Raw genomic sequence first — 72,089 nt, forward strand, 5'->3', positions numbered from 1 at the left:
GCAGTGTGGAGAACAAAACCATGTTGTGGGGTGTGTTTTCTGCTTGGACTACTTTTCAAAAATGAAAATGAGAACAAATCATCTTATAATAATGTACAACCCCTATTCCAAAAAAGTTGGGACGCTGTGTAAAATATAAATAAACATAAAAAACATTTGCAAATCTCATAGACCCATATTTTATTCACAACAGAACACAGAACACATATCAGATGTTGAAACTGAGACATTTTACCATTTCATGAAAAATATTAACTCATTTAGAACTTGATGGCAACAACGCATCTCAAAAAAGTTGGAACAGGGCCATGTCTACCATTGTGTAGCATCCCCTCCTCTTTTCACAACAGCCTATAAACAGAAGCGAGTAGACCAATTGCTGGAGTTTTGGGAGAGGAATGTTGTCCCATTCTTGTCTGATGTAGGATTCTAGCTGCTCAACTGTCCTGGGTGTACTTTGCCAGATTTTTCGTTTCATGATGCGCCAAGTTGTTTCCTATTGATGAAAGGTCTAGACTACGGGCAGGTCTGCTCAGCACCCAGACTCTTCTTCTGCAAAGCCATGCTGTTGTGGTGGATGCTAGTGTAGTTTAGCATTGTCTTGCTGAAATATGCAAGGCCTTCTTTGAAAAAGACACTGGATGGCAGCATATGTTGCCAAAACCTGTATATTTCGTTCAGCAATAATGGTGGCTTCACAGATGTGCAAGTTACCCATGCCATGTACACTAATGCTCCACCATACCATCATGGATGCTGGCTTTTGAACTGTGTGCTAATAACAAGCTGGGAGGTCACAGTGTCCATGATTTCCAAAAAGAATTTCAAATTTTGATTCATTGGACCACAGAACACTTTTCCACTTCGCCTCAGTCCATCTTAAATGAGCTTGGGCCCAGAGAAGTTGTTCTGAATACTGTTTATATATGATTTCTTATTTGCATGATACAGCTTTAACTTGTGTTTGTGGATTGCATGGTGAACTATGTTTACAGACAATGATTTCTGGAAGTGCTCCTGAGCCCATGCAGTGATTTCCCGTACAGAATCATGCCTGTTTTTAATGCAGTGCCATCAGAGGGCCCGATGATCACGAGCATCCAATATTGACCATCAGCCTTGTTCTGTTGTGTACAGGGATTTTTAGATGCAGTTTTTCACAGGTTGATGAACCTCTGCCCATCTTTTCTTCTGAGAGACTCTGCCTCTCTAAAATGTTCTTTTTTATACCCAGTCATGTGAGTTAGTTGCAAATAACTCCTTCAGCTGTCTTCTTCATTAGTACCACTTACTTTTCCAGCCTTTTGTTGCCCCTGTCCCAACTTTTTTGAGATGCATTGTTGCCATCAAGTTCTCAATGAGTTAATGTTTTTCATGAAATGGTAAAATGTCTCAGTTTCAACATCTGATATGTGTTCTACGTTCTATTGTGAATAAAATATTGGTCCATGAGATTTGCAAATCATTGCACTCTGTTTTTATTTACATGTATTTAAATAAAGAGATCCTCCTGTGCTTGACACTGGATAGCAAAGTAATAACACAGGAATAAGATCTGACAATTAATATACAATAGTGAATACAGAGAAAGGAAAAAAATGAGCCTGTCATTAGAGAGAAGTATTTAGACTAACCACTGATAACTGATGACTACTGTTAGAAGCCTATCAGAGTAATAAATGAGAAATAGATCTCTTAAAACCTGTGACTGTTACTGACTAGCTGTAGTGTGTTACTGTTACACTCACTGTTACAGTCACTAACTACTGTTAGAGGCCTGTTAGACACAAACTGATATCAGAAAAAGATGCCATCATCTGACATAGCTGTTGACATCAAAGCTGACAAAAGAAGTCGCCTACTGGAATAAGCCTTTATCAAGGTCTATGTATTACAGGTGTAACTCCAAACACTTCAATAGTACAGCAAACTGAAAATAACTCTAACTTCTAAGGGTTAAAGTTCATCCAGCAATGCAGAGATGCTACTGAACTGTATCTCCAACCTGTCCAGTAACTTCCTGGTGGTTTGAAATAAAATAAACACAGTAACACAAATATAAATACAATGTTTGCATAATGCAAAAGAAAAGGTCACTATTCTGTGCTTATGCAGGCTTAGTGGCTGAAGCAATATTTGCCTATTACAAAGATTCATTATGAGGAGCTTCTGCCTCCATTTTTGATATTTACTTCTACATTTGGTTGAATAATGTCATTGCTGTCTTTGGCAAAGCTGTCAGTGGCAACATGAGATACTGTGTGCATTTAATCAAACAGCTATCTTTGAAGGACATTCCAAAAAATTACATGAAATTACATGAAAATCAAATGCAGAAAATCCTAGTCAAGTGTTAAAGTTCTGCAGTCTCCAAAACTGGGACTGGTTTGTTATGACTGTGAATTGCATTCATTTGAATTACCACAAACAAGGCTTGTGTTGAATATTTCAACCCTTAAAGCGCCGTGGCTGGCTATTTAATTCTGCTCGTGGTTCTCTTTTTTTCCACTTTTAATTAGGTTATATGTATTAGATTTTCAAATTAAGCATCTGCTGTTAACAATATGCATATGTTGTTGTTCTACTTTGAAAATTACGGGTCTCCAAACTTCAATCACCGGCTGTCCGTCTCACATGAAATTTCAGCTTTGAATCAGAAGCAGGTTCAGATTCCCCAGGCCTCGGCTCTTTCATCATGGAGAGCGCATTTTAATTAGCACGCCAGCACTGCCGATTTGCAGCAAGGCTGCGGAACTAAACAGTCAAAAAAAAATCCAACCATGTAAATGAAGCTTGTGTCGCCTTTATTGGAAACAGTTGCAAAAAAGTTCCTTCTGTCAGGCAGCACTGGCTTATATTTGAGGGCCTATGTCTACAATTCATCAGACTCGAGGTCAGAGATTATAGTTTATGTCGCTCTGTTGTGCCATGCTGTGGGTATCCTCTATTCGTCTATCTATACAATGCAATCACAAACTCATGGCAATGTTTGATTACGTTGGCAGTGATTGGAAAACCCTAGCCTGAGATGGCTAGATTGCAAGCATGTTTGTGAATCAAAACCATATTTTTCACATGAGGCATGGGGATGTACGCAGTGCATTGCTTAGGAATGCACACTGTGAAAGCTTCTTTCGGAAGTCATTTATCCATGACAGGGCTGGTTCAGTGTTACAAAACAAAGAGGAAAAAGAAAGAGAAGCTAAATGAAAAGACTCGGCAGGTCATCCTTTGATAAAGCACTTGCCTGTTGATATCTGGCCTGACTGCTCAAACCATATAGACAAAATACCCCCATGTGACTCCAGACAGGGAAAAAAATGCTCTAAAACTCATAGGCCTGTGAAAAGACTGGCCATGGTCATTGCTCACATGGGCAGTTGAGGGGAACAGGTGAGGAGGGGTCACTCTGCCAGTGGTATAGAATACTTAGGTGGAAAATGGTGATGGGAGTCAGAATGTGTGTGCGCGCTTACGTCCACGCGTGCTTGATAGCTGTCCCTACACAAAGCTTTTGTACTCACCAGTTGTTAAAAGCTGTCAGACAGGTAAGGCCAAAGTGGAGCTCAACATTGATTGATTGTCTGAGTTCACTTCAAGTTCATGGGAGGTCTCCACCATCAAGCCACAGTGACTGGCATTCACACGTCTCATATCAGAGAGCGAAAGAAAGAGAGCAAAAAGAGAGAGACACAGAGAGAGATAGAGAGAGAACAGGAATCGAATAACGTCATTGCATAACAGATTAACAAAGGCAGTATCATCTCTCTGTATGACACAGCTATCATTTATCACGCAGCTATAGGCGAGGGGGTGCGCACTGAGGTCATCCGTGGCCTGTGAGTAATAGCCAGCCATTTGTTTATCTGTGACCTCAATGATCGGCGATGGGGAGAGGTTGGGACACAAAACCGCGGGACAGCAAAAGAGCACATGGGACAGGCAGCTCGCTCCCTTCATCTTACCTCGCTGGACTACAATAACAGCTGACAGAACTGAAATTTAGATTTACAGAAGCCTTGCGCTTTAGTTTGTGTTTTTGGTTGGTCTTTGTTGGAGTAGGTGAGCTCCATCTTCAAATCAGAAAAAAATAATGTTCCTGAAAAGAGACATACTTAAACACTCGTTAGGGCTCTTTGAAGATTGTTTAAGTTTGTTTACATCTTGTATTAGCGTTTCATGTTCGGATTGTATCTGAATATATTTTAGCAGGATTCCATTTATATTTTTCACTAAAATTTGCAGTTTTACTTTATTTGGAGAGATGTCTTGTACATGCTTTTCTTCTATTTAACTTATATTCAACTAAATATATGGAAGCTTTAGCGAAAGTTTGGCCAGGAAGACTCTCATGCTACATCATTCATTCATTACTCCTAACCTATTACGGGCCTGTGCCTGTCTTTAAAATGAATTGACTTACGTACTGCTGCTCTCAGGTGCGTACATTTTGACGTTCCCCTCCTTCCTCCCCAGCACTACCAGTTGGGTCCCTGTTTGGTTGTCTGGGGGGGTCTCAACACTCCAAGACCTGGACCGAGGATGGGGCCTACGCCAAAGACTCTTTAATTTCTACTGAATTGTTATCTTTCAACTTGTAAAGTTCCATTTATTGACGATATAAAAATTTTCCTCCTACACTCTTGCCTCCTGGGTCTATTTGGCAGAACTATTAAATACCTAAATTTTCCCTAACACTAATCCTAATCTTAACTTCACCCCAAAACCAAAACTTAACCCTGGTACTAATCCTAACCCTGACCCTAACACTGTGGAGAATTTTACCAGATATGTTCTTAATACTTTGAACATCTATAGATAATCTATTGTGGGCTATGTACACAAAGTGTATCCAAATGCATCACTAGTGTGACCACATGAAGTCCAGTTTAACTTTAAAGCATATCAATGTTTCTGTTTTACTTCCGTTTACCTTTTACCAGTTATGATACGAATCAGCAAGCTTGCTTTTTATTGGTTCAAAGGTTTCCGATTAATTCCAGCCTCCTCTTTATCCTCTCTCACATTTCCGCTTATGTGATTGTACACAAACATGGAAAAGGCATTTCCATTTTGTGTTAAATGTGCTCAAAATCATCCAATCCTAATTCGTCCTGGGTGCGTTTACACCTGGCTTTAATGCAGTTCAAATGAAATCTGAATGTAAACCAATTACAAAAAATGCATGTTGACGCTAGAAGTAAACAGTCTGTTATTGTTTTGCTTTAGATTTTTCTTCTACCTTTTCTTTTCAAACCTAACTTTAACAAAGCGTGTAACCTTTCAGAAGCTCTTTCAGCCTCACTGTAAATCTATCAAAGCAACAAAAACAACAAAAAAGGCAGAAACACTGGCCCCTCTTTTTTTGCCCTCCTGGTGCCTCGTCCTCATGTTTTCGCTGGCCTCTGTCTCTTTAATAAACTCGTGCTTATCTAGTGTAACAAATGTCTAGCTGCCATCATCAAGTCCAGGCGAGGAGGGAGGAGTTTTTAATGTTCAGTTTGCTCTATGGATCGATGTTCGCTGGCATCGCCTTACCCTGCCTGCGCGTGTGATACAGCTAACAGTTATTTCACGCGAACGCTCCTTTCTCTTCTTCTTTTTTTTCTCTCTCTCTCTCCACCTTTCGCGAACAAACTGAGACGGGGCGTTTGACAGAGCTCGTCCTTTGGGCTTCTGCTGGCGGGGTGGGGGAAAGACACGGAGAGAGAAAAGAAAACACAGTCCGCCATAGATCTAAAAGAAGGTAAAAGAGAGAGCGAGAGAGAGAGAGAGAGAGAGAGAGAGAGAGAGAGAGAGAGAGAGAGAGAGAGACCGTCCTGAGTGACACCTGATTTGACAAGGCGGCGAGTCTGATACTGGATTCTACGGAGGAGGAGGCGAAGTGCGTGAAAAGGGCGAAATAAGCAGAGCGGCTCTTTCTTCTGTACGGACTATTTGAGAGCGCGTACGAATCTCACCTGGTTTGATTTGTACGCGAACGCAGCGCGAGTTCAAAATGCCAAGGAGGAAGCAGCAGGCGCCGAGGCGAGCGGCGGGTAAGGACCAAAACTGACACCTATCATTCTTCTCCGCGGCAATTTTTGTCCCTCCACACACCAATTTCACCCGCATTTTAACACAGGGACGCGTCCGTTCTCACACCGTGGACCTCATCGCTTCAGAATCCGTGAGAAAGTAAAACTCCTCAGTTAGCAGTGCGGCGTGTTTAACCGCCTGTACGCGGCTGCTGACTGACTGACTGACGGAGGCTAATGCGAAAACGGCTCGCGCGGCTTCATCTATGGATTTTTAGGCTAACGTTGCTTTACCGTCTCTCGGGGCATGTTTACAGCCTCCGTAAGCTTTAGGACAAAAAATCATCTCACTGTTTTTTGAACAAACTGTGGGCTGAGTAGTTTGTGACTTTTAAAAGTTTCGAGTTCAGAACTTTATTCGTGTTTTTTTTAGGCTAGGTCCGAAGCCCACAGATAGCCAACGGCTCAAAACTCGGGCTCACGAGAATGATTTTTTTAGATGGATGGGCCGCTTGGATCCTAGTATCAGCTGAACTTCCTATGAACCCTTAATATCTCATACACAAACGGAGACACACACACTCACACACTCGCGCGCGCACTCTCACGGCAAGGCCTACACACTCAGAGAGAGAGAAACAGAATGAATGAGGACGACCCCGTTAGTGTTTATATGAGCAGTTTCAGCTCTCTAATCCTGAAGGGAGAGGTGAGGAGACACAGCAGTAACATTTTATCGGCTTCTCTTCGCTTTCATTTTATCTTTTATCGTAACCTAACCTTCGTAATTTTCACAGAAATAGGAAAGCAACATTTTAAAATCTGTTTTTATCCTCACGCTGTGACGCCACGTTTATTGACTGATTCAGTTCTAATAGAACCATAATGAAGATCTTGGTCACTTGTGTTATGTATGACCATGGCTCTCCAGTCACATTGTTTCTCATCGTGTCTTTATGTGTTTGTCTGTGTTCGTTGTGTCCATACAATTACCCAGAAATCCCAGAAAAGAAAAAGCAAAGCAGGGTCACAACATGTAAGGAATGATCATTTTCTTTAAAGGACAGCGAAATAGGACGTAAAGTGAGGTATACTGTAAAGTGTAGTTGAGTTTAAACACTGTATCCATGTGTTGTGATCACAGTCAACATTTCTGTCTCTGGTGCCTCGCTGACTTTACACTTTCATGAGGCGTCAGTCAACTATGAAAAGAGAGAATGATATCGAACGTAAATGCAGAATTACAATAAAACTCTAAACTAGGCATGCAAGTGCCTTAATATTCGTGCTTAAGAATTGTTTGCTTTATAGCGCACTGAAAGCCATGAGGCAAGCGACATAGTGCGTCTACTCCTTTAAAATTTTACTAATAATAAATAGAAAAGTAAATCTATTTCATTCTGTTTACAGTACAAATGATCAATTCCAAAGAAATGTGATAATCAAGAACTTTAATTGTATAAAAGTCAAAGTTCTGGAGGAAAGCATGTGTTGTTGGTTATTTTTGCTGCAAATACTGTGATTCATTTATTTACTAGTTATTATAAGGAATCGTGGTTTTATAAAGGCTATGAAAACAGCTTGTACACGGGGGTCAGATAGTTCAAGCAATGGCGAATCTTTCTGCCGCCTTCTGACACTGAGACCCTCTAACCGTCCCTCATTTCCTCAAAGTGCTGTCTGTACACACACATACACGTACGCACACACGTACATACGTCCCCTCCCTCCCCTAAAAACCCCTTCCCTCAAACAAAGGCAGCGCGATTATTGGGTGAACTTTTCTGCAAAGATTCCTGAGCGATCCTTTTACACGCTCTGGGCCTGCTCGCCTGTAATCTGGTAAATGTGTCAGCCCTATGGAGAAATAAGCCTTCCAGAAGAGTTTCTTCATTGTTGAGGTAATTGTCTCCTCTTTGACAGGCACATTCATCAGTGGCTTAATGGTCAATCAAAAGTTGGCAGGCAGAGTGTTTTCATTCTTTCCTATCCACTACATTAGGAATACTTAATCAAAATGTCTCCCGGTAATGGCTGTGAAGAGTTCATGACTGACTGATCCGTTGTCTGCGCCGATAGAAAATTAACAGCTCGGTGCAGGAGAGATGTGGGCCCGCAGATAAACAAATTGTGCATTAATATTTCATCTTCAAGACCTGGGATGTGCTATCAGCGGCGGAATATTCCGGGGCCTGTGTTGTCATTTCTCTCTCTCTGCCCCCCCATCCTCCCCGTACCCTCCCCTTTCCTATATTCTTGAAGGCTTTTTGCAGCTGTAACTCATTTCGCTTGATGACTTTACTGGGGTTATAGAGAGTGACGACAAATTGATTACCTGGCAGAGCAAGAATGGAGCAGGGAGAGACGCGGGCTGACACTCATGTTATAATAATATGTTTAATGATGTGTGGAGGGGTGAACAAGGAGAGAGAGAGGGGGGAGGTATTAAAATAAGACCGGAGAAGATGCAAGGAATGAGTTCATTTTCATTTTTTTTGTGTTTGCAGTCCTTGAAGATATAGTGGGTCTCTTTGGGTGAAATGGCTGTTATTGTGTTATGTGTGTGCGAAGTGCTATCTGCAGCTTATCGTTCCACACTGAAGAAAAAAAAAAACAAAAAGCACAGGCTCTCAGGGTAAAGAGGCCTCCCTGCTGAATTACACAATTAATATTTGTTGTGTGACTTTGAGACGGTCAGCGTTCACGTGAAGGTCAGACATATTGGATTTACTGTGTGTGCAAACAGAGAGTTAAGGATTACTTATATCAGCGCTATGAAATAAACTTGCTTGGACAACCTCTGGGCTCTTTGGATAAAAAAGAAGCGACCCAACTGGAGTCATTTTCGTACAGGAGCGTTTGGTAAACCTGGTCTAAATTAAGGAACTGATTGTTCATGGCGGTAATGATATCATCAAACAGGTTTCATTTCTTCATAGTAGAGTTATTATGGCAATGTGGCGAGGCCTGTACATTGTTTCCCAGCCTCAGCAGCAATTCCTCTTATCGGCCCTACAATAGCTTCTGCTTCAAACCGTTAGCCCAATTTGCTGTTAACAAGATAAATTGGAGAACAGACAAAGGCATTAAGTGTTGCCGTGCCAGTAAGTGAGTGACAGCGGCTTCTGGGAATTGGCTAGCTGCAAGTCCTCCTAAGTGGTCTGTTCTGGAAACATCCAAGGATCAAGGCAGATGTTGTTTGTCTAGTCTAGGTAGAAGAAGCAGTCCAGTGCAGTCATTTGCCTAAGAGCCATTTAAGCTTGGAGAGAAAAAATGGTGTTCAGTACAGAGGCATGGACACATCTGCCCTATTTCTGCTTTTTAATGCCCTTTTCTTGCCGTTTTGGAATTCAACATTACTTTAACAACCTAACGTAAGTGTGTAGTGGAGGCACAAAGCTAGAAAAATAGTATGCTTAGCTGATGGTGTTATGCTGAATAGCAGTAAGAAACGTTTGGGTCACAGCATTCAAATTCAAAGCTGTCTTTACAGGTCCGTTAGCCTCGATTAGTTGCAGCCGTGCTCCCTCCTCTGTTGTGCTAATTCCTCTTTGTTTGTTTATATCGCTATAATAGTTCAACCACAGAAGCGCTCATCCTGTTCTGTGGCTATGATGTCATGGTATTTCCGCTAGCCTGCCTTGGCACTGGTGGGCAGGGCTAGCTGGATGCATATTGGGAAGGCACTTACTGTGTGGCTGAGAAGGAGACAGGGTGGTGCTAAGCCTAGGTGAGAAGAAAGAAGACTCATGTGCCCAGAGCGCCATGCTTTTTATTTCTGCGTGGTTCAGGAGAAGAGGAGGAAAAAAGAGTCTTCTCTGATTGGTCCCGAGGCAGGCATAGGGCCGCCTCGCACCCTGCCACCTCAACCGCACGTTCACCTCTCCTTCCCTCGGAGACCTGCGCCAGTTTCCAGGCAAATGACACAATTTGATACGGCGGTGGGGCAATTGGGCCAAATAATGTTTCTACACGATCATCCCTGTGAGAAGTAGAAAAGGCTATTTCTTGTTATGATTTTTTTTCATCATTAAGCACGACAATAGTGAGGTTATGGAGAGACTTTATTGCACCCAGACTAAAACTCATTACTCCTGCCAGACATCCAAGTATAAAAGAAATTACAAAATGGTATTTTGTCCTGGTCTCCCCAGATAGCAGGCTCGGGAGATTGAGGTCGGAATGGCAGTCAGGGAGAGAGGAAAGGCAACTGATCTGTGTCGATTCCTCAAGTGAGAGCGAGACGAGGGGGAAAGGGCCTAACGATGACACAGAATGCCTTTTGTGTGCCTGCTATTTGATTACCGGCAGGAATTCTGGTGGTGTTGCAGTGCGCGACAGCGGCTGAAATGATCTAACCGGACGCCAAGTGCACCTGCCAAATGTGAGCTGATCTTTTAGCCATGTTGGAGAAGAGGGGCTGTTGTCCATACAGGCCCCTCACCAGCTCTTTCGGAAGCCTTTTCATAAACCCTCCCACCCTCCGCGCAAAAGAGAGAGAGGAACAAAGATTTGGTGTGAAACTGGAGATGTAAGCTGTTGTGCTAGGCTAGTAGTTGACCCACCTCAGGAGCCCATATGGCTCCAGAGTTGTTCAAAACAATCACTGTGGGCTCATCTTACCACCTCCAGATGGATTTCAGATGGAGTGTCCATGTCAGGACAAGAGCTGAGGGCTGGGATCAAGTTTCACAGTTCTGTCATATTTACCCCAGTTCATTGTGATAGGATCCTGTTGATATGAACACAAAGCTTTATTCGGCTTTAAAGGTGTCACGGTCACAAGGGTACAACAGGAACATGTTGTGCCCATTACCTAATACCCAAGATTGTTCTGATAGCTCTTTCTGGAATTGTTTTTTTCCACAACATCATGTGAGTTATCATTTTTATTAACACGCTGGTGAACTATGAAAGAAAAAACATAGTTTCCAGTTGTTTAAAGCATCGTCATTGCTTCCTGCAGTAGACCATACTGTGTTAATGGACGTGTATGTGGTTGTACGCATATAGTTGTCCCAGTGCAGTTAATGTATAAAGACTGCTTGCTAATCCATTAGAAATTCCTTGTTAACCTTGAGTTTCATTACTGCTTGGCCTACCTCTGCTGAAACAGAACCTCACTTTCTGGTCACAGTGCATCATGTGCAGATAGAGAAAAATACAGTGTTGCTGGAAAAAGATAGAAACTTCATTAATCTGAAAATTATCCACAGTGTACCTGATTTGCTTCCAATCAAGTGCTTAATGAGTCTCAATTAAGATTTATTATGCAAATTAACCCTCGCCTGCTACTGTCTACGGGTGCAGGAGCTACGACAATATTTTGCTAATGGTGCAATCTGTAACAATTAGAAAGGCAAACTTTCACAAGACTATACTTAGCAGTGGGGCAGAAGGTCCTCAGGTAAAGGTGGAATTTATCATGTTATCAGGCATTCTCTGCTTCACTTCCTCCATCAGCGCTCATTTTCTATTATTTATTTATTTTTCCTGAATCGTGGATACATTATATTGACTTGGTTTACGTATGCAACAGTAAGTCAGTGTATTTCCCATTCTTGTGGACAAGTAGATTTTGTAATGGTGTTGCATATTTGAATGAGAGAGAGAGACTGTCAGCTTGTTTTCATGAATCTTATTTAAAATTTTAATTTCATACTATCATTAGACCTAAGCCTTGACTAAGAGGCATCTCGGCGAGATATTTAATTAAAGCATCTGTGAAAATCGTATTGATTAATGTAATAAACGCATCGCTACAGTACACATCTTGATGAGAGTGCCGCAGCTAAATCTTTGAAGTGGTAGTATCCTGACCACCTCGCTGGCCAGCGTCCAAATAGAGCCAAGTCGTGAACCCCCGTGCTTTTTGTGTCTTCATTTAACATGGCCGCTGATGGCTTCTTGACAGCTTTATTGCTGACACGTTTAACGGCGAGTCATGCCACGCAATTACATGGGAACTAATTTGATGAATCAACTTGATATTCGCCAGTCTTGGCTGACCTCTTTGTCGTATCCTCTCCATTTTCCCCTGGAGGTCAGTGGGAGCTCAGCTCACACATTTTCACCAGAGCAGTCACTGTTCGCGATGATGATAATTCCCATTTGACCTTTTATAGAGTGCTTTAAGATAAGTACCAATATATGAAAACATTGCATGATATTATTGGTGGCCGATATTGCAAAAATATAACCTAAAACTTTCACAAGATGCTTTTACAATGTGCAGTATGCATCATGATATTTTTCTTTGGTAGGTTTTGGAGGTTTGGTAAGTCAGAACTGACAAAAAAGAACTAGTTGTGCCACATTTTAAAATATTATTAAAAAACTATAAATAAAACTATAAATGATTTTATTCAGCATTTCATCTATTATACTAAATCTAATTAAACAGGACAAGTACAGACAGCACCCACAATATGCTTAGAAAAGCATAGTGTGATGTGATGTAATCTGTAATGATAATGATAAATGTTGCTCATCCTAAAGTGTTGCTCATGCTAAAAGAATAGGCTTTACATATTGCTAATTTCGGATTAACTATAAAATTAATGCTAAATGTACACAATTTTCTTAACTAGAAGTCCATATTCTATCTCTCAAATTTTATATCATATTGCTGTGCTGCTGCAAGACCAGTGATGTTTCCTCAGAGAAAATTGACATTCCATTTACACAACCGAGAAAATCACCAGTTTAGGTGAAAAATTACAGTTTATTGCAGTTTAAGTGAGATGATGTTTTTAGCAGTGGCTCCTAAGCCAGACAGCTCATTTTTACCAGTGAACTTTCTGGTACAAATGCTGTAACATCACTGTGAAATGTCAATATACTTGAGCTTTGATACACCTCAAATGTCACTGTAGCTCATGTGCAGATGATAAATGCAACTCTGAAGATGAACAGCAGAAGAGCATTTCCACATCTTCAAAGCAAGACAGTTTAGGGCGAATATTTAGGAGTATATTATCTTGCATCTGCTAAAACAAGTTGCCCAGTTAATTTATGACTCATTACATTTTTTTATAAAAATTATATCCATGTTTTGAAACTCGCATTGCTAAAAGACATGAAACATTTAAATAGACTAAGTCTGCCATAATAAAATGTCTTGTTTGTGTCCTTGCCGGGCCGTGAGCGCACGCCTGCATGCGCTGCACCATTCTTCTGAAACTAACAGCTTAATTGAAACTCATTAAAAAGCAGTGACAGCTTAGGTGTCCTTGTAGGATATAGAATAATTCAGTTGTACTTACAACTTGATTAAGGGAACTCGATGAACATATTAATGGTTAGAGGCATTGTGCACTGTGCAGACTTTTAACAACACCGTGTGAGGAAAAGTTTAACCATTTGTTGGCATCGTAAGGCACTCATTCAAGGTTTTAGGTTGCTTTGCTCTGGCTACTGCAGTTACATCTCAAAACTGAATCGTGTGTACTTTGGTACACACTTGTCCATTGGTTATAATAAAAGGAGTGATTTTTTATGTATCGTACGGTAGGTTTTAGCAATGTGAGTAGTGATACCAGCATCCAGAACTGATTATTTAATCAGTCTTATACATTCAAGTATTCACACATATCTGAAAGCCAATTAAGTGATGTACTCAAAGTAACTCTGATCACAAAGTAATTACAGAAATGAACGTTACCTGTTTGAACTTTGAAAAAATGAAAATATGACAAGCTGTGTTTTATTGTTAAAAATTGGTACTATATAATGATGCCTATATAGGCATGTTATATTTTACCACAGCACTCTGCAGTGGAATAAGACAAGTGAGTAACTGTCATTTTTCATTAAATCTTATTTCTCCATATGTCTTGGCTTTGTCTATCTGTTGCCATACGTTGCTAGAGGAATTCGCTTCCTGAATCATTTTAGTTGAGAATGAACAGCAATAGGAATTTGCGAAAAACTGATGGTCCTTATAATGAGTATATGAGTAATATACTGTAATTTAGGGAAAGAAAATAAATGTGGGCAAACCAGCGATATTATGCACTGTTATGCTGATCTGTGGAGATGAACTCGCAAAAGATCTAAGATAATGTAATTTCTCCAATTAATTGCTGTGCCTTCTTGAAACACTTTCCAACTTAGCAAAAGCTCCAGTCATTTTAGTGATTGGTTGAAACAGTGGAAATTATAGAAAGGGAGCTTTGCTAATGCCCAGCCGACAATAACTGAGACTCACCCATGATACATAGGTGGAAACTGAACATAATATTTGCACTTTCATACTGTAAGATTAAAAATTCTTTTATTTTGTAAATCAATAAGCACAATGAGTGCCCATTATCTCTCTGAAATAATTTGATGCTAAATTTAGCCCAAGAACATTTGTAGACTGAGAGGCTGTCACAGTTGAAATATAACTCATTTGAAATATCTCAGAATATTTGTGGACTTTTCTGTTTCCTCAGTGAAACTTTACATGGCACACTGAGAAGAACTGCCCACGAACCAAATCAAAACCCCCACACATCTGGTCTCATCCCTCAATATCAACATTCCTCTGACATTTCAGCGAGCACGTCCCACCCCTCCTCACCATTTTGTAAATCTGAAAGGGGGGATTTCCTCAAAGGAGGGATTTATGGCTCCGAGCTGGCTTCACATGATTGATAGTGCACAGTGGAGCCTTTGTACAGGAAGACGCATGCCTCATTGTGGGCCAACTGTATCAGTCTGAAACAAAACACGATGCCAGGCCTTCCAGTTCTCTCCTTTGACTCAGCCAGAGGAGGTTCCAGTAACCCTTATGTGGGTGTAGCGTTAAAGTCACTTTCTGGATGTGGAAAGGTGAAAAAGGTCGCGGGCCAACACGGCAGAATGCCGTTGTGACGAATTTAGTAACTCAGATTAGATGATGCTTGTGAGTAGGTGGGGATTTAATCTTTTCGCTTCTAAAAACTGACTGAGATGATCTCACTTATGAGTGTTTTTGACGGGTTAAGCTGCGAATTGGGTGTTGTTTTATGTACAAAAGCAGTGTTGTCACTATTTGTACAGCAGAAGTGTGAAAGTATTGGCACATTCTGAGGGGTCGAAAGTTGAACTCTTGTGAAGAGCCTTGGCGGTTTATCATGCATCCTTAAATCCGTGGAATTAAATAGATCTGTTTCCTTTTTTTTTAATCCACTTTCTGACTTGTTGTATGCAAGATATAACTGTACACGTTAGGGCTGCACAATATGGAAAAAAAAAACACATTACAGATTTATTGACACATATTACGATTGCAATATGTTTTGCAATATATTTAACCCCTTATACTCCCAGGATTATTACATACTAAGTGTTATTATTCAGTAACAACATGTTTGCTAAGAATGTGAATGCCTTGAGACTGGTATCTGGAATATCTGGAATGTGCTTATAGCACATAAGAAAAAAGTTGGAGGACACATTTGCATATTACAGCCTTCTGTGATGCCAGCATCCAGTAATGATTAACACACAGTGTGTTGTGCAGCCCTATTACAAGTACATTCCATTTAATAATGGTTAGGGTTTCACTTTGGCCATTCAATTCTTGACTGTTAGCCATAGTGTGTTGAGGCATCTTTAGAACATTAAAGTGGAAGCTACTAACTCCTGAATGATTGAATCAGTGTGTGCAGATGCTGATGCTGATCCTTCTGTCTCCTATGGAATCCCAGGTATCTTCTTTCTCTCCCTTCATCCACTCTCAGTTCATTTTTAACCTCACACTTTCTAGAGCCCTCTCACTGGGGCCACACACTCGTCTTTTGACCCATCAGTCAGTACCCTACTCCATCTAAGTTTCATTGCACTTAGCCGTGCAGCTGTTCCAGCCAGAACCACCGTGGAGGCCTGCAGCAGTCGGTGGCTGGGCCTTGCAGACAGATTGGCTTATTTGAGTGGAGCCATGTGTGGCTGTCCTGAGAAGCTGAAGGCCTTGCTGGGATAAGCGCTCTAATACCTGCCATTACGCTGCCAGAGGGAGTCATTAGGACTCGGCGGATCCGTTGCAGATCACAGGCAAATGAATGCCGGCCCTCATTCGCTTTTTCCGGACGACTCCCTTCAGGGCCGCAATGAGACCCCATGAACCCTCTGGGTGGTGCTGGGCGATATATCGACTAAGGTGGTATATCGGTATTGGTGTCACACAGCAGTATTGATTTTTAGCAGTAGCTATGTTGGTCTGTAATTTTCTGGGTGCTTCAATGTTGTAATAAAATGGTTTAAAATGCATTAAAAAAAGTAGTAGATTCCGTTTAATATAATATTAATATTGCCTTTAATATTATATAGTATTTTAATATAATGGAACAAAATAGTTCAATCAAAACAATCTGTCAGGTCAAGATATTTAGCATAGCATACCACTGCTTGGGATACATATGGTCATTAACTTCAATAATGCAGACCTGAACGTGTGATACCATGGAATTGGGACGCATTTGGAAAATATAGAATTTTATATTATAATTCATCGCCCAGCAAAACCCTCATGTGCTGGCACTTCTCTGCACCCTCCTTGCTGCCATTGATTCTACCTGTTCCTTACTGCATGTTGCTGATTGTACACATTTCACTAAAAAGCTGTAATGATGATGGGCATTTTTAGTATATGCTGGCCATGTGAGGTTGTATTTGGACTGGTTGTTGTACTTTAATATATAATGCATGACGCATGCACCTCTGCTCCGTCTTTGTGTTAATGTGCTGATTTGGCCAGGTTAAACAATAGCACGAGATGCTTACTTGAAGCATATAAGCTTACAGCATCAAAGCCTATTTCCTTAGCTTTCTGTTCTGAGGTCAGTTATGTGGTTTGTTTTAAAAGGTATAATCAGGCCTTTTTTTGGAAACATATGGTTTTTTCGGAGTGGGGGAGGATATGTTTGTTGCTGACACAATGTTTTTTTTTTTTCTCATAGCAATTTGGAAAAATGCAGAAAGCTTACATGGTAAAGCAGGCATATATGATTTGTTCGCTTTTCATATTTGTGTTTTCTCTTCATTGCTCCATGTAGCTGTATTATTTGTAGTCTGTTGAATTGAATAGGAGAACATGGGTGGTTTTCCTTTAAGCTAAGGCATATACATGGTTCAGCCTAGTGATTTTTTAGGGGGGAGAAGAGTGGGTTCTAGGGGGAAGGCCCAATCCATAGCAAGCCTCTGACATCTTTGTCTGCATCTGACACACCGTCCTGAGGCAACTGGCGCGGATAGATCCATGTCTCCCTGGTCAGCAGTGTCCATAGGGTAGGCATAGAGGTCACTCTTATCATCTTTACCGCCTGAGGCATTGAGACCAATAACTACAGCTCCATCTCAATGCGATTCAGTCTTCTGCAGTTCCATTAGCTGCTACCGCTACGCTTAATGGGACTAGAGAGCTTTCTGGCTGTATTATATAATTCACTAGTGTCAGTGAAAATGTACTGCAAATATCTGCATTGGCACAATGCTTCCGTGAGATGACGGGGGAGGGAAAAGCGGTAGAGGTGTGTGTCTATTTTAGAGAGGGACTTCCTGGTGATCGCTCAGATACACCAAACTATGTGCCAACCTGCTAGCAGATGGCCGGTGGATGACGCAAGCTTATTAGTGTAACGACATCCGCTTTTTTTCCTCAGCAGACATCTGGAGCATGTGCTATGATACAAAAGATTCAATTGATCCAGTTTTTGAAAGAGTTGCAAAACATGGCTGATAGTAGACACAGCACCTGTGTAGTGTTAGTATAAACATAAAAATGGCCTCTGTGTTTTAGGCCATATTTTATAAAAGCACATAATCAGAGTAGAGTTGTCACAATTACTCAATGGAAACAGTGATTCTCAGAGCATATCTCAAATTTTCCAACTGTTGTCTCTTACAGTAAGAAACAGAGCCTGATCGACAGACCTATAGACAGTCATATGCAAGTTTGGCCCCCTTTGTGAAATTACACGTTGTTGATTTCTTGGTGAAAATGAGTACACATACTGTACAGAGAACACGCTTCTGCACATTATAATACACAATTAGCATTTATCTGCCGAACTTAACATATTGGGAAAAAAATAAACTATGAAATGTGGCCTGTGAAAAAGTTCAGGCACATTTTATAATTATGTCATTTTTTTCTCTAGAAAATTCAAAAAGCATGTAACAAAACATGACTATGTATGTTTTTTTAGCTTTTAATATGGACCTTCTAGTAGGGGTGGCGAGTGTAAGAATGTTTTATTGTTATAGTGATGTTACAGCGTCACAGTATACTTTTTTGAGCACATCATAGACACCTTCAGTATTTAACGAACGCTGACCTCCTGCATGTTTTAATATTTATTACAGCACAGGATTTAGTACAGCACAGTTCGTGAACAGTTTGTGGTTCTTGATAGATTTTTAAAAATGTGGCACTACTTTTTTTCAAACGTATCAAACCTAAAAAAAAAGGTAAATGTCATGATGCATATTGAGCATTGTGAAAATGTCCTGAATTATCTTAATGTTATATTTTTGCCGTATCAGCCATCCCTGCTTTCTAGAGATATTTTTTCCAGTATTTTTAAATGCTTGAAAGGCTGTGCATGGTTTATTGTTCAGTTAAGACCATTTTTATTGTTAAAACTTTTAAAAAGTCTTCTCATTAAAATAATTGATGTAGTGATCACTGATATAATCCCATTGCTTTATAGTGCTTTAAGTTTTGTAAATTTCGTTTTAAAGATTTGGTTAAAGATTTTCAAATGCCATTAGCATATTAGACAATCAAGCGACTTCAGCCACACTGTCTTAGTGTACTGTACATGTGAGTTTAGGCTCATTCTTCACAGGATGACTGTGTATTGTATTTGACCTGGCTCTGGCCCCTGTGCCCTTGTTTTGTTGGGACCCAAGGGGGGGCTCCCGAAGCCCTGATTCATTCCTCACTGTTTCCTGTCTGCTCGGCTTGAGCTGATCAATCACAGAGATGTATGTGTGTGTCACTGCACACATGTGGCCACCACAGCACCTGCTAGATGCCCCTGCACTGAGATGCTGTCAGTTTAGCTGCTTTTGACTAATCTCCCCGTTTGACATGTGTGTACTTAAGGTTTTTTAGTCCAGTGAATTTGCATGCATTTCTTGAAATGTTTACTGATTAATTGTTACATATCAGGCAGGTTGCAGAGGAGAAATGTTTGTGCATCTGCTTGTTCTGTGTTTTGTGTGTGTGCCTGATTTTTGTGCGTGTTTCAGAGCATTTGTACGTGTCAGATGTGTGTGCCCTGCCAGAGAGTGCTCAGGCAGCATGTGGCAGGGGCCCTGTGTGTGAGGTAGCAGGCACTGTCCAGACGCCTCCTTCAGGGACCTCATCAGGCTTCGTGTTCCCTTCCCCTTGCGCCTCGGGCCATCCATATTCATTTCCTGCACTGATTTAGTCGCAATGAAGAGAGAAGTCTGCACCCCCCTCCCCACCCACCGCCCCCTGCGCCTGCTTTCCTGCCTGCTACCTTGCATGACAACACACAGTAATTGTGTTGGATTAGTATGATAGTACAGTAGACCTGGGTCAAATACTTGTTTACATGAGCAACATTCTAGTGTTTGAGTTATTCGAGGCATAGGGGCCGCCTGCTGCCACTGACTTTAATGGATTATGTGCGCAGTACAGTAGTAATACACAAAGTTCATTGGCATAAAAATGTACCAAATGACATAGAAATTAATATTGCATAAATATAGCATAAAAGCATAGTGTTCATATGATCTAGAGCGTAGTACTGGCATACAGACATAAAAATATGCCATTCTTATGAAATAGAGGGTAATGTTTATTTAGAAGTATAACATTTTTGTGTGTCATATTTTTACGTGAGCTTGCCTTAAATTTGCTTTTGGAAGTAATCAGATGTTGTATGAATCGTATAGTAGAAGTAATATAATACACAGTCTTTTGGAAAGGTTTATGCGTCATTGGTCAAATTACATGTTTCTGTTGCAAAAATAAGCATACATCCCTAAAAGGGAACAAACTTATGCAAATTTTGAGGCAGAGTTACTATTTGTTTGCAGAATTTTGCATATTGGCAAAAAAATAAAGCATAAAAATTGTGCACACACAACTTGAAAAGTTGCAGAAAAATGCCATATATAAGGTTGCTCTCTGTAGAGAATGTTTTAACATACTTGAAGTTCGAAAATTAACAAAACATGTAGGCTAATTTGACGAAGGCTGCACATAACAAATAGTTATATTTTCAAAAGCATCAGGCTAGAACTATAATTAATGACTCCCTAAACCTAATTTGCCAATTTGTGTTTTAAATATATTTAAATGTTCCTCAGATTCAGAAATAACAGCAAAAAAAGAAGGCAGTAGCTGATGGAAAGGTGATCAATTTGACTGTAATTTACACTTTTAACAGTTCCAGCTAAGCTAAATATGAGTCATGTATGTACTCTTGGGTTCGTTATTCTGGCATGCCTTCTTTTTTTAAACATTTTTGATGTCCTTGATCAGCACTGTTCTTAGTGTCTGTCATTTGAAACAAAGAGGAGATGTGGCGAGGCATTGTTGGGCTGGATGATATCATTGCATTAGCTGAAGTGAAGTGAATCAAACCCGTGATTAAAGTGGTGGGTGTATCTTTTTTGTTCTTCCAGGGGAGGAAATTGATGGTAATAAAAAAGAAGTCAGATGACTTAACTCTGTAATTACCAGACTGGCTTTGATGATGCTCTAGTGTTTGGTGTGTCTTCTCCAAAGGCTGCCTCGGTTGAGATTAGTTAATCCTTTCTACCAGCTTCACAAAGGCTGTGGAAATCGGACTGGTGTGGTATATTAACTCTAGACATACGTTGGTTACTCTAATTTTAAATATGTTTCTTCTGGTCGCCTGTTTTGACCACACATACAAACACACACACATACACACACACACTCACAAAGGTACCTCAGGCTTAGATCATGAGTGGTAGGAATGTGCTCCTGCCTACAGGCATGCTGAGTAGATAGAGTCTGTGGTTTGCAAACAGCCCACATTGATCATTATTCATGAAAGGCAGTCATATGAAGGCTCAGCCTTATTTCCCTGAAAATGCGTTGCTATTGCTGAATAGAAAGACAGTCTGAATAAAACGGTTTAGTCAGACAGGCAGCATGCACATGACCTTAAGTGTGTGTGTGTGGTTTGTGCATGCGTCCATTTGCTTGTCCTGCATAACTGAATGCTAAAGATGTCCGATATGGCAAAAATATCACATTGCGATACATACGTAAATCATATTATTTACAATATTTAGTCTGAGGTTTGTGAGGTTTACCATACAAATGGTAATTATTAACAAAATAAAGATGATGTCATAATGGGCTGCTATCCAATCAATCCAAACCAAGTGTTACTTGTTGTTGTTTACAGGCTGTTTATTATTGGTCTAAATTAGTGCCAGGCAAGATGCCAAAAATACATCAGATACTTCTAAACATTTTCATCATATTTCATCATGATATTAAATACACATTTAAATTTAAGTATTAAACCATTTTAATTGAAGTATTAAAAACTATGAATATAATGATTTTCATTTAACTCTTCACTTACTGTGCTGCTCTAAATCCAGTGAACAGGACTAGTTATGCTCTCTTTGTAATGAAACGTGCAGTTGTTCAGTGCTTTTTAAGTAATGAATATCCACAAAATGCTCAGAATGTGTTGTAATTTATCACAATACTGATAAATATCATCATATTGCCAACCCCTTGTCTAAACATGTCTGTTTTATGACACCTGCAGTTGTTCATTGTCCTAGAAGTACTGGTTATACCTGTGATATACTCAGAAAAGGGCATCATGGCGTAATTTATCATAATATTGTCATATTGCCGGCCCCTACAGAACGCCTGTCTGTAAAAACATATTTGTAAGTTACGAGATGCATCTCCACATCTGCCACTGACAAAGCAAGAGCACAAATATACACATTCTGTGCACTCAAATTAATGTATTTGTAATTGAGTGTCTTGTGGTTTGTGCCTGGGCTGCCCTGTGCTTAGCTCAGCATGTGCTCTGCTATCTCTGTCCACCTCTTTATGGAAGCCGGGTAAGGCGACAGGCACTCGGCGAAATTTTGGCCCGTGAGTAATTGACTCGTTTTGATAAACGCCCCTGAATGACACCGGCATAATTCACCCTAAAAGTTTGCACTGTCACTGGGATGAGCTAACTGTCTCCTCCAAATATATGGGTGCAATTTTCGAAATAGGTTTATAGCAATCCTTGGGAGAGGAAGGCGAGAGATAGCGATATTACCGACTTTATTACTGCAGCCGAACATCATCCAGCACCTTGCCCTCCCTGAATCTCCGTCTTCCACTTTTACTCTCTCTCTCTCTCCCTGTGTCTTTCTCCTTTATCATACCAAATAGTGCTGTACAAAAAAAACAGACAACCCATAATCTGAAGATATTACAGAATAGGTTACGGTAAAGATTTCTAATAGTGAAACAGGGCATTGAAGATTTGACGTATTTTCATATAACCTATTTGAATTGGCACTGTTATCTGTATGCGTGTCTGTGGTGAAGTCTATAAGAAACAAATCAACTCAATTCATTGCCTCTTAGGCCTTTAGTCCTGGACTATTTTTATGTAGAGTTGACAGCTTGACAGTGTGTTCCAGTTGAGATGTTGATTTGCTGAAATCATGCTACGTTGGACTCTGGGAAATCAGGAAAGCGTCACTGTAGTGCAGCTAGCGTTAAATATTACATTTGTTGTTGATTTCAGAACAAAAAGAATATACCTACTGCGTACAACATGAACATAAAATTAGAAATGATAAAACTACATCACTTTTTATGATACTAAGTGGATGAAAATAGATTATAATTAGCTACATACCCATACAGATATTTTCAGGATCAATATGACTTCAAATTCTGAGCTCAAGATTCTAATCGATTTGCAGTGTATTATGTGTTAAAATTCTACAGAGCTCTAATTATATGCTACACAGATTTGTTTAGCTCCGAAAATACTAATTTTATTTCAAAACAACAATTACGAAACATGTTCTTGTGAAGAATAGTGATCTTATAAAATTGAGCAATAAACAATACAAGACGCTACCTTATATAAAACCTCATATAGCATGTGTCCATTTTCAATCCGTCCAGTTACTGTTACTTTCTTTTGTGATATCAATGGAAGATGAGGCCATCAGAAGAGAGTGTAGTGGTGATACCATTTAATTTTTTTTTATATTTATATTGTACATTAATATATTTCAGTACGTTTTGATCACTACTTTATTTTGCTTTGTACAAAGTGCAGTTTTCTATCAGTCTTTATTGGCTTTCTGTAGAAATGAAAGATTCATTGTCACACCCAAGCACCCCACCCATTCCCAATACAGCCCATAAGACAGACCTACAGAGTCTCTATAATGCATGCCCTTAAATAATCTTGAACAAAAGGATCACTGTTGCAATGCCATCTAACTCTGATGCCACAAAACCCCTGAGCCACTCCCTTCTTGGCTCCCAGTGAATACTCCCCTTGAGCGCCGTTGATGGGTGTTGACTGAAAAAGTTCCTTATTCTGAGGCACCCCAGGAGCTGTGGGCTGCCAGTGGGCCGCGTTGACTGGCAGCAATCAATCATGCGCGCGGGAGCGGCCTAATGAAGCAGACTGCTTTATTAGAGGCCTAGATTACTGCGGGCTCTAGCTCAACCGGCGTAGCCCAGATGTACAGGAAGGCACGCAGGCATTTGGCTGTAAAGCTACTGAACTGTTTACCCAATGCTGCCGCCCATTACATGACCCCTGCATGAATGTGACCCTTTAATGGTGTAGCCTTTTTTTTTTTCACTTGGAAACACAGGATTACAGAAGCGTAAACATGATTCGAGCTAGCTTTCGCACAAGTTGGAAATGCATCAACTGTGGGTAGATGACAATAAGGGCAATGTTTCACCAAATTAGTCACTCGTTTCAGTTAGTAATATGACTGTACAGTGGTGATGCAGCTATGTAAATACCTTTTTTGTCTCCACAGTCCAAAATTTACACACACCGGAAAGCTGAAACACGGCTCCCCCACATAAAAATTGCCAGGAAGTGACTTTGAAAGGGGCGGCTTTTGAAAACGGTCAAAGAGTGACCTGATGAGACGCCAAATAATATTTCAGGCTCTGATAAAAACAGTTTACTCATTAAATCATGGGGTCGGGGAGCGGGATGGATGATTCAGAACCATAATTCAGCGTGGGAGGACAGCACAGAAGTTTTAATACTGCACACTTTTAAGGGAAGAGAGGTGAGAGGCCTCAAGACGAGGGGGCACACCAAAAAGTTTCACAGACAAATGAGTAGCGAGGGAGTGAAAAATGCAAAGCAGATGTTTTTTGAGCCATTTTAATGGCAATGAAACATTACTGATGCCATTACTGAGCTCTTTTATGGCTCCTTTTAATCCTCCTCCTGCCTGAGGTAAGGAACCCCTTGTGGTGCAAAGCAGCCTCTTTGCTTTAGAGCGACAATTTGAAGCCATTTCCAATTCATTTCCTAATCTGCCATAAGGCTTTGCAAGGCTTCCTTTGCAATTATTATTTCTTTGGAGAGAGGGTGAAAAAAAACACATGCAGAGAAGTGGGAAAGTCACACCAGACAGGTAAATTCACTGTAGTCCTTTGGGTGTATATTTCTTGCTGTCGTTTGCTTTGAAATTGCGCAAATGTGGGTTAATTTTTCTGTATTTTTATTTATTTATTTTAGTTTTTCTAAGAGGTTTTAAAATATAAGCACAGATGCTGATCCTCCAATGGCATTTCTTAAATTTTTTTTACAGTAGTTATATAGCATGCTTTCAGCAGTTTGAGCCCAGCTCCGTTGATGGATTGGTGAATCAAGTCAAGTACATGGAACTCACACAACTTGCAAATCCGTGCGTCTGTCCAGAAAGGATTCCAGCACTGAAAGCCCCCGTTTGAATAATGGAGTAGTGGGCTGGCGGCCCCTATCACTATTAAACGTCCATTATAAAACGTGTGGGCCCAGGTGCTTGAGGAGCAGACGGCCGCGAGGCCCTGACGGCCGGTCAGTGGGGAGTCCGGCGTCTGCTGCCTGCATTAAAGCCCACGTCCTGAAAAAAACACGCTCGCAGGAGCACTTCCAGGGGTGCGGGCCGGGACTGGAAAACGAGCAGGAGATGAACTGGAAGGCCTCGGCGGGCCGCGTCCAGCGGGCAGTATATCACACCCGGTGGCAGCCGCATGGGCGTGTGTGCAAACGCGCAGCTCATAAATATCCCTGTCCCTACGCGCACACACACAGGGGCCCCCGTGATGGTGATGGCGAAAGGATGTCGCTGTCGGAGTGATTGAATGCTCCTCGTCCTGGCCCTCGGCGTATCCCAGCTCTCTTGCGCCGGCTGGAGTGGGAGGCCTACCGCCGAGCTAAAGGGTGGGGGGTGCTCTGCAGCCACACAGTGAGGCTGTACGATATGGATGCAGTATCGTGTTATAATTGTATTGCTGCATACTGCTATTGTGATATGGCTCGCTATATATTAAAACACATAGGTGAGCCTAGTGCAGAGTGATATTGGTAAAATTCAGTATCACAGTATTTTCAAAATATGCAATGTCCAAAAGTCTGAGGCCTCTGTGAAAACTTGTTTTTTTTATTCAAACCTGGAAATAAACAGCAGAAAGTTTTAGAGTTTTGAAAAATTTAAAACAAAGGAAAGTTATAACAAGTAAAATAAAGAAATAGTCAAGATTCCGCGTTTTTTGTCTTGTCCCTTCCATTCAAGCGTAGACAACTCTCAGATGGATTTGATCTACTCATCAGAGGCTTTTGCACAAACTTGTGAGGTCCATGCTGGTACACATCTCATTAGGGTGAAAAGGGGACGTACTAAACCCTTCTAAGAAATTCTGACAAGTTAAGATTTTTTTTATATTTCACATTATGCTTTTAATTTTCACTTAAATTGTTATGCTGATAATATAATTTATAATGAAAAGATTGTGTTAAATTAGACTAGATTTTGGGCACAACTGTGTCACGGTATTTCAACATATTTAAGTTTATAGTAATAAATTTAATGAACCCATGATTTCTGGCATGGTATTATGTACCTCACATATTACTGTAAGTGTTAACCACTTATAATTACAGTATTGCGAGGTTGGTATTGTGATAATGATTAACAAACAGTATATTGTGTAGGTAGTGACTGTGGTTTATAACATTATCTATAACATTAGAATGAATACAAATAAATATTAATAAAGTAAGAGGTAAAAATTTCTTGTATTCAGTTTCTTGACAACTGATTACAAGAGCGGTTTCTCTTCTCTTTGATGTGGCTCTAATCATCGCATGGATGATTGTTCAATTTTATCACACCTGATTTAACGTAATGAAGGATTGACTAGCCAAAGTAGGTAATGGACAGTAATAGAGATCGCTGATATCAGCATGAAAATTCTGGATCGGATGTTGGAGAAAAAGAAAGGATGTAACAAATCTAGCCTGAAATAGCATGGGCTCATGTCACTCAGTGTAATGTGATGTTGTTCGCTGTGTTGTTCTTCCTGTTTAGTAGTAGAGCATCTGAGTAGTTTGAGCATGATAGCCTACTTTTAGATGTTCATCTTAAGTGAAGTCCTTCAATTATAAATATTTTAAATTAGTCTTTAAAGAAAAATGCTCCTGTACGTCTCTGTATCTGCGAATACTCAAGGTTTCAGTATCGACATTGCTATAAGAAGAAGTGTTATCGTTCCGAGTCTAGGTGATAACTACAAACGCTGCTCTGTCTTAAGGGGAGGTTTAAAATGGTTAATCTAGCACATTGAATCACAACCTTTTTATTGATTTATTAAAAGTGCATTAATGGTTTCATTCTAATGCAAATTAATCAGATGAATAGCTTTAAAAATATTTTTTTCTGATGGGCTTCGGCTGCAGTTCTGTACATGCAAACTCTCTCCAGCCTCTACCCCTCTGAGACCTAGCTGTGCATGCAGAAACCTTTCTCCTGCAATTTAGCGGTCTGGCAGTGCAGTGGTAATGTAATGATAAATGTAGAAACATTAAGAAGCACAAGGTACATAAGGGTTACATAGTGGATAAAGTAAGAAACAGTTATTCAGAGTGAGTAGTGTAAGAAATACGAAGGGCAAAATCCTGTATGGGGAACAAAATCGAAACTAAGGAAGGCATTAAATCATGACGTGGACATGGCCGACACGGTTTCTCTTCTTTCTTTCTTTTTTTTCTTTCTTTTTTCTTTCTCTCTTTCTTTGTTTCTGTCTTTCCTTCCTTCTCCCTCCATCTCTCTGTCTGTCTTTTAGACGCACACATAGACAGAAATCTCAGATAATCAAGGGCCGGTAATTAGCCTCACTTGCTTTATTTTAATTGGGGGCAGGGGAAGGTTGCTCATTCACTGAGATTTTTTCCCCCCTTCAGTAATTGCATACTTTTACATTACCCAAGCGTGCCTGCTGATTTCCTTCTCGTTTTGGAAACATTTCTCCATCTTCATCAGCTTATTTCAGCATTGCTGAAATAAAAATAAGCCTCTTGTTTGTTTGTTTGTGTGTTTTTTTTTGTTTGTTTTTTTTTTCACTGGTCAGTAACAGCGAGAAGTGTGGATATCACTTTTGAAAAACTGTTGTCTTTTCTTATTTTCCTGGCCTTTTCGAGTCCACCAGTGTCTCTGCTCTCGTACGGCCGAGCCTTGACATTGTCCAGGTCCGCCCTAGTTGGCGAGCGAGCGTGCCGTAGAGAAAGGGAGAGTTTATTTCCTGTTCTTGTGAATCATATATCAGTACAATTCCCCTCTGAGCTGTTTGGCAACGGCGGAATGACGGGTGTCATTTATCATACGGCCTGAAAGAGGTTGTGGGAAAAGGGATTTGAATTCTTTCGGAGGTGTGCGGATTCTCCTTAGTGGGGGATCATTAAATGGAGGGCTTTTTTTCAGCGAGGGGATGTGAGAGACTGCTTTCTCTATATGCTAAAGTACTAGCTGCATCAATTCTTCTCTGTCTAAGAAAACATAAAGGGCTCTAGTTTTGGAAGATGAAGAAATTTGGAGTTTTGTTTAAAAAAAACACACTATTTCATTCGCATTTCTAATTAGAGGTGGTAGAAAACAGAATGTGAGATGCGCTCTTTGCAAAATGTGGTGCCAGCACATAGTGGGGTGGGCAATATGGCGATACGTTACCATTATCATGATAAATTACTTTGTATCATGATAAATCCTGATAAATTACTTCATACACTTTTCTAAGTCTATCATGGGTATTGTACTTACTGTACTTAAATGACTCTGAGCAACTGCATGTATTATAAAAAAGGCAGTTATAAAGAGTCTACAAACAACATTAACTGAATAAACTGCATAGTAACAAGGAGCTGATTGGTTGTGAGCCCATTGTGACATCATCGTATTACTTTATTATTACCATTTGTTTGAAATTTAAAAAAAAAGTACTTTGTTCAATGTTGTTCACAAACTCAACAAAACCTAAATGCCATGATACTTAGCATGTATTGTGAAATTATCCTTGAGTATCACAATGTTAGATTTTTGCCATATCGCCCACTCTTACCAGCACACATGTAATCTCTGTATCTTATCTGTGATTGAATAAGCAGTGATTGTAGAAGCGCTAGTTGAAGATCCGCTTCAATTTGTGCTAAGATTAAATCAATGCTGAGTATCTCGCCACGCGTCCAACAGTTTCTCAGTTTGCACGGCTCTCCAAGAAGTAGCATCTGCCTAATGAGAAACAGCAGACCCTATCAAACACAGCTTCTTTGCTGACACTCCCTAACTGTCATCAACATAGGATTTCTCACATTGCATACATGTTGATCACATAAAATGATTTCTGATGCTGCTGTCAGCAGCTCTTCCTCGACTTGCCACAAAAATATGTTGAGGTTTGATTTAACTGCAAGAAAAAAAACACCATCCCCACCTCCCACAGTGGCTTATGAGCGCAGGGTACATGCAGTATATATTAAACGACTCGGAGTAGTGCTCTGATCTTGGATCAGCTCCTGTTTGGCCATAACACAGTATTCATTACTGTGTAAACGTCAGTAACTGATCCTGGTCCTTATCTTCTCTGGATTTTTATGTATTTTCAGTGGTGAAGTAGGCCTGTGAAAGATGATCGAAGAAAACTGCAGTTAGTTGGTTAGTATAGTTGTTATATTGTGTGTACAATATTGGCATTACTTATATGACATGTATCCGTATTTTCTTCCTACATCAAACACAGCACAACACAGCTTTCTTTTACATTGTGTGAAACTTTCAGAATGAATGGACCAATAGAGATTGTTTGGAAATTTATTTGGAATGAAATCTCTGACAGTATAAAGGATAATCAATATAATATAGGCCAACCTTGTCATATCAAGGGTTCCATGAGTTTGTAAGAGGTTACAAAGTACTAGGGGCGGACAGTTTGTTAAAAGTACAAAACTACATACTTGAATGTATGCATTTTGTTTTTCTGAGGTTGTGTGGAGTGGGAACTGACTCAGTGCTCCAGCAAAAGCGCACTACCAGTTCTTAAATTGCTTCCAAGAGCTATGAGTACAATGGTGCTATTTTATTAATGGTTTATTGTGCATTACTTTATCCAGTTAAACATGACCAGTAATACCTTTAACTCCCAGCAATCCTTGGACTTAGAACTTGCAACCCTCAAACAACAGGGACAGCTACAAACGTCTTTTTGTTGAAACTTAAAGTTAATCAGTGTTTTTTAAGTACTGACAGTGTCTACGAGATGCTCAGATTATCATGATGTAATTTATTGTAATAATGATATATCGTCATATTGCCCACCTCTAACAAGTAGCAACTGTTTTTCACATATTGCGCAACCATAGTTGCCACTTGATTTCACCAGACAGTCTCGTTCATTCCTGTTCTTGCTGTCCTCTTCTGGTCTCCTGTGGTCATTCTGGGGCGATCGGCAGGATTCCGAATCCAGCCAGGGGGGCCTGACCTGACCTGAACGCCAGCTTGTCATATTCGGGGCTCCCTCTGACTCGAGAACTGTAGTATATGCCCCTGAGGTAAATGGAAACATTAGGTTGTTGCCAGACTAGTTCACATCTCATCCAGACCACACGAGTAGACAGAAAGAGAGAGGGGGGTAGTGAGAGAGAGGGGAAGAAGCAAGAGTGGCTGGTACTGCCAGGTGAAGTCTTTTCGTCTCCAAACTGAAAGAAAAACGATCAAACAGTGTTTTCAAAACACAGATAAATTACAATGTGAAACCTTTAGAGACTGTCGATGAATCCTTTGCGCATGCAATGCACATTCACTCACAACATGGCTGCTTGAAAATCAGTACCACTTAAAAGCTCCATGTTATGCATTTTTCTTGCATTTTAATGTTAGTCTCCCTGAAGTCGACTTAAAACGTTTTTGGTCATAATTAATTTTAATTAATTTTTACATGACCATTAATAATTAATTTTTTTACATGACCATTTTCCAATCTCTCTTTATTCCTAACCTCTGTTTTGATTAGGCATGCGCTTGTATAAAAGTTTTAAAACACCTACACATACATAATTACCTTACAATATTATCATGATACTGCATTAAAGAAAAAATTATTCATTTTTGAAGGTAAACAAACTACATTCTGAATGTACCTTTACTGTACCAACATAAAATGAAACACTGGATGTGCCAGTCATTTCATGAACTTCTTATTTTTAATCATGTAGTCATACCAACTGTGCATGTCATTGTTTCACAGTGCTTAATGTGGACACCTTAACTTTATAAGTACCCTTTGTTTGTTCAAATATACCACCAATATGATGATGCTAATTGCTGTTGCAGGGTTTTCCATGTTATGTTAGTGCCAAACCTGGTAAACCTTAATGGTCCCACATTGGTCCCACATTGGTCCTGCAATGTCCTGCAAGCTGGGTGGGACATGAGTTTTTGCCCATTTTTTTGGTGGTCGAATTTTTTTGTGGTTGCTCTGCCATGCTTGTGGCAGAATTGTTTGCATCAGCGTCTCTCATCCAAACAGTGAGGGAACGTAATGTGTGATCAGATTGTGCCAGGAAGCTTATGAAATCAGAGCTGCTCATATCTACAGAACTGTAACTTGTTTGACTAAAATGCAGCAGTGGTATTTCAAAATGTCCAAAATAATATTACCATGCATCTTGAATATTGCAACGTACAAAATTACTGAATACCAGCACATCTACTTATTGGCTGCCTTGTATTTTGTCTTGTTTAAAAAAGCTGTCCAGGCTGAAATGTGCAGTAACAACACACCTCATCACTTCAGGAGGAATAAAGTGGCTACATAGCTGTCGGCTGAATGGGCAGTCTTGTGTTCATGGTTGTGACGTAACAACGGATTTAAAGTGAGCTCTTTCCATTTATAGAGTGTATGGGCTGAGGAGTGAACGATACATATTGTTTACATACAGTATAACTTTTATGTCAAGGAAAAATCAGTTTTCTGCCAATCTTACGTGTTACATGTAATCTATGAAGACTGTCCTACGTCTCCATGCTGTGAAACTGTCAATACAGGTGTGTTTAGTATTCATCTTAAATACTAGTACGCATGTCTTATCCACCCTATGCCCTCTCTCTGCATCTCTTCAAATGCACCGGGTGTGTTGACATTGTTTTACCAACTCATCCAAATGTTTAATTGCAATTACAGTCCCGTGATAGCTCCCCAAGGGGCATATGATTACAATTAGAAAAAGGGAGAAAATATTAATTAATTAGACTACTCAGAGAAGAGAGGCAGAAAGGCTTAAGCCTGCCTGTAGGACACCACTGAGGATTGGCACTTTATTAAGACACTTTTTTTTATATAGGCATCTTATTGATGTGCTGTTTTTGAAGCGTACTCATACTGTCCCAGTTAAAAAGGTTTTCATGTAGTGTATTTGCATTTCCTGTGATGTAGAATTATTCCACGCATTCCTTTTCAACTCACATAATGCAGACAGATTGTGAGAGATATATTTTTGGATGAAGCCCCATGCTTAGATCCAGTAGATTTTGAAGACGATATTGTTAATGGGATTGTATTTAACATAATGGTTAAATGGGTGAAGCTGGTCTTTCTTTGTTCTCTTTTTTAAATGTAGTGAAGACGCCTTAGAGCTGAAGCTCCATTCGGTTGGACGCAGCAGTTCATTGGGTTACGAGGCCGAGGCCTCTGCAGAAAACAGTCATCTAGTTTGTGACCATTGTCTGTGATTGATGACCCAACCTTTAGTTGCTGAGCTGGTGTGTTTGTTCCTGTGTAATTGTCTTCCAGATGGCTGGGCTAAGTGTTCGTTAACACGTTTATGGTTGCATTGTTAAAATTGATGGCTCGGGTACCCGTTCCTTAAAAGACGTAGTGCGCCAGACTCTCGTCCAAACATTTGAGAGACTAACAAAAAAAAAACACAGGAGGGCTGCCTTTTGTCCAGGACACTTTTCTTTTTTTTTTCTCTCTTCCACTGTCGAGCGTCCCTGATGCACTCACGAACATCCAGGCTGAATTCCTCCTTTAAGGATCTCACAATGGATTATGATACTGCCCGTTTTTCGCCCGTCATTCGTCTTTGAAGTTTTCCTAGCGGAAGCAGCGTATTTGTAAATGGTCTCCCTATACATAAAGCCATCCTAAAGGCGGTGTGAGAAATGAGAAAAACCCTCAGCCTGAGAGTGTTAGGACTGTGGGGAGGGGGATAGAAAGAGAGGGAGAGAAGGAGAGAGAGAGAGAGAGAGAGAAAATGGATCTAGGTGGCAACGCTAGTCATCAATCATGTCCCCTCAAGGGGAGGTGCAGCTAAAGCTGGGCTGAAGTGCTATCTGTCAGCTGCTGAGATACAGACGGTGCTGCGCGGGCCGCAACCATATCACTCCGCCATCAGCTCCCAGCAGCACCCACGACCATGTAAACACGCACAGGTGCGCGCCTAGCTTAGCGCATGGCCCACTTGCCTGCTGAGGAGGTCACCAGGATAAGGCTTTCAAGTTTGGCATGAGAGATACTGCATTATACATGCTGCAATAGGCATTGTTTTGGGCAGTTTATTTATTAATTTTGTATTAAAGGCTGGGGTCAGGGAGGTGGCGGGGGTGGTGGGATGTGGCATTTCAATGATAGTAAAATGGCTTGTGATGCTGATGGATGATGCTAAGATGATGTCACATGCAGTCATATGGATAGATTTAGACTTAAAAGCCTACCTAAACTTGGAAAGTGCTTCTGTCATTTACGGAGATGTTGAATAGGTTGTAGAACTGTGCATGCAGGTGAACACATTCAAGGTAACAAATACCTTCAATACCAGCATCCAAAAAATGTCTTAAACAATGGTTTGACAAACTGATGCCCAGTGTCTCAAACCATGGTTTAGCAAAGCAATTCCTAAAATTCCAAACCATTATTTAGCCAACTAGAGTAATGAGGCAAGTTCAGGAATTAAAGGCCATATGTGAAAAGTCTAGAGGGCGGTCAAGTCGGTTTACACAACTTCAGTGGAAAAAAAAACAATATATGCTGCCATTAGCTGTGTCTCGCTGTTGAATAAAGCCACCAGGCGCTTCTCCCCCCCAACGTCGAGCAGCAGCTGTCGATAGCTAGCAAGATGGATAGCCGTTCTGCATGCCTATTGATTCGGCACAGGCCAGAGATATAAGTATCATTTGTCATTTCTGGAATGATGCGGAGCCCTAGTTAAAACCCAGAGAGGGGGAGATGGCCGTGCCGGCGGGGGAAGGCAGAGGAGCAGGTTGTCTGGCCCTTTGATGAATGACTCCATGGCTTTTTGGTTTTGACTGGGAGCGGTGGGGGCCCTTTTAAGCAGCTATTTGCTTTCACGACCCTCCAAGAACAACAAGGCATTTGGGTCCACAGGCCTGAGAGCTCGGCCTGCTTACCCCCCTACCGCGAGCAGGGTGGTCCGACCTGACGGGCTCCCACTGTTGAGAGTGTGTTGGCTGCCTCAGGTTGACAGGCCTAGCTGTGATGGTATCATGAGCACATGCAGCTGGTCTAAGATCAAGTTTACGACCAAGATGATGATATTGAAGGAATAATTCAGTGAAAAATGAAGTCGTGAAATGAAGTCGTGTACAAGCACATGTATGAGATACTGTTCTGACACCTGGAAAAATTAACCAAAGTATGTTGGAAGCTAAAAACTGCAGTAGAACCAGTTTTGAAGTTTTTATAGATAATGATATATCATACAGTGTCAGAAACCACATAAACAAGTCTAGTTGACATTACTTAACTGGAAGGGGTGATGATGTACACAATGCTAATAGGTGTACATGAGCTTCCATTACTTGTATGCTGTGTTAGCCTGATGGCTCCAGTTCAAAACTAAAGAATCAAATTCTGAGCGCCAAACATGTCTTCACTGATTGGCTGCATTTGCTCTTAAATTTGTTGGAAAGTTGTGTAAATTTGATTGTCAAACTTTTCCTTTCTGGGTTAGCTGCAAGCTGATTCTAGACCAGTGTGGAGCATAACAAGCATTACTCCATCAGGAGGCTGATGCTGATCTGCAGCAGCACACTTCACATCCCCAATCTATTTACGCAGTATATACATCAATTAGTATTCAATAACCATTAGTCTGCTTGCCGAGAAAGGGGTATGACAAACGAATAAAAGTAATGTTTGCCAGTCAAATAGAGCAGCTCTCCAGGATCCCCAGTGACTTCGCTTTGATTATGTTGCGCAATTTGGGCATCCGGCCAACAGGAGAGCTGGCTTCATTACTGTATGGATCATCTTTTAAGACCATTTAAGATCACAGGGTCCCAAGTCGAGTAAATAATGAGCAATCCAAGACAAAGTGACTCTGAAGTTTATCGAGCTCCTCGGTTCATTCGGCTTGAAAGGCTGCTGCGGAATATCACAGCATTGCTTAGCGCATGTGCTTCTTATTTGACTCGTCCTCAAATCTTTTTTGTCTCAAGTTTTTTTTTTTTTATTTTAGATTTTTTTTTCGTGATGTTTTATTTTAAGATGCCATCATCTCTGAAAGATGAAGTTTCTTAAAATACCACCCGGCTGTGCCAGAGGAGAGCAGGCAGCAGAGTGATATGAGGAACGTGGCAGCACAACATGAAAATCCTCAAACAGAAGAATGACAAGTAATTACTTCAGGTGTCCATCAAACTGTGTTTGAAAATGTCAGTATGGGATCCAACATGATAGATGTACAACTTCAAAATCTGCAGAAAATAATTACTCATCCGAACGGTGCGGTCGGGGAGGGAGCAAAACAGACAAAGTGTGTGTGGTATCAGTACCTCACACTAGGCCTCAGCAGTGTGTGTGCCACAGCACTGCACCGCAGGAGCCCTGTTGTTGCCTCGGTTTCATTCTGAACAGCCAAAATGTCATCGTCCAGCTGGAGGCAGATTTTTTTTATGTGTTTCAGCTAGCGTGCCCACACACACACACACATATGTCCACAGAGCCATGGTGCAAGGTTACAATCTAAGACACGACAACTTGCGCTGTGAAGCCAAGTCAAGAGGAGGTCTGGCCTCTGACGCAAAGCTCATGTCAGTTTCTTTAGAGACACTGACAGCTGACGACAGTGACATAAGAAACGCTTCAGCCGGCGTTTACAAGAAGCATCTGAAAACTCAATGCCTCATTGTTGGCTTTCACTGATCGTCGTGGTCAGGCTTGGAGGTTTTTGAAAAAAAATCCCAAATGGATTACTAACCAAGGTTACAACAGCACTCTGCCTCAATCCTTTAAAACCAAAAATGCTTCTGAAAGTGATCATCCAGTGAACCTCTGGATATCAGTATTGGTCAGTAAAGCTCAAGTAAAGAGCGCTCAACAGCGTATTGTCGCAAAAGCCACAGTAACACTGGATTATCACACTGGACTTATCTATTTTATTTTCTTTTTTGAAGTGGTAGTTTGGAGACAAAAGCTAAATAAAAATCTACACATTTTCAGCTGTTACGTCATATTGAAGTTTTTCGCATTTCCACGTCCTTTCCCATTCTGCAACTGCTACTTGTGTTTGTTGTAACCATGACTTAAGGCCTTAATGTCTGCTGTATAGTGTCATTTCATTATTCCTTGTCTCTTTGCTTGCATTTTGGGGTGCACCATTTACCCAATTCTGATATCTTTACAGCCAAATTTGTCGACAGGAGACAGGAAACAACAATAATAGGACAATAACATTGTTTTCTTTTTACTCAAAGCTCACACTTTGTGGGATAAATGAACACTCATATGAAACATCAGCTGGTGAGTAGGCCTAACACATGAAGCCTTCAGATGTGTCTGACATTCTTGGTTGGCTCACATTATTTACGTCGTAAGACAGATCGACCAAAATAAAAATAAATCACACATTAGGAGCGAAAATCAGCCGATTCTGATCCTGGCCAAATCAAGTCCTGCACCTCCGCTGCATCCATCTCCATTTTCTTTCGTGCCCAAATCAAACAACGCGGCTGTGCTCTTGGCCAGATCTCCTTGGAGAACTAGTGCATGAATTGATATCTCTCCCTCCCTCTTTAATGCCTCTTTTTCCTCGAACGGAACAAACAGGCAGAGCGTGTATGGCGCCCGGGACAGATGTTCAGGATTACTTTCACCTCGCTGCTCTATTGTGTGTGGTTTGGAGGAGCCCAGCTGATGTGGAATGCCACTCATTCAGCCTGCCACAGCCCCTACTGCGCTCATCTCTCTCTCTGTCTCTTTCTGGCTATCTTCATCCTTCTTTATCTCTCTGCTTTTCTCTTTTTCTCTTCTTTGCTTTCTCTGACATCCATCAGGACATAGCAGAAGAAGGGTTGCTCTGGAAACGACTGTCCTCCAAAAGTTTGACCCGTCATTCTCTGCGGTCGGTGCTTGTCACAATAACAGTGGACTGAAAAGCGCCCATATCTTAGTCTCTCAATGTGTGTGTGGGTGCATGTGCATATGTGTGTGAGAGCTAGATGACGCTAAAAAGCTTAGAATGTTATGTCTAAGGTCCTGGTATTTGATTTAACCCTTATAAGTACAGTTTTTTTTGTAGTGTCATTTAAATGTAATGACATAATTACATACTTTATTATGTAATAAATTACATTTCCACTGGCTAAATTCGATTCACTGTTCCAATCCCTCATTTCTGGCTTTTTTCCACTTGTTTGGATCTCAAATAGCATAAACATGGATGGAAAATGCAAAACAACTGTTTTCTTTGTGTAGAACAAGACTGTGTACACAATAACTTTTTGTCAAATTCAAGCTATAACAGAATTTCCCGTCTTCTACTTACAAACACATTTTATCAATTGAAAGTTTATGATCCACGCTTTTGATGAAATCTCTTCTCTGCTTGTCTCAATGAGCTTTGATCATAATTAGAAATGTAAGAATAGGCTTTCAAGGTGTACAGCCGATGGGCATTCAGGAGGGTTAACTGTCGTGCATTCTTGTAGTTATATACCAAGCATCTTGCAGAGGTAAAGTGCACATTATTCTAGTGACAGAATTTACCAAATCACTGATAGGGCGGCAGACAGACACCTGTGAAACTGCTTTCCGGTTGTATTGAAGGCACAGTGAGAGCTCCCCTCCAGCAGAGCAAAAGCAGGTGCTTGTTTTTGTGTGTATTTCTTGGAGTGGAAAGCCATCGAGTGTGGAGGCCCCTCGTTGAGAGGAAGTCAAGGCCGAGTGACGTTATCTGGACGCAGCGCCCCTATCTAATCTGGCCAGTGCGAGTCACAAACGGAAGTGGGAGCAGGACCGTGGACGGAGCCACGCTGCATCTTTAATTACGACCGATATCACCATCCGAGCCGAGAGAGAGAGAGAGAGAGAGAGGGAGAAGCGCATGTTCACTTTTTAATTAAGGCTCGGTAGTGTAACTCGTCAATGTACATTATTGGAAGAATGAACATCAATGCCATTGCTTTTTCTCCCCCTCCTTTATCTCTGTCAATGATTCAAAGACATGATTTATGGTCGCGCGCCGTCTTTCAGGATCATCCATCAAAGCGCCGGGGCTCCGCCGCCCAGCCGCCCGTTGTAAATCATTCTGAAAGCCTGTCACTCATTTCCATTAGCCGTTCCCTCTGTCGCTCTGGTCCCCGCCTCCCTCACCTCCCTCTCCCTGTCTCTCTCGCTCTCTCTGGCTCTTGTGCTCTGCCTCTTTCTCTCCAGTTCTCTCCATTTTTCCCTCCCTCCGTCCTCCCCCTCCACCCTCGAGCCGCTCCGGGGTATCTGTTCCGTCTCACCACCTCATCTGCCCTCCCTTTTTTCCATAAATTAACCATTTTCAGACCCTGCCGTGGTGAGGAGGGCTGCGTCACACCCGTCTAATGAGCGGTGCCCCCCTCCCACTCTATTACAACTTGCGGCCCCTGGATGGCCAAGGAACTCAATAACATTCAAGAGAGGCAATTCCATTGGTAGCTGCAATTGTGAATGTCACAGTTTCAGAATACAAATATATAGGATAACAAGTATGACTAAGAGAAATACCCTGATGTGGCAAATATAAATTCATTATTAAAACACTAGAAATGTAAATCTCTGACCTCACAGTGACTTGATTCTATTAGATTCTCTTGATTCTATTCTGTTATCCTTTACAGAACAGTTTAGTGGGTCATGCAATTTCACCACAATTTGATTTGAGTATTTTGTTTGATTTAAGAATTATTGTTAAAATGCATTGATTGCCAGATGTGACAATTGTGTATTTTTAAATTTAAAAATAGTCTATGAATTTTATTTTGTCCAAACATTGTTCTAAAATCAGTGCAGTTAAACATAGAGGTTGCACCGATATGGAAATTGTGGGCCGATAGTGATATTTGATATTTTTCATGATACATAAACATTTTGTTGCTGTTAGAACAAAACTTCGTATCTCCAAAATAGTGACTTTACAGGAGAAGAAAAAAGCATTCTTAAATTGTAATGGAACCATATTGTTTCCAAGTAAAATTGGAACATTTCTGTTAGTACATTCATCATAAAAATACGACGTAAAGGGCAACTGGAAAACCAAAACAAATAAAACAACGAAATGGAGGTAGTGTAACGGTTTATAAAGCGCAGAAATGAAGAGTTAGGCTCACCTGAATTAGCATTACAGAATGTATATATATATCATCAAGATGTCTTCTGAGCATAATTGCTGCCCTCTAACAGTATCATATGTTAAGAGATTTTCTTAGAACCACAACAGCGTTGCCCTGGCACTGACTTTTCCAAAACACTGAAGGAACAAATCGGAGGTGTGGTGCCATCCTCAAATCTACCAGCTTTGCTTCAAATGCCAGAACAAACTCAAAAAGGCACTTTCAGAACCCGTAAATGATTTATTTATGTTTGCATTGTTTGATAGAAGAGTTGTGCTTGGAAATGAGGCACCTACAAGGTGTAATCTTTGAGTATAAGCATGAAAACACCATAAATTTCATGTTAAACACAAATGGCTTTACAAATCTTTGACTCTAATGTAAAGCATCTGTCTAATATTACTAATGGCAGCGTGTCAGATTTCACACAGAGGGAGAGGCCCAGTCTGATGGATTAGTTGCTGTAGAATAATTTAACTCTGATTAAGCATATTTCCTTTACGAAAATGACTACTTACCTTTCATCACACCGCAAAACTAAGGCCAAGCAACAAATAATGTGTTTTTCTTGTGCTGAAACATCACAGAAGTGAATTAGTCATTCATATACGGGAACTGATTTATCCACCACGTCAGAACGAGAGTTAAGGAAATGACTCATGTTATTTCATTGAGTATACAAAAGACACAAGGATGGAATCAGCATTTTTTTACCAACCTCTGCTTTGATCTGTGACTTCCATCTAAATTATTTGTGAGGTTTAAATTACTGCGTCCCTTAAACCTCAGCAGTAACTATACTCCTTAAGCGGTGTGTACAGGAGCACTCTTTTTATGAAGTAGTGAAAAGTTAACTCCAGAGAAGACTGTCATTCATCCTCAATGGCTGACACTTCTCAGTGGGGAGCTTTGTGGCCTTTCAGTCGAGTGGCTTCCTTTTTCATACTAATCAACAACTCGATATCAACACGACAAAATATCTGCTAACGGTAGAAAGGCGATGTTAAGGGGGAGGTTTTTTTTGTTTTGCTTTTTTTGTTTGTTTTTTTGTTTTTTTATCAGGGATGAGCTTGCCAACCCATCTCACAATTTGGGAAGCCATTGTGTGCAGAGTGGGCTGTCATGGAGTGACAGTGCTCACCAGGCGGAACCTGAAAGTTAGCGCTTTGCAGCGACTAGTGGGCCCTAATCATTGCGCTGAGGACGCCTGACAACAGCTCGCGACAAATTTGCCATTAAAATGAACGGCAATGGAGAGAACTATGTTTTTGGAGGCGCTTCCCACCTCACCCACCCCCCCATTCCTGTCAGTGCATCTTCCCCACAGCCTCGCAGCTTTTTTGGCGGGACATCCTTCCTTCCTTTTCTTTTCACTCGTGCCACCAAACAGCCTTTGGTCCCTCTAGAAACTTGACAGTGCCGCACTTCTGCCGCAGGTTTACCGGCGAGCCTCATTGTATTTAATGAAAGCAAAAAAAAAAAAAGTGGCAATCTCCTATTAATGAACTTGGAATTTTAAAAAAATGCCTCCTTTGCTGAAAACCGAACAAAAAAATGCTTGTATAAGGCAAAGTAGTGTCTGGAGCTGGGCCAGAATTTAATGAAAGATCCATAGAGAATGTGGGGGAGGGTTCAGGGTAAAAGGAGTCAGGTAAGATGCAGATTGTTTTTAATAGTATATGTGTTGTGTACCAAATCCACCGCAGCCTGACCTTGCCGAGACGCTTCAGGGCTGGTTTGAGGTTGGCAGGTTTTGACATTGTGATGATCCTTGGACAGTGTTCTAAAATTATTGACTGAACATTGTCATAGTGGCAAATCAGACGGTCGCACATATCTGTCACTCTTACAGTGTCAAAACAGAGATCTGCTGTAGCTGCCGTAAGCTTTCCAAGTGGCAACCATCATTCTTCCTTTAACCACAGCTTTGGTCTTAAATCAATTAACACGTACAAATGATGTGAAATCTGTGAAAACGCTACCAGGCTAGATGAAAGAGGGCCGATCCCATGTAGTCTGCGGCATTCTCTGATACCCCACTTCTTTGTCTTTGAAGTCATTGGTACGTCCAGACCGCTTTATATGTGTCAGGCAAGGTGACTGAGACAAAGGCCACACAAGGGCTTTGTTCATATCAAGCGCAGAAGGACAGAGGAGGGAGTCCCAGCGGATCTGCTTCCGTTAGCAATTCTCTCCCACTTCCACTGCGAGCTTGCTGAGGACACTGCCAACCCCACACAATACCTCCACATGGAGCTCGGAGCGAGCATTGGAAATGGAAAACAATGCGCGACATACTGCAGGTGTCCCATTCTCCTACCTCTTGTGGTGCTGCGTGGCATTTGATAATGTCATGATCCAGCTCCGGCTTGATACAATTGTAATATCTTAGCGTGGTGGTTGTATTAAATTCATTTAGCAAACAATGCTTTCCTTATATATGTACATTAGATCCCTGTCAAAACATCGCACAGTAGCAGGAATCCATAGGTAAATATCAAGTGGAACAGCAGTGTGCATGCTAGCCTACACCCAGGTGCTTGTGTTTGTCTAATCCTCTCTGCAGGTGTCAGGAGCTACATTGTAAAAACCCTGGGCAGTTCAGGCGGGTGTAAATGGGCTATATCCTCCTCTCTCGTCGGCTCGTAAAATCGACTAAACAAAGGAGGGCTAATCTGGCGCAGAGGAGGTGGCAGCAGCCTTTTAAAAAAAGCATGCTTTCTCTTTCTGTCGGCGCAAACATTCCTGACTGACATTTGATCAGGGAAAGTGGAACTGAAGCAAGACGGGCTTTTATTAGCGCCGTCCCTGTTTGCTCGACTGGTCAGCGCTGTGGAAGAGGGAGGGGGGAGAAGAGGGTCCTGTATGGGGTTTTGGGCCGCAAGCTTTGATTAGGGATGATAATGGGTAAAGCATTCGCGGCTGATTAGCGTCTACCTTGCAGAGGAGCCTGGAGGGAGGTTTAAGGTTAACCCAGCCCCCCTGCCCTCTTTGCCCTCCCTAGAAGTTTTGAGGTGTATTGCGTAATGTTTTTCTTCTTGCCAGCAGTACTGCTCTATAAATGGATACTAAATTGGGCTGGGCAGTATGACAGTATATATCATGATGAATTGTGGCATCACACAATGCAAACTGCTTTTCTGAACATATCATATATTGTCAGTGTAGAACACTGACCAGCTGCATGCTTTATTATAAAGAGAGCAAAGTCATATTTAACTGGATTTAGTGCAACACAATGTGTTCAATATCAAATAGAAATCGTTGTGTTCACAGTTTCTGATAGTATTTTCTAAAATGTAGCACTACTGGTTCTTTTTTTCTGCTTCGACTGATCAGATGTCTGAAAAAGTAAAAATTGTGACATTGTATATCATGAAAATTTCTCGACTTATTAGTGTTGTATTTTTACCATATGACCCATCGTTACTACTAGAGATGGCACTGATCCACTGGCCACCATTGGTATCGGTACCAGTAGGCAATGCTAGATCGAATGTCACGAAGTTGGGTCTCTACTTAGTCATTTTAAATTTTGTTAGTTTAGTAAATTTGGCCACATCTAAAATAAGTAGTAATTTAAAAATTGGTATAAGTTATTAAACATTATTAAAAAGTGTAATATACATAGGCCATCCTCATAGAACAGTGCCAGGCCAGTTCAGGGATAGCTGTGGAGAAAGCTAGCAAAATGGATAAGGCAAGACATGGTTCTCATTGGTAAATGACATTAATGATGAGGGTTAGGATCAGGTGAGGGTGTAAGTGGGAGTGAGGTGAGATGCAGTGGTACTTACTATTCATAAAGGTGGTCTTTGACTAAAATGTTTGAGAACTACTGCTGTAATTAATTCAGCCTGAAACATCACAGAATTGAAGTTCATAGCACAACATAATGTAATAGTCATCCATAATGCTACATTTTAATGACATTTATAATGTGTCATTTTATAGCATAGTAGTTTCTAAAACTATATTGGTCAAGGTTAAATCAAGCTTACGGTATCAGAAAAGCAAAAGTGGTATTCTCTCAATTTTACCTTGGGATGTTCCTTCTTAAACACACCTGCTAAACTTAAAAGCTAACTTCAAACAAGAGTTCAGCAGGAAAATCACCGATCTGTGCCAGATTAAGGCCCTCCGGGACCAGAGCTGGACATCTCTGGTTGAAACTGACATGTTAAACACATTGTTTGTTGAGTGAAGCCTTATGTGCGGGAGGGGGGGGGTGGAATCAGATGATGAATGATGATAATGAGGCCCGAGTTCCCATGAATGATCCATTATTTATTAATGGTATGAGTGAAAAACGTCACACACATCCACACTTGCGCTTGAATTTTGAGCAATCCTGCGTAATACAGGAATTACTGTTCAAAATGCCTGTCAGGAACAGAGTTTGGTCATCATTTACAGTTAGACGTTTGGTTTATGCTAGGAAGTACATGTCTCAACACAGGCCTCAGTTTACTGGAAAAGCAAAACTGATTGTAGAGTGAGTTGCTGAAAGATGTTACAGTTTAAAAAAAACAAGCCCAATCACCGAAGCTTTGGGATGTTTTTATGTTTTGTCGGTAGTAGTTTTGAGTGTGTTCTGTTGGTTATCTCTCTACACTGAATAATTTTTGTAATGGGTTATTTTTTGTGTATTTTTTGTTCTCTCAAATTTTCAAACCTTGGTGAATTTTGTGTGTTTTTTGTGTAATTTCTCTTCTTCTTGCCTTACACAATGCATTAATCTATTATTATGTTTATTTTATTTATCTATTTAGCCATTACATCTATTTATACTGTTACCATCTTTAAATACTATTGTTTTCATTCCGAGTCTTGGTAGGAGAGAAAGGAATCCTGACACTTCCTGCCTCCCAGGAAGAATAGCACCCTTTATCCGTAAAGACTCAAGTCACAAATAACAAGTGGCGCAACTAGGAGTCAAAACCTGTGTCCACGCTCCTGCTCTGCTAGATAGGGTCTTAACTGGGTGCTTTTTTAGTGGGGGGAGCTTTCCTGATTCTTTTGATGCAACACAGTACGCAGCTGGAATTGACGTCACTCAGAGAGCATGGCTGCAATTCCACAATTGTGCATGCCTCTGCAACTTTCCCCAGTGTCCTCCTCCAGTTGTGAATCTGAATTTGATTATATTAGACCATTAAATATTTAATGTGTGGGTGTATGAAAGCCAGGCATTTATCTGCATGAATAGCTCGTGTTTAGTGAAGGACGTAATGCACTTTAAGTAACATCTCCTTCATGCATACAAAAATTAACTCCAATCTCGTGCTCGCCTGCTTCCCAGTCTGAACCCCGGGAATAGAAAAAAAGAAAACATGCAAAGTAAAAAAAGGTAGATGCCTCCTGCCAACTGCAGCAGCTTTTTAAACCAACATAATATCTACACACTTGGCTCTTTGGCTTAAGAGCAGCACATTAGCTTGCTTTCTAGGGGGGGGCAAAAAAAAATCTTGTCTTGGACTGCTACGTCTTACAATTTGTATCGGATCCGATTTCTTTTCTTATGATAATGCCTTGTCTGGATCTTTTTCAGTAGCCATTAAAATGATTATGAGCTTCATAACCAGTAGCTCTGGTAATTTTCACTTCATTTTGACACATACCAGCGCTGGGGAATGTTTACACAGCTCTCTCTTTGCCTGCAGCTCAATATTGGCAAATGGTTTAATTGAGCCTATTACAGATTAACTGAGGTAATGTCAGCGGACAAAATGCATGGACTCCTTACAGTGCTTTAGATTGATTTACTGAATGGCCAAACACATAAGTTTGGCTTATTCGTTATGGAGATTTTAAATCTGGAATGTCTTCAGGGAAAAAGGTGCAATCTCAGCTACAAGTGATACCTCTCGCAAGATTTTATTATCTCTAAAATTGAAAATTGAAAGTATAAGAGTGATGAAATCTCTCTGACTCCACGTCTGCTGGGTTATTTGTCAGTAGTGTAAAGTTTTACAACATGTCTTTCTGTTTATTCAGAGTGGACAGCAATAGGGGTGCAACAATTGTAATTTTTATGGCTGACTCTACAGCCAATTTTATAGCCACCTTGTATTTACTTAAATTCAGTTTCATCAGTAAAATAGTTGGCACAATTCCACTTTTTCTTTGATAGTAAAAAAACAGTATTGAAACCTAAAGTATGGGCTAAAACCAATATGATATTTCTTCTTTAAAAACTAAATTTTGCTAAACTAAATACTGAACTTTAAAATAAGCTGTTTTAATGGAAACACTTCACTTAAGATGAGCATCTAAAATTAAGCTATCATGCTCAAACTGCTCAAAAACTCTACAGGAACAAATACAGAGATAACAACACATATCACTCAATGTGAATGAGTGCTATTTCAGGCTAAAATGTTACAGGATTGGACCAGATTCATTGTTTCTTCCCTCTGATAGTCAATCCAGCATTTTCTGCTGCTGGCCCAATGCTCATACCAGACTCTAAAATATAAACTAAATAACACAATAACAATTGAATACTCTGGAAGCTATTCAGTCCCAGCGCTGCATAATTATTTTGTAATATGACTGCTTCAACTTAACGCGTCACTTCCCTTTTCAAGTTTTATGATGGCGGGGGACAGCAGAGGAGACGGAATGCCTCATAGATATAATCATAAAATAATAAAATGATAAAAAGCAATACACGGATGAAGCCAGTGCCTATCATTTTGCAAACCTGCACACAGAAAAGTGACATATGGAATTGCACCATCAGTCCATGGTTCGGATGGAATTCTTGTGTGTGAAAACAAACTAGTGATAATGAGCCCCTCCCCCAAATGAGCCCAGAATCAGTTCTGGCTGCAGACTCCAGTATTCAGGACAAGTGTGAAAATGCCCTTAGATTACTCAGGTTTACTCAGTGAATGTGGATGCCTACTCAGGTGAAGGTGAAATAGCTTAAAATTTTGATTTTTACTGAGGTCTTCCCCCAGTTTATTCATTGCCAGTTCCCACCCATATGGCTGCAGCACACACAATGTCCCCAGCCTGGGGGGGTTAGGGCTCCTTCTTCTCAGACCTCTGACCGTAGAGGGCTGTGACTTCAACTCTGTGATTTGAGCTTATGTCTTTTGATAACCAAATACTTGCGACTCTAAAGCTGTGAAATTACAGAAAGAAACAATGAAAGCCTATGAAAATGCTTAAGAATATATATGATATATTTTAGGAGTGCCACAATATACATGTTTATATACATTTTGATATGGTGGTCGCGGGACAGTATACACTTTGAATCGACATGCTATTTCTTACAGTGAAACCACAAACATAAAAGAAAAAGCTTGACTGTGCAGCTCTTGGAGCTGGAAAAACACACTGTACTGTTGGTTTGGTTAGACTGTTTTGAATGGGGCAGGGTAAGCCAGCTTGAACCAGAACAGGCAAAGTCATCTTCACATTCATCTCCTGTTTGGGAAGACTTTGGTTTCCCAGTTGAATACAGTAATGATGGCCAAAGAGTTGTAGGTCAAACAGTGACAGTGTGCCTACATTGATCAGCATGAGTATCAAACACCCGTGCTAATAACTAAGCTAACTCATTTGTGTAGAGTAAAGAGACAACATGACGTTTCTTATTTGCCAAGTTCTTATTTGAATTTTCCCCTCCACCTTATGTCGGGAAGGTGCCAGAATGTAACTGCTTCTCCATTTAAGGAGGGATGGAGCAGCAGTTTGTAAATTAACTTGCATTGCTCAGTTAATTTAATTTTGAGATGTTGCCTTTTAATCTATACAGTTTTTGTTTATTTTGATGAGCCATAATAACACACGTGTGATAAACACACATGTGAAACATGTAATATAGATCTTGAACTTTTATTTATATTATTTTATATTTATCTTATAAAAGTTTCTAAGAAAATGACTTATCTCTTCAACAAGCACTATTGTCTTTTTGGGACAACAGTTGGGGGGCGGAGTTTAGAGAATTAAGAAATATTAAAATAATATTTAAAAATGTTATGAAAAACTATGAATGCAGTGATTATTATTCAGCATTTCAAATACTGCACTACATCCACTGAAACAGGACTAATGATGCTCTCATTGTAATAAAGCATGCAGTTGCTCAGTGTTCTTTAAGTACTGACGATTTTGATGGTTATGCTCAGAGACGCATAAGAACAGATTATCACTATCAATAAAATATTGTCATATTGCCCACCCCTGCTTACGAAACAGCTGTTGATTACAGTCTAAATGGCTACAGTAACCTCACTTTTCTATCTATATTTTCTGTGCTACATAGCAGACATGGAGGCTGGAGCAGGCCAGAGGAAAAGAGAGCTTCTTTATGTTGCTGTGATTTATCAAAGTCTCCTTGTGCTGCAACTGCGCTTGCCGAAAGACTTTTGAACTCTATATAGGGCACAGTTGGCTAAACCCACAGTGGTCTTGGCTGTCATAGCTTATGACAAAAATCAATAGCCAAACCAATATGTCCAACAAAGGCATGTCTGTGCGCGGCCAGCTCCGGTGCGCGAGAGTCCAGCCTCGGCGCGGCGAGATTACGCCACTCACCTGACCTGCTTCGTTAACGTATGCATGCGTACGTGTCATATGTGTGTGTGTGAGTACGCCACATTCTTATGTGGGACACGCCGACCCTGTTTTTCTCCCTCTCTGTCTTGCTCTCTCTTTTTTTAAAGCATGGCATAAATCCAGGAGATGAAAATGTCATGGAGCAGGTTCATTTTGCAAAGAGGTTTTGATTGCCATGCGCGTGTAATTGATTGTCCCAAGGACAGGGGGAAATCTAGAAATGTCATAACAGCCTCTGCTTAGGTCGCTCCCACTGCTAGGCAATCAATGAGAAGTAAAAAGAGCTATCGATTGGCACGGGGCAAGAAAAAAAAAGAAAAAAAAAACTGTAGCTTGAGACGGTGGGGAGCGAGAGGCATGGCGAAAGTGGCCCAGACGTGCAGACCTGTCAGCGGCACCTCGGAATTAGAGCGTCTCCTGCGAAGATAGTGTTACCTCTCGGATATTCACAAAGGGCCCCGGATACTGCAGCTGTCTCCCGCCTAACTCCTGCCTGCCCACGTACGCCTGAGCTGATCAATGATAGAAATGTTACCGCTACAGGGATAAATGTTGATGTTGCGCTGATGAAATGCTAGTAGTACTAGCAGAAGAGCACTTACAGAGGTCGGCACTGGCTCGCAACAGCTGGAGCGTCTGAGCTACAGAGCTGCTGCTTTTTTACGAGGACTGCAACGATAAGACTTTCTGTCGCCACTGTTACAACTTTGCATTTTCTGGAACTGTAACTTTCTAAAAGGAAGAACAAGTTCTTTAATGTAACAGAATATGTTTAAAGTAATTTTGGACCACTTCTGTTGGTCTGTTCTTCATCATATACAGAGCAGTTCTCAAATAGAAGTGCGCAATTGCATAGCGAGTTAATTCATTAGATTTACCTTCAGTTTACATTCTATATAAACAGCTTTGACTTCAGACTTTCTTCACTTAAGTGAAAAAATGACAAATCTAAAAATTTTTATTGTTCAGCAAAACCGGTATGCACAACAATACAATTTTGTGAAATTCTACCAAATTATCACCTTAAGGGCTGCAACAGTTAGTTGACAAAGTTGTTCTAAAAGTTGTCCATGAAGATTTTTTTGGTCATTGCATTGTTTACTTAAATAAAACACACACAGTAAAATATTAATTTGATAAAAATCTGGTTTATGATGTGTTTGGGATGATGAAGTTACATGCATTAACACTTACAATCGTAAAATCACGAACGTGCCAGTTGTTTATTCCTGCCATAACCACAGCAGTGCTTAAAGCAGAAACCTTGAGCCAGTGCTGTATCATATGTTATCCAGTCAGATGTGCCCCTCTCAGAATCATATTAACCAGCTGTGCCCAACCTTTTGAAACTCGGCCTACAATCTGACCGCAAATACTCCCGCAAAAAAGGGTTTAACGGGCTGGGCATTTCAAATGCACGTAAAACACAATCACCAGTATAACCTATCATATTTCACTTGATTGTATATCATACAACATAATAAACAGCAAAGAATATCTACAATTTTGTAGTCATTTATCCATGATGTATACATTCCATATGGTCAAAAAGAGAATCATTTTTACGTTGACTTAAACTGATAATATAAACATAACTATCTTGCTATGACAGTTATGTCAGTTGTGCAATTTGCCACACCAGTTACTTTTTAGAGAGTTGGATTTAAATATTTTTGCAAATCATTATCACAAGAATAATACTGCCATATGTTTGTTAAATGCCCATATGTTGTAATGATGTTTTTGTGGCTAAAATAATAATATCAATAGTAATAATAATTCATAAAAAGCAGACTGGGTTGGAAATTGCCCATATAAACAATGACAAAAGTGGTAAATAGATAAATGGTTAAATATGTGCTGGAGTCCAGAAAATGTGAAAGATAATACATTGAAAAATAAAAATAACCAGTAAATGATGAATGAAGAGATAATATAAAGTTGTTTTTCATTTACTTTATTAACTGTTTGGAGACTTGGGAGTAAATAATTGAAAGATTTCTCTTTTTAACTCCTTTATTATCTATCACTTTTGACTCAGCAAGAGTTACAACTGACAAATGTCAGCTTAATGTAAGCAAAAGCATTTTGAATGAATTGATTAATTAATTGTCTTGCACTATTATTTATATTTATTCCTCACAGAAACAATTGTTAGATTAGTTGATTAATCAGAACAATAGCAGACAGATTAACATATTATAAGAATAATCGTAAGTTGCAACCCTCATCACTTTTTCTACTTATGAGCACAAATGTGGTATGATTGAAAGTTTAGAATCTGCACTTTTGACAGATTTTCGTCACTTGTTGCAATTAATATTGAATTACACTATGCTTTTGTTATTCCATCAACGTCAATGGGTTATTAAAAATCAGGCCTTTGAGTGGATGTTGACTGACCATTTAACACAACTTTGTCTGTCTTGCCGAGAACGATTAGCCTACAGTGGTGTAATTCTTAAAGAATAAAGATACTGACGGCCCTGGGGTTAGCACAGCGTCAAAAAGGTGACCGAGTCACATAATTCTTTGCGCTCCCGCAATGTTTGGGTAAAGAAACGGCTGAAGTGAAAGGAGCTGTTTTTGTCACTGCTGTTTTTAGGGGGTTAGTTTCATACTCAGATCAATCAAAGGTTGAATAGCTGCCCAGTGTGGAGCCATGTTTTGGTTGGCCTATTAATACTACTGCCTTTTTTTCCATCCGGAGCCTTGTTGACGTTCGGAGATTGGCTGCTGTAGTGGGACAGACAGATTCCATCATTTTTTTTCCCCCATCATTGCTATATTTTAAAGGGAGAATAATTGAAATGTTAGGCTCTTGAAACTTCCTACAAAGCACATTTTAACAGAGTGTCATTTTTTTGTGCCAGAGGAAATGATACAGATTAAACTTTCTTTGATCTGTCAACTTGTAATCATTAACACATTTGTTCAAGTGTGGTTTCTGGTGGTCGAGAACAAAGTGCGTCAGAATGGCTGACGCTGTTGTCCAATACTTCTGGGTTTAATTTAAATGAGGGGAAAAAAGTTTTTTTGTTTGAGTCCTTTGATCAGAATTACAGTAATCAAAGCCGACTCCAAAAAAAAAAAGTGCTAATTCAGCTACTGTTTGCGTGAATCCAACATGAAGAGCACAGTGCATGCTCTGCTCTCTCGTCCTGCACAGCCATTTGGCTGACAACCAACGAGCTCTCGAAATCCAGGCCTTGTTATGCCAGCAGTCTGTTCCAATGGATTAATGTTATAAACACTTCAAGTGGCTGATTTATGACAGACACCTTAGGTTTTTTGACCTTTGCATATCCCTGTCTGAAGATATAAATTTGTTGTGACACAGATTGGAGGGTTTACAGGAGTTTATGACATGCTAAATCTCAGCATCGGCATGCCAGCCCCCTTATTTTGTAAGCCAAGTTAGACTGAAGGCAGCCTTCGTGGCTTTGAAATAGCGCAGAGCACAAAACGGCCTCATGCGATCACTATGCCTGATAGCCGCGCCTCTGTTCATACAGGGCTAAGGCATTTATGCGCCGCTTAGGCTGAATTAAAATAATATATAAAGGACATTACTAAAATGAATACAAATGGTTTCTGTCTTAGTTCAAGCTATGCTTTACTTGTTTTATTGACTTTAGCATCAATAATACGGTCGGGGCGTGGGATTTGATCGTAATTGCCCTGGCTGTCATATTGTGTCATGGTGTTGCAGTAGCGGTTTATATGGCGGGCTGGCGTGACTCTTAACGTCTTGAGGGGCTGTGCCCTTGCATTTGATCTTGTATTCTGGAATCCTGCTGCTTGGCAGAGATCAGAGGCTGGCAAACAGCAACTTGCTGTTACAGAAAGCTTTGAAAAGAAAGGGTAACCCTTTACGACGGGGTTTTTGAGGTTCATTTGTGCCTTTGGCAGATGTGGATAGAGTAGCCTAAATCCAAGTAATGGCATTGATACTTGGGTAAAATAATGACTCGAGTTAAAGTAAAAATACTTCCCTAAAAAAAACCAGCATGACTAGAAGTGAAAAATTATCAGGTCAAAAACTTCTTCAGGACTGAGTAACTTCTATAACTGCAGTGAAACTTCGTAGTGAATCCAGCATGTCAGTGTAGGAACTGAGCTCTATTCTTCTATTTTTTTAAATCTTCTAAAATAAAATTTTCATTTTATTCTAAAATATAATGCTAAAGCTCACACGAGTGGCCAATCACAAAGCAGTCCAGATGTTGTCGCCAACAAAACACTAACAAAAAATACACAAAAAGAATTAGTAACTAAATATGAATGGTTAAAATATACCTAAATGTAAAAAGTAGATTCCTTTACTTGCTAATATACTTGAGTAGTAAAAGTATTATGATTTGAAAATACTCAGTGGAGTACAAGTGACGTACATGTACTTGAGTAAAGGTAACTAGTTACTACCCACCTCTGGGCTTTGGTGGGATTAAAATACAGAAGCAGATCCAGTTAAGGAATAGTGGTTCGTCCTGCATGCCTACATTACCTTATTATTAAGTCATACTTTTTTTTAAAATGATCTAACTCCAATCTAAGTAATGCCAGAGAGAATTGATTTGAAATTAATGTAAATTGTTCACGTGTTTGGTTTAAGATAAAACAAGTGCACTTCATTGAAAAGGTCAAGGTACAGTAAAATTAGAATGTAAATTGCTTTAGATTCACTTAGACTGCAGGTAATGAATAGCTGTGTAGGTGGATCCACCATGTCAGAAAGTACAACATTTATTAACACTTACATTTCTTTAGCAAAGAGAGTTTGCCCTGAGTCTCTGGCAGGTTAAAGTGAACCACTGTATATGCTCCCTCAAATACTCGTTCAGCGTAGATCACAAAAACATCACCCCGGAATGCAATTAAAATCCTGGTGTGAATGGCATCGGAGCATTCTTCAGCCTGAAAGAGAAAATACTTACAAACAGTTGCCACCTTCAGCAGCACTCATAAAAATGTAATGATGCAGAAGTATGCAGAACTATTCCAGTCTGTTTTTAGACCTCAAAGACTGTAGGGAACTACGACTGACTGACTTTCCTGTCAATACCCAGTACTGTGCAGCTGCTGAGAGTTGTTGCTTTCAATTTGCTATACTTTTAAAATGCAATTACATAAATGCATATTTAATTACCTAATGAGTTACACAGTTAATGACATTTACATTAAATTTACATTTCAAATCCTACGCTGTTAAACATTTCACTGTAAAATTACACTTGTGTTGCTTTCACATTAATTTACTGTGTCATAAAAATAGTAAATAATAGTAAAATAACAACTGTACACAATGACTCCACAGGCACCTGGACCACAAGTTTACTGTGATGTAGCTATATTCTGCCCTACACATACAGTAATAAGCGTACAGTATTCCTCTATAGAAGTAATGCAACTCTGTATCCAGTAATTTATTGTAAATTATATATGGAAAAAATTGACTTTTAATTCTAATAGCATAAATATGTATTTTTGTTTTCACAAAAACTAGTAAAGTAAAAGATAAACTAAAATAATAAATAAATTTACATATTCATTCACCATGTTTTGTGATTCATATGCACATTATGATTCACACAAACATGACCAAAAATTGACATCTGGCAAACCAGTAATACCCAAAAAACTCCAGTGTATAACTTTAAAAGTGTCTATAAAACAACCAAACTTGAATCAATACAATAAAATATATTTCATAATGTCATTACAACCCACCATTAATTTCACAGTAATTTGCTTGCAATTACAGAAAATATCTTAAGAGCTGATTTCATAATATAATGATGAATATAGAATTGTACTGTGAAGATTTGTATTAAATATTGTGAAATCCCAGCAACTTCACTAAACATTTAGAATCCTCACCTCTGACAGAAGTTCTCCAATTGATTCAATGATCTACAAGTGAGAAAATGTCAGCCTGAAACCTTTTACCTTGTTAGTTCATATCCCTGATCATATTAGGTTTGATTCATCAAATCATCCCATCTAAATGGCAAAATTCTGGTTTTCTCACAATCTTTTATTGAAGTGCAGTGACAGTTGCCTACCTTGAAATAGTTTTCTGATTTTTAGTTACATCACCATACACCAGTGGGAGGGGAAAAATAATATTAACCAATAATATAATTTTACCACCTCTTGTTATCATTAGATGACAACACTCAGCTAGCTCAGATATCTTTCTTGGTCAGAAAGAAAATGCACTGATTTCCAATTCACATTGACTGTAATAGTGAATTACATTTTGCGTTTGTTCACAGGTGAAAACTGCAAAATCAGATAGTTAACTCAAAGCCTGTCTTAGTACTTTTTTCTTGTAGTAATTCAGCTGATTCCTCTACTCAACAGCAGAGGTGACACATAAGCATGAAGATCATCATATGCCAAGCCGCTGTCTGTCATCCCTGCCCGCACTGAGAGATCACGAAAAGGAGCACGAAGTTCATCATAGTTCATAGCTCTTCAGTTATATGTGAAATCTATATATACTCCCATTTTAATGCATAAAACATGATTCTCCTCTCTGCCGTTTGAAAAATCTTCATTGAGTTAGATTGAGGTCATCACACATTGGGAGTCTTCTTGTGTCTGTGTGGCGGCCCTCTGTTCACGGGGCCCCATTCTCCATGTTTGTTTTGAAAGTCCCGTTCCCATCTTCATCCATTAGCTGGCAACAGTTCACCTCCAGGCTTCCTCTTGAGGCACCTCTTAAATATTGATAAAAAAAGAGTCTTATTTTCAGAAACCCTAGTGGGGACTGTGCAGGGTAGTACTTTTAAAGCTCAAATTTGACAGTTCTTCACATTGAGTGTCTGTAACTCAAAAAGGAATATTAACCACATGAAATGCAAGTGCCTGGTCCAGACTGTTAGGTCTTATGTATATTTAACTAAGAGCACTTCTGCCTGTAAAGGCTGAAATTCGAAGTGCCAACCAAATGTGCGGTCATAAAACATGTATCATTGGAGTTTCTGCGAAACCCAACGATAGACGTAACTGACGCAGAAAACTGATGTACTACAGATACTCTATACATAGTATGAAATTATTTTAAAAAATAATTTAAGTACTTGTTGAGTGTCAGTAATGTGTTGAACAGTGTGCATGAAATTATCCTTAGATTAATCAATGAATTAATAAAATTTATCAATCACAAAGAAAAGCCAACAACAAAAAACTCAAATTGTCGTTCAGCAAGTGCAGCATGTGTGTATTTGCATACTATGACTCAGTAAATCTTGTTTTTTTTAATGCTAGCATTGTACTTTTTACTTTAAACTTTAAAATCAATCCTTTTATTATTTATTCTTCTTTAAAAAGATTATGACATTATGACATTCACATTTTTGACCATCATTGTTTAAAAACGCAAAATAACTTCATGTTACTTCAATTCCCCTCTCATTGTGTTTCAGAAATATGATGTGATAATTGATGTGTATTCTGACAGTTATTCCTAATATACGTTTTCATTTACAGCGCAAAAATGTCAGGCACTCATTATCAATTTAAAATCAATAATTTGGAATAACATTTAGCAAAGCCCCAAAGAAATCAGTGTCTTTTTGTGGCACTTGTTTACTCTATTACTGTGAGCATAGGAAATCTGTGACAGCACTGAAGCATATATGTGGCATATGTCACAGTTACTGCCTAGCCACCCACCATTATAACACTACTTTTATAATAATATAGAATTACTTTAAAATTTATTATAGTAATACATAAGAAGATAACAAATATTTACAAATACCTTTTATATCTGTCTGTAATGCTAATCCAAGTGGATTTAGTCCCGATTTCTACATTTTATAAACATATAAATCATATCAGCACTGGCATTACCGTCAACAGATATGTACAGAAACAATATCAGATATCAGCATCAGCCCAGAATTCCTATATTCGCACATCCCTAATTTTATACAATCATGGCAGGATTATTGTATACATATACAAGGACACATATACTCTGTACACTTAGTATAAAACACTTAAAGTTGTATAATGACATTTTCTTTTCCATTTTGCTTCTTTCAGTGTACGAGCCGGATGATGACGTTGGTGTCCCTGAACCAGTGACAGAAGAAGAAGGAGAGAATGACATGCAGACAGAAGAGGAGGGCTCTGAGAAGACCAGCCCTAAGATTCCGGAGGACAAGGAAACAGATAACAAAAGCAGCTACAGCTTCCAAAACTCTCCTGTCAGTGTATTGTCCAACCAGGAGGTGGAACTGGAGTCCCGTCTCAGCGATGGCAGCGACAGACTATCCGACTTTAAAACATCTTCCCCTCCACAGAGCCAGAGGGACACCGAGAGCCATGGTTCAAAACCGAAAGATGAGATGCTTAGTAGCCTGGAGAAAATGAGGGCTGCATATGCCAACTTCCTCTCAGACTCCTACTGGACAAATATTGGACTAGACTTGAAGGTTGGCAACACTGGCAGCAAGGCAAACTGCGACAGCACCAATGGAAGCACCAAGGGTGAGTTTGACTGGCATCAGGACGCACTGTCCAAAACCTTGCAGCAAACACTGTCCCCGAAACCTGTGTCAAAGCCTAACCTGTTCAGCTCGGTCCACCTGTACAGGCAAAGCACCAAGGCATGCGGTGCTGTCTTCACAGGGGCCAGTCGCTTCCGCTGCAAAGACTGCAGTGCTGCCTATGACACCTTGGTAGAGTTAACAGTGCATATGAACAAGAGTGGTCACTACCAGGATGACAACCACAGCAGGCAAGGCATTGCCTCCACTTCATCTTCAAAGAGCCGGAAGAGGAACCTACAAGATATGGAGGGCAAAGAGGATGCACAGAAAGTGCTGAAATGCATGTTCTGTGGCCATTCTTTTGACTCTCTCCAAGACCTAAGCGTCCACATGATTAAAACTAAGCATTACCAGAAAGTGCCTTTGAAAGAACCCATTCCAGTAATCACTCCGAAATTAGTTCCACCAGCAAAGAAACGTGCATTTGAAGCCACAAGGCCTTGTTCTCCTGACTCAACTACCGGAGCTGCAGGCTACAGTGAGGCTCAAAGGTCATCTGGCCTTGCAAATACTCCAAACAACCGATATGGCTATCAAAATGGTGCTAGCTATACATGGCAGTTTGAAACATGCAAGTCTCAGATTCTAAAGTGTATGGAATGCGGAAGCTCACACGATACACTTCAACAGCTAACCACTCATATGATGGTCACTGGTCACTTCATCAAGGTGACAAATTCAGCTTCCAAGAAGGGCAAACAGTTAACTCTTGATCCTTTAGCAATAGAGAAGATGCAGGCACTAGCGGAACCCACAGTTAATGAATCCGAGGGAGAGAAGGCCTCCCCTAAAAGCACTGCATCTGGGGACTCCGAAAAAATCCCTCAAAAGGAAAAGAAATCTGACCAAGCTGAAGAAGAGAAAGATAAGAATGACCAGCAAGATGGTACGGATCAAAAGCCTACTGATGCTAGCTTCAAGTATCCATACCTACGGGAAGAGGACCTGGAGCAAGGGGCCAGTGGAGGGGGTGACATCCTGAAATCTTTAGCTAATACAGTGGCTACAGCAATCAACAAAGCTCAAACGGGGGCGCCAAGCTGGAGTGCCTACCCCAGCATCCATGCAGCTTACCAGCTACCCGGTGTGATCAAGAGTGCCCCCCTTTCAGCATCTCCTCCCATCCAGCTAAAGCAGAGTCTCAACCATAAACTAAGGCCCATCGCCCCCAAGGTGAAGTTTTATCAGGGACTTCGAGGACTCGAGAGTTTCCAGGGACATCACAATCCGGACATCAAAAAAGAGAGGGGTGGTGCATCTGATGGCAAAGAGAGTCAGAGCGGTAAGTTTGATCTGGCGGAGAATGATGACAGTGATTGTCAGGATGATTCCTCTTCCTCTTCAAAGCTGGATGCAGACTGTGTAAGTGAAGGGAATGACACGATCAAAGGGAAGTTGAGCCCAGCTTTTTCTGACAGAGCCAACCCGTCACCAAGCCCTCCTGCCAGCAATGGGCACAGCAGTTCCTCAGAGCTTGTCAGTGACTCCCAGGAAGTCCTTAGCATAAACCCTCTAAGTGCACTACAGTCTGTCCTGAACAATCATTTGGGGAAAGCAAATAAACCGAGACAGGAGGGGGTTATGTCTCATCGTACCCAATCCATATTCTCCGAGCTGAGCCGAGGTCTGGAGAAACCAGCCTCGGTTCTCACGTCCTCTGCTGTCATCAGAGCCAACAACTTCATGTTCACAAATAATGACCAGCCAATAGACTTAACAAAAAACAAACACAACAAAATGATTTCCTCCCTCTCGTTGCAATCTTCCACACCTATGCCTCAGAAATATGCGCTGTCTGACATCGCTGACATGGTGAAGGTTCTTCCCAAAGCCACAACGCCAAAGCCCTCGATGCCATCAAGAGTGCCTGCAATGAAGCTGGAGTCAGACGTGAGGCGGTTCGAAGACGTGTCCAGTGAGGTGTACTCGGTCCACAAGCGTAAAGGCAGGCAATCTAACTGGAACCCTCAGCACCTGCTTATCCTTCAAGCCCAGTTTGCTTCCAGTCTCTTCCAGACCTCTGAGGGCAAGTATCTTCTCTCTGATCTCGGCCCTCAGGAAAGAATGCATATCTCTAAGTTCACTGGACTCTCCATGACCACCATCAGCCACTGGCTTGCCAACGTTAAATACCAACTTAGGAAAACAGGTGGGACCAAATTTTTGAAGAACATGGACACAGGCCATCCAGTCTTCTACTGCAATGACTGTGCGTCCCAATTCAGATCGCCATCCGCCTTCATCTCCCATCTTGAATCTCATCTTGGTTTCCAGATCAAAGACATGAACAAACTGCCAATAGAGCATCAGACAAAGGTAACAGAGCCTGAACTGACAAAGGCTTTTAGTGTCAGAGCGACTGACGCGCTGGTGACAGAGGAAGACATGGACTCAAAATTCAAATGCAAGCTTTGCAGTCGGACATTTGCCAGCAACCACGCGGTCAAACTTCACTTGAGTAAAACTCACAGCAAATCCCCAGAGAATCATTCACAGTTTGTTGAAATGGACAAAGAGTAGCGTGGTTGATTTTTACTACCTGTAGTTTTTTTGTTGTTAAATAACTGTACTTGCTCTGCTTTTATAAAACACGGGTCAAATTATTATTTTTTTTTTCATGTTTCAAGTAGCATTACGTAGTATGCTTATAAATTTAAAACAAATCAACATTTCATTATTTTAAAGGACAAAATGGACACACTGGCTGAATTAGAAGGAAGTGTAAGTACATTTTAAAAAAATAAAAGATGAATATACATTGACATACATCTTTGCACCCCTGCTCAAATGCATCACCAGTAATGAAATGTATTACTGCTTGAAACTTAATTGCTGATGTTTGCATGCAATAGCTCTGGCTATGACTACTATTTATTTGTATGATATGGCAAGTTTTAATTGTATTACTTTTAACAACAAATTGATTGATGCATTAACTGTAATTTACAGCTCTAAGGATGCACCTACATGAACATGCAAATGTTCAGACAGGTAGCCAAACGTTTAAAAAAAATACAAAAAAAAATACAAAAAACATTTACCGAAATGTACAGTACATTGCTCTGTAAAATGTTTGTGTTGCAATGATAGAACAGAGAAGCACTTTAATAAATGTTTAATCACCAGTTTAGGCTCAGATTCAGTGTGTGAGCTAACAGATTTAGACAGGTTTGACATAAAGATGTCTCACATCAATGTATATATAGCATTGCAGAAAAAAAGTGTCTCATCAGAAGGAGCATAGTGAGACGAAGAAAATACTGCACCTTTTATACCAGTACAAATAAAGCATTAACATTTTTCTACCTCTCTTCCTGTGATTATTGTAAATATGACAAACTCATTTTCAGTACCTGTCTGGGTTATGAAAGTGGTTTCATAACCTATAAGGTGCAGTCCAAAAGTAACTGGATAGTGACACAGTTTTTGTTTGGATTTTGTATTCCAACACACTGGATTTGAAATATAAATAGTAGCTTCAAATTTAAACGCCCATATCCTGCATTTTTTCCTGTATTTAATATTTTTACCCTGCGGTCATTTTTACATGACCATTTTCTAACCTCTCTTTATCCTTTAGTTTTAAAACAGGCTATTTTTGTTGCTGTGTCTTTAAGACTGATATATCATCATATGTAAAAGTTTGGGCACCCCTCGTCACATGACGTTGTGAAAATAAGATCACATCCTCTACACACTTCTGCACATTTTAGTTACTGTTTTATTTGCTGAATTTAACATATTGGAAAAACAATAAACATATAATGTTTATTTTTTCCAATATGTTAATGTCAGCAAATAATATTGAACCTTGTTCCCTGTAGAGGATGTGTTAACTAATTTCCACTTGGAAAATAAACAAAATTTGACCAGGAGTGTTCAGACTTGTGCATTTAATTGTTTGTAAATGAGCTATGTTCTGATTGGCTGCCCTGTATTGTGCTTTATTTGAAAGTGGTCTAAGCTGAAACACTCTTAATAACTTCAGTGTGAATGGGCAGAGCTAAACTGCTGTAGGCTGAATAGGTAGATATATGTAAATGTGTTTCGTGAATCACAAAAACAATGAATTCAAAACAGGCTGTTTTTTTGCAGTTAAATATCCATATGTGGACTGGACACATACAAGAGGGTTGCTCATTTATTTCTTGCCAGTTTTGTGTCGTTGCATCATTAGCTCATACACAAGAAAGCTAACAAAGTTTGGAGTTACAGATTCTAGATACGTTGTTTTCTTCTGCTGTCTCTCAAAATGAGGATCAGGAAAGAATGAGAATGAAGCAGTTAAACAGGTGTTACAAAATCAACTGTTCGGTTCATTGTTAAGAAATGTGCTGGTGAGTTTAGCAATAGCAAACAACTATGGCAGACCATGGAAGACCATAGTAGTGGCTGACCAAGGAATACTTTCAATCCTGGATAAAAACTTGAACAGATGAAGAACACCATCCAAGCATATATGTGTCAAAGACTGCTATAAAGAGAATAATAAACCAGCATGACCTCCGTGTTTACTAGAAGGTGCCGGTAAGCCTCATACACAGAAAAAGCAGGTTACAGAGAAAGAGCATCCTATCTTAACTGCTAATATCCAACTAAATGCCTCAATTGATGGTGTTCCTAGAGCAAGCATTTTTGGAGCCAGAAAGTGAAATGTTCTTGACCAAGTCAGTCACCTGACCTGAACCCTACTAAACATGCCATTCACTTCATGAAAGCGAGGCTGAGTGCAAAAAGCTTCCAATATGGCTGGTGATGTCAGTGAGTCAGTTTTGGACTTCAGGCAGTCTTTTATTGCAAAGGATTTGCAACAATGTAATAAGCATGACAGTTTCATGTAAAATTTATTTGTCCACTTGTTTCCAGTTGGCCAGTTGTTGGCCTGTGCAAAAACCAGAAAGCACTCATTAAAATTCCAAATTTCCAATTTTCAATACAGCCATTAAGTACAAGCTATTCATTTTTCAAGAAATATTTCTGAGGGGATTAGAAATAAGAAATTCACTTGTATTAAGAAAGATTCCTAACAACGTGCAAGACCTGGTAGACCACCAAAACTGTCACCATCCAGATAAATAGCACTTAAAGCTTTCATCTTTGAGAGAGAGGAGAAAATCAAGTTCCACTCTTGCGTCATAGTTTAAAAAGTCCATAGATGTTTCTGCCCATCCTTCCACTGTGAAAAGACAACGGCATGAATCTGAAAGGATGTGTAGCTGTCAAGTAGCCCTTACTAAGAAAAGGAAGCAGACAAATAGAAGAAAATGAGCAAATCAAACAAATACACTGCTGTTTTTCTCTGAACAATGGACTGACCACCCACAGAGTCCAGACCTCAACATTATTGAGTATAACTGGGATTACTTGGATCGTGAAAAACAGCCAAGAAAAACAACCAACTTCTAAGACTGAACTTTGGAGGTGTGGAAAAATATCTGTACAGATTTCTTTGAAAAACTGAAAGCAAGTCTGCTGATAAGAGTGGAAGCTGTAATAAAGGGTAAAGAGTGGACATACTGAACAATTTGATATTATGTTTAGTTGTTGAGGCTTCTGTGTTATTCTGCTATTATTTCTGATGCTGAGAAAGAAACGTGTACTTAATGGCCAATTTGAGTGGAGATTAAATAAATGACGGGTGGTCTCTGACTTTTGTACAGTACTACAGATCTGAATCTTGTTATTGTCAAACAATTTAGTCTTTGTTTCATTTCAAATCCTTCAAGTGACGTTACTGAACTCACAGATTGCACCCTTTGCTTTCTTTTTCATATATACCTTCTTTCTTCTTCCTTTTTAGTGCTTTTTTCATTAATATCTACTCCATAGCTTCTTTTCATTGCTTCCTATGCTATATGAACCCTAGCTACATCATAACAATTAAAATAGCTCCTTTATTTCAGAGCTAATAAAGAATAATTACCGTCTAAATATATAAACATTCTGTGCCTTTAGTTCCAATTTCTTTTTCCCAACAATCAAATCCTCAATTACTACTCTGCATAATATCTGTTTTATAGCCGGCAACGACATTTGATGGCGAGTGGTGGGAAGCACCTGGTGGCTATGCTGATGTGAGCATTCTGACACCAAGCTGCCCTCCATTGTTGGAAATGAGCAGGCAATCACAGTTGTTCATCAGATGAGTCCTAATGCAGTTATAGTGTTCAGCAATAATTCCACCTTGCATTTATAATTGCAGGCATAGATCCCACACCTCAGTGCACAGATTAAAGTCATAAATTATTTAGCGCCTTGCCTCACGATGGATCCCACAGTTCTCTCCGCCGAGCCATTATGCTTCGGAATATCAGCTTCTTTCAAACGGAGGCCAGAGGATGATTTAAGATATGGTTGAATAATATGACAAAACGAATGCGATATTCTGGCCATTTGTGTTTCTTAATTAAAACCGAGGGTCTCTGAAGTGTCTTGTCAAATGGAAGCGTGCGCCGCGACCGCACTAAGTCACAGTCGAGTCATTTAGCCTTTGCAGTTAATGGTGAAATTTTTGAAATGACCATGCCAGTGGATGGGCATGTGTGGCAAGAGGGCGTTCCAGATGGCTTTTTCGAGGTAGCAGCTCAATGTCAGGGATTCGCATTAGGCCCACCGAAAGAAACTCCTTTCCTCAGTGTAATCAGGGCTAGGAAATTAGCTGTTTCTAATATTAATTCAGGCCGATAATTCAAAGTCATTGGAGATTTATTGCCACATTAAAGGCGAGCTCGAATCGGATACACAATCATGAGTTAAAACAACCCCACAATTAATTCATTGTGTCTTGTACGTTTACACAGGAGGCGCTGCAAAACAAAACGGCAGACTAAGCGAACAATAAAAACAAAGTGCTAATTGGGATGCTAACACCGTGTTATTAGCCCAGCAAATAAAGCGCCACAACTTTATTCATCTTTGGAGGATCTATTGTAAATGGCTCGAGAACCGTGCATTTGTCTCTATCGTTTTAAAAAGAAGGATTCGGTTGCAAACAGATCCGCACAGACAGAGCTTGTTTTCAAATGCTTAATCCAGCAAATGTGCTGCACCTTTTTTTTTCTCCAGGCCCCTGTGTATCAGCTTGTCAGGCTGACACTTGAAAAGTGTCAGTCCTCCACCTAATTAAGTCACCGTGCTGGAAAAGGGGCTGCGCGCATCTAGACACTGATTTTAAGCCACACAGAAATAAAACATTTTAGCTGCACTAACTGGACTGAAAATACACTCAAATTTATGGGGGAAAAAATGTCAGGGAGCAGTTAAGTGTCACATGTCAAATGAGCAGCAAAATAATAGGGAGAACCCAGAAGAGGGATGTATGAGCCGAATGATTTTATTAGGACATTTCTATAGTTTTTACATATTCTCCAAGACAGATGCAAAATTGGTCATATTGTTTAACCTCGGATGTCAATTATTCCGAAAACCTTTTTCCCCTCGCGCGGCCTAAGTCGCACGTAAGCTGAAGCTGAAGATTTTTCTTGCATATTATTGCTGTATGAGTACACATCTGCCTATTATAAACCGTCCTCACTTCTCAACATTTCAACATGAATGGCCAGTCATGTGTAAATGTGCTCATGCTTGTGGCATCACAAGCATGATGAATTTCAGATGGACTGAGTTTCCATATATTGACTCTTATGGCCTGGGGAGTGGATGCTAGTTATACATCATCATGGCTGTGATGTCACAACCATGGTGAATTCAAAATGGGCTTAGTTTCCATATATGTACTTTTATGGCCTCCAGGGTGAAGCTATTTACTTAATATGTAATCCTAGCTAAATAGGTCAATTTTAAAAAGACAATCACATAATACATCACCATGGCTGTGATGTCACAACCATGACAGACTCAAAATGGACTGTGCTGAGTTTTCATTTATGGACTTGAATGGCACTTTTTGAAAGTTTAACAATGGTTATACAATATGTCATCATAGCTGTGATGTCACAACTATGGTGAACTCAAAATAGACTGTGCTGTGTTTCCATATATGGTGCTTGCACATCCAGGACAATGGCACATTTTGAAACTATAACAGTGTTTACATAATACTCTACAATGGCTGTGATGTCACAAAAAGGCTGTGCCTTGTTGCCATATATGAAGTGGTACAGATTGAGTGGTACATTTTGAAATCAGCAATCTTTACATAGTGTTGTAAACACTTTTATTTTACAAACCCATTTCCAACAAAGTTGGGACGCTATGCAGAATGTAAATAAAAAGAGAATGCAATGATATGGAAATCATTTAAACCATAAACCAAGGAAAATACTGCAAAGACAACATATCAAATGTTGAAACTGTGTAATTTTATTGTTTTCTGAAAAATGTATGCCCATTTTGAATTTGATGCCAACAACACGTTCCAAAAAATTTGGGACGGGGGCATGTTTACCACTGTGTTTCATCACTTCTTCGTTTAACAACACTCTGTAAGCATCTGGAACTGAGGAGACACTGCTGTAGTTTTGAAAGTGAAATGTTTTCCCATTCTTGTTTTGAATTTGATGCCAACAACACATTCCAAAAAAGGTGGGACGGGGGCATGTTTACCACTGTGTTTCATCACCTCTTCTTTTAACAACACTCTGTAAGCATTTGGAACTGAGGAGACCAACTGCTGTTGTTTTGAAAGTGAAATGTTTTCCCATTCTTGTTTGATACAGGATTTCAGCTGCTTAACAGTTCGGGGTCTCCTTTATCGTATTCTTTATTTCATAATGCGCCAAATGTTATCAGTGGTGACAGGTCTGGACTGCAGGCAGGACAGTTTAGCACCCAGACTCTTTTAATAGGGAGCCATGCTGTTGTAATACATGCAGAATGTAGTTTGGTATTGCCTTGCTGAAATAAGCAAGGCCTTCCCTGAAAAAGACGTCATCTGGATGGCAGCATATGTTGCCAAAACACATGTATATCGTTCAGCATTAATGGTGCCTTCACAGATGTGCCAGTCACCAATGCCATGTGCACTAATGCCCCCCTATCCCATCATGAATACTAGATTTTGAACTGTGCACTGATAACAAGCTGAGTGGTCTTTGGCCCGGGGGACACAGTATCCATAATTTCCAAAAAGAATTTCAAATATTGATTCGTCGGACCACAGGACACTGTTCCACTTTGCCTCAGTCCATCTTAAATAAGCTCAGGCCCAGAGAAGGTGGCAGCATTTCTGGATCCTGTTTATGTACAGTTTCTTATTTGCGTTTTTGAGTTTTGAGTTTAACTTGCATTTGTGGATGCAGTGATGAACTGTGTTCACAGACAGTGGTTTTCGGAAGTGTTCCTGAGCCCATGCAGTGATTTCCACTTCAGAGTCATGTCTGTTTTTAATGCAGTGCTGCCTGAGGGCCCAAAGATCATGGCCAGCAAATACTGTTTTTTTGGCCTTGTCCCTTGCATACAGAGATTTCTCCAGATTCTCTGAATCTTTTAATGATACTATGCACAGTAGATGATGAAAAGCAAAAGTTCTTTGCTATTTTATGTTGAGAAACATTATTCTTGAATTTTTGCACTATTTGCTCATGCAGCCTTTCACAGAGTGGTGAACCCCTCCTCATCTTTACTTCTCAAAGACTCAGCCTCTCTGGGATGCTTTTTATACCCAATCATGTTACTAACCTGCTGTCAATTAACCACCCGTTGTTTTTTTTTTTTTAGCATTACACAACTTTACCAGTCTTTTGTTGCCCCCGTCCCAACTTTTTTGGAACATGTTGTTGGCATCATAGTCAAAATGGGCATATATTTTTCAAAAAACAATAAAGTTTCTCAGTTTCAATATTTGATATGTTGTCTTTGTGCTATTTTCAATTAAATACAGGGTTTAAATGATTTGCACCTCATTGCATTTGCATTGTATTTACATTTTGCACAGTGTCCCAACTTTTTTGGAAATGGGGTTGTAGAAAAGCAGGGCACATTTTCTGTGGTCTTCTATATTATGGCCCTTTAAAAGTTGCATTTCTATTGAGTTGTCAATCAAAGGCTTCCCCAGTCATATAACTTTATTTTGGGAAGTTTGCGAATGGCAAACATCTAGTATCTGTACACCTTCCCAGAGGACAGTGAAAAAATTCAGCTTGGCCTGCTGAAAGCACTTCAAATGTTACAGAATGGCGCCGTAAGTCTTTAGGAAAAGGATGAAGCTGGAAGCTGTGGGGGGGGGGCTGTGGGCCTGGCAGATGGGCCGTGTTTGAGCTTTAGGTCAGCGAACTCTGGCTGTGTTTACAGGACGAGAGGGGAACGGCTGAAATCTGTTGGAGTCACGGCTGATTCATGTCACGGTGAGTGGCAGATAACCTGGGGGCCGGCGGCCTGACAGCCAGAGCTATTACAGCCCAGCGTAACACCAACATCCCCCTGGTCTGCCCCCGCTGCCCAGCACTGGCCGTATACAACCGGCAGACGACAGGAGGAGCGGGCATCGCATGCAGCACACACGCACGCTAATCCCATGTAGTGTCGAACACAGCCCCTGGACAGGACTGTCAAAATAGACTGAGATGTGAAACCACTGGTAGCCACAGGCTTTTCAACCTTTACATGCAGATTGTCTTTGATGCACTTTTTTCCTTGCAATGTATGGAAACAAAGTGGCAAAATGGCTAGTTTTGAGTTCACAGTGATTGTAATGTCACAACCATCAACAAATTCAGATTTTTCTGGCTGCTGGAACATGAGGGCATCACTACAGCCTAAAATTAAAAATTAAAATAAAAAAAGGATTTAAATTGTTTTGATAGATAACCATGCATATATATATACATATATATATATATAATTCCAGGTAGTTGCTATGGTGTTGCTATGAAGTTGCTATGGTATGCCAAGAGGTTGTTAAGGTATACGTATGTACATATATATATAAATATATATATGTGTGTATACTACTGGGTCGCCCAGCGGTCATTGGGCGGAGGGCAGGAAAAAAACCCTGGACAGGTTCCCAGTCTATCACAGGGCAGACACACAGACATATACAGTCACACACACACTCACACCTGGGTGATGCTGAGTGTGAGTGCGCGTAAGCTGACTTTTTCAAGAGCTGTCTTTTTCAAGCCAATTTACTAAAATCCAGGAATTTTGGAATACAGGCCCTTTAAAAAATTTATCTAAAAAAAAAACAAAATTTGCACCACACAATGCACCATATTTTCATTCTGGACTGGCTCCACTTAAGCAGTATTGTATTGGTAGTGTCTGCAGGGAAGGCTCTGCTGTCTGTGGCAATAGGCCGCATTCTGGCTCTGTGCTCTGCAAGTGAGCAGCAGCTGGAGAGGATGCAGGCGGGCAGCAGGCCGGCCGCAGGACTCAGTGTGGCAGCCATGATTGTGCTGACAACAGCAGAGGGGCCGGGCTGGAGATTAGGGCCCAATGAAAAAGTGTGATTTGTCGCTTTCATATTTGGGCAATGTCAGCTTCAATCTGAGGCAGCGACCTGCCCCGGGCTAGCCACTCTGACACATCTGAGGGATGCACTGATGAACTGCTGGCAATCAAGTGTGAGTTTCCCCTCCAATCCAGCCTGAGATGGCAGAGTAAACGTCCGCACACAGCACCATTCAGCTGTAACATCGGCATGCCTTTACACAGCTGTTGCTTTTCAGAGCGAATAATAAAACCTCAATCATGCACTGACGAAACCACCTCAAGACAAGTTCTGAGGATTCTAACAAGTCAAGTTACACATGTTTAAAAATATCTATTTTGTCCATATCTATTTTATATCTAACATCTATTTAATACACATTATTAACAAAACAGAAATACAATCAGGTTTAAAAATATTTTGGGCACTGATAAAGTTGTCTTTTAGGTTTCATTGGAGGGTATTTGCATTCAAATTAGGTAAATGGTGCAGAAATTACAACCATTTTCATTAACTGGCCTCAAAGGTAATTGGACAATTGGCTGCTCAAATAAAGGTCTAGAGCTGCTTTCAAGCATGGGATTTGCATTTGGAATTTGTTATTGTTAACTTTCAATATGAAGTCCAAAGAGCTGTCACTACAAATGAAGCAAGCTATCATTAGGCTAAAAAATCTAAACAAACCCATCACAAAGACAGTAAAAACATTAGGTTTGGCCAATCAACTATTTGATCCAGAAGACCATAGAAAACAACTGTGGTGAATCACAGAAGAATCCCTGTTTCCCTGTTAAAGAAAAACCCTTCACAACACACCAGATCAAAACAGCCTCCAGGAGATACTGTATCTGAGTTAAAGTCAACAGCCAAGAGAAGACTACACTACAGTAAGTACAGAGGGCTTACCACATTGTATAAACCACTGGTATGTGCTGGAACAACATCTTGTAGACAGATAAGACCAAAATCAACTTGGACCAGAATCATGGGAAGAGAAGAGTATACACTATTTAAAAGGATGGTTCTTCGATGTTTTTTAATAAAGGGAATGGTTCTATTTATTTCAGTCTTAAATGGGGCTTTGTATGGTAAAACGTTCTTCAGATTGATGGAGGATGTGTTGTATGTGGTTCCATAAAAACTTTTCTGAAAATGGTTCAAAAAGTTCAACCTCGTAAGAATAGAAGAACCATTTTCTATATAGAACCATTTTCAAAAAACATTTTCACATTCACAATCAATCTGAAGGACAATTTCACCATGCACATGGTGGAGGTAGTGTTATGGCATGGGCATGTATGGCTGCCAGTGGAGCTGGTCCCCTTGTAATTATTTGTGATAGAACTGTTCACAAAAGCAGCAGGATGAATTCTTGAAGTGCACGTATTATCTGCTCAGATTCAGCCAAATTCTTCAAAATCTATTGGACAGCACTTCACAGTGAAGATGGGCACTGTAAAAGCAAGCCAAGACTTTTTTAAGGCAAAGAAGTAGAACAGTTCAATAAAGGAAAGTCAATGACTTGATTTTAATACAATCAAGCATACACTTACTGAAGGCAAAAGTGGGGGGGGTTAAATGCCCAAGAACAACTGAAGACAGCTGCAGTAAAGGCCTGGCAAAGCATCATCTGAGAAGAAACCCATCATCTGGTGATGTCTAGGGTTTCTAGACTTCAGCAACCATTGACTGCAAAGGATTTGCGACCAAGTATTAAAAATGAGGGAGGGAAGTCTGCATGTTGAGCTCATATTTATTGTTTGCTTTCCACTCCAATATGCTGTGGTAGACAGCTAAAATAATAACCTTGTTGATGTCCAAATAATATGAACCTGACTACGAAAGAAATGGACATTCAATAAAACAATAATTGACTGGAATAAAATAATAAGAAACTAAAGTAACACAACCTAGCAAACAATACAGCCAATCAGAGCACATATCAGCCTTAAAGGCACAGAAACAAACACAGCCTGTTTAATTCTAAGGGTTAAAAAGAAGTTGAAATGTGGTGATGTAAAAATTAATGACTATTTTTGATTTATAAATCCAAAATCCACGCAAACTTTATGTATGGATTTCAAAGGGAAAATAAAATGCACTAAAAATGTAGAATATGGCCTTTCTAACCCTTTTAAGATGTAATATAAAATAATTGGCACACTGTCTAAAAGTAATGCACTACAATATGCCATAAGTTGTTATTCTGGACTGATTCCATTTAAACAGTATTACTTGTATATTGTAATCTGCCCTGCAATGTTTATTGCATTGCTACTTGAAAACCACTGTCTTGTTGCAGTAACAGAATCCAGCCTGCAGGCTGCAGCGATTCCTGACCAGAGCTTTTAGAACTGCTGCTGTAGTGGAAAGGCCATAACAAGTTAATATTGTTGTTGATGGTAATAGTTGCAGATACAAGCGGCAGTGCAGATGCTGGCATCATAAAGGTGATTGAATCAGCCAACAATTATGAAGCATAGGATATTACCAAATGTTATATCAGCAATGCATCATGTTGACACTGCTAGTCCTGCATGTGGAACTGGCTTTAGTACAAAGAAGACTGTAATAAAAACTATCATTTATTTTAACCAAGAAAGTCTGCTGTTCATTATATACCCCTAAACACGAGCCATAAAAGGAATGTTTTAAATGAATCTCTGTTTTCCCCTCTTCCTCAGACCCTATTTTAAGAAAAATACTTTGGGTATGTTGGTGTAGCAGCAGCAAAGGATTTCCATGTAATGAACATTTACAAATATGTGGCTCATCTGTTGTCATAACACCCTTTACTTATTTCATCACTGGTCAGTTTCTGACCACACAACTGCTGCTGACCAGATATTATTTGCTGAATAGACAGCAGTGATACTGACTTGGCAGTGGTGTGGTAGACACAGTGGTGTTGTTGGGGCTTTTACACAGGTTACAGAGTACAGAGTAGAAGTTAATTAGGGGATCCTGGACCCCCTGTACTTCACATCCTCCTTATTGGATCTTTAGGTTTATTTTATTCAGTAACTACTATAGTAGTCCTAAGGACTTCAATGCAAAGTGTTTGAGTCACTCTTAAAGGGGAATTCAACTTGGATGCTTGGATCTCTTTACAGCGGTTTTGACAGGAACCAGGGATTGTGATGGCTACAGCGCAAATATTTAGCCATTTTATTTACTATCCAAAATGACCCGTGAACTGATGTGTGTCTTTTATATGTAATGTTCATGAAAAGTGTTAAATCTAAATAAAAATAAAGGTTTCTTTGGGGCCCCTTTTGTCTTATTACAACCTGCATGTATCTCTCCACCCTGAATGTATTTTAAAAAATGCATTTTAGGCCAAAACTGTATTGTAAAACAAAATCTCAGGCATATGGCAGTGTATCCGTTACCATTTGTAATGTAATAACTTTCTGTAAAGTAGCTTTTAGAAGTATTAAACACTTAAGATGTCTTGTTCCTATCACTGCCATAGTGAACAATACTGACTCCAGATATATAGAATGGAGCATTTCACACCAAAGCACTGATCATTGAAATACGCAGAAACTTTTAAAAATTGGTCTAATTCCCCTTTAAAGGTTAAAATAAATAAGTGTTAAGACCCACAAGCGAGTCTTGGCCATTAAAGGGCTGAAGTTCATACAGTAACGAATAGATAGCATCACTGTAATCTCCATTGATGCCTGTCTCTTATATCCAGTTTACAGACATTTGTGAGTGCATCTCTCGCGCCTCTTTGGAAGTGTTGCTGTCTCTGCTCCTTGGCATTGCGCTCCACTGCTGACTGTGCAGCACACTTTCTGCGGCTGGCGTTTGAAAGGCGACTGGAGTGGAATTGAGTGACGCTCTGCTAAAGCCTTTCAAATGTTCTCTCTCGCAGGTGAAAGAGAAGTGGAGACGCTGCTCAATATTGGGCATGTCTTTTTTTTCCGGGCCAGCCCCGGCAACGAACGCAGAAATGAAACACGATGAATATTTAAAGATAACCATTACATGTCGAGCTTGCCACGAGAAAGACAGAGAAATGGGAAGCGGCAAGAGGGAGCTAGCAACTGCCCTGAAAATTATGACAACGTCTGTTAGTATAAAATACGCAGCATGATGGAGAGCTGTTAGAGAACCTGCAGCACAGTAGTGCCATTACGAGACTTCTTCGATTTGAAACTTTTATGAGGGATTAGGGCAGCTTTCGGATTGACAGCCGGTGTCAGTTGCACTCCTCATGCAAGGCTTTTGTACTTTAAGAGGAGGAATCAACTCTAAAGGAAGACTTTTTTGGGTGTGTGGCTTCAGAATGCAATGATGAATCCAGCTGTAAACCACATGAAGCTGACGACACTTTGCTCCAGTCTAAAAAAACAAACATAAAAAGTGTTTTAGTACCAAGTTTTAAATAAAAAAAAA

At 40.1% G+C, this 72,089-nt stretch overlaps 1 protein-coding gene across 1 annotated transcript; it reads left to right on the forward strand.

Annotated features, from left to right (window-relative positions):
• The first annotated feature begins 5,485 nt into the window (after positions 1–5,485).
• On the forward strand, positions 5,486–59,592 carry LOC118822427 (teashirt homolog 2). The gene is made up of 2 exons (XM_036591477.1): positions 5,486–6,038; positions 55,782–59,592. The coding sequence occupies exons 1-2, from the start codon at positions 5,999–6,001 to the stop codon at positions 58,808–58,810; spliced, it is 3,069 nt and encodes a 1,022-aa protein (XP_036447370.1). The 5' UTR covers positions 5,486–5,998; the 3' UTR covers positions 58,811–59,592.
• Positions 59,593–72,089: the final 12,497 nt, after the last annotated feature.

The sequence above is a fragment of the Colossoma macropomum genome, unplaced genomic scaffold (genome assembly GCF_904425465.1).
Source record: "Colossoma macropomum unplaced genomic scaffold, Colossoma_macropomum, whole genome shotgun sequence".
Taxonomy (NCBI): Eukaryota; Metazoa; Chordata; class Actinopteri; order Characiformes; family Serrasalmidae; genus Colossoma; species Colossoma macropomum.

Coding starts and splice junctions, on each gene's coding strand:
- LOC118822427 (XM_036591477.1), top strand. CDS start 5,999: ATGCCAAGGAGGAAGCAGCAGGCGCCGAGGCGAGCGGCGG. Junction 6,039..55,781: donor GGCGCCGAGGCGAGCGGCGG/GTAAGGACCAAA, acceptor TGCTTCTTTCAG/TGTACGAGCCGGATGATGAC.